The sequence below is a fragment of the Dromaius novaehollandiae genome, chromosome 7, assembly GCF_036370855.1.
Source record: "Dromaius novaehollandiae isolate bDroNov1 chromosome 7, bDroNov1.hap1, whole genome shotgun sequence".
NCBI lineage: Eukaryota > Metazoa > Chordata > Aves > Casuariiformes > Dromaiidae > Dromaius > Dromaius novaehollandiae.
In genome coordinates, this window is record NC_088104.1 from 8275001 (window position 1) to 8343307 (window position 68307).

The 68307-nt window shown below is 36.9% G+C and overlaps 2 protein-coding genes and 1 long non-coding RNA gene across 7 annotated transcripts in view; all 3 read right to left on the reverse strand.

Moving 5' to 3' along the window:
• Positions 1-21390, reverse strand: part of CCNT2 (cyclin T2) — a 28870-nt gene extending 7480 nt beyond the window's left edge. For all 3 annotated transcript variants that reach the window (XM_064514622.1, XM_026108745.2, XM_064514620.1), the window contains exons 1-8: positions 21089-21390; positions 20242-20323; positions 12205-12333; positions 10976-11036; positions 9651-9713; positions 3333-3378; positions 1847-2010; positions 1-2 (exon numbers count right to left, since the gene is read on the reverse strand). The exon at positions 1-2 is cut by the window's left edge and continues 69 nt beyond it. In XM_064514622.1, coding sequence (XP_064370692.1) covers positions 1-2; positions 1847-2010; positions 3333-3378; positions 9651-9713; positions 10976-11036; positions 12205-12333; positions 20242-20323; positions 21089-21375 — 834 coding nt within the window. In that variant the 5' untranslated portion in view covers positions 21376-21390. The remainder of the gene's footprint in view (positions 3-1846; positions 2011-3332; positions 3379-9650; positions 9714-10975; positions 11037-12204; positions 12334-20241; positions 20324-21088) is intronic.
• On the reverse strand, positions 15850-20235 carry LOC112988318 (uncharacterized). Its single transcript, XR_010389921.1, has 2 exons — positions 16648-20235; positions 15850-16042 (listed from the first exon to the last, which is right to left on the reverse strand). It is a non-coding gene; the product is annotated as an uncharacterized LOC112988318 (long non-coding RNA).
• Positions 21391-24554: 3164 nt separating the features above from the next.
• Positions 24555-54256, reverse strand: ACMSD (aminocarboxymuconate semialdehyde decarboxylase). 3 transcript variants are annotated; one of them, XM_026108749.2, is made up of 10 exons: positions 54023-54250; positions 50282-50326; positions 44515-44611; positions 39911-39960; positions 38354-38590; positions 36145-36238; positions 34517-34612; positions 33891-34063; positions 26686-26784; positions 24555-26443 (listed from the first exon to the last, which is right to left on the reverse strand). In XM_026108749.2, the coding sequence occupies exons 1-10, from the start codon at positions 54077-54079 to the stop codon at positions 26381-26383; spliced, it is 1011 nt and encodes a 336-aa protein (XP_025964534.2). In that variant the 5' UTR covers positions 54080-54250; the 3' UTR covers positions 24555-26380. The 3 variants fall into 3 exon arrangements, with proteins under 3 accessions (XP_025964534.2, XP_064370693.1, XP_025964535.2); XM_064514623.1 differs by lacking the exon at positions 54023-54250 and adding an exon at positions 50412-50431; XM_026108750.2 differs by lacking the exons at positions 24555-26443; positions 26686-26784 and adding an exon at positions 27251-27376 and having other exon boundaries at positions 54023-54256.
• Positions 54257-68307: the final 14051 nt, after the last annotated feature.

Consider the following 68307-nt stretch of genomic DNA (forward strand, 5'->3'; position numbering starts at 1 on the left):
CTCTGGGTAGAAAAAAGAAAGCCATTTTTTACATCCAATTCTGTAATAAGCAGGTTAAACTTTAAGCATTTTTTTAGATTAACAGAACATAGCTTTTCACAGTATTAACCACAGGATGCACATAATCTGAATATATATTTAATCAGAAAATGTTTAATGAATGCTCAATGAAAAAAAGCTATCACTATTTCACTGTGACACACTTCTAACCACTACAAGCATTCTGAAAAGCACGTTGAAATTTAAGAAAGTCTGTATTTGTTAGACTAAAGTTTCTAGAGGGATCTGTACAAACAACGGCCCCTAAAATAACGTATGTCCCATTCAGCATGGGTATTTCTTGTATGAAGTCAAGCCCACTTTAAAGTCTAAATCTCTATTTCAGTCATTCTGCCTGAACTTTTGGAACAACTGAAAACAATTCTGAACAAAGTATAAGCCATCACACCCTTTTGTACTTAAGGCAATATAGCTGGCTTTATTAGAAACTGGAGAAGAGCCTTGCAATTAAGTATGTCCACAAGGCAACCTAAGTCTCTATGCTCTTGTCAGCTGTAAATCAAAATACTTTCAATCAAAAATACTTTCAATCAAAATTTAACTTTCCTTATAATCTAGAAGGAATGAGGTTTAGTCAGAATTAGAATGCAAGAGTAGACCTACGGCAGAAGATCCAGAAGAAATAGCTTTTCCAGAGCTCCCCAAGTAAGCTACAAACTAAGCTGTTCCCAAGTGCTTGGGCAATTAGTCTGCCCTGAAACCTTCATTACACACAGCAATTCCATAAATACTTGGTGAAGAATTAAGCAGTGTTTGCTGCGGGCTCCCAGCACACATTCATGAAAATTAAGTGATGCATACCTACCAAACATGCAAAGCCAATAACCAAATAAGAAGGCACAGTGTTATTTGAACCTAAGATATGACTTTAGGAATCATACAAAGACAGAGGCATTTGATCTTGCAGTTTCAAGCTCCTCTGATTCTGTGCTTCCCATAGTTTTCACTTAAAAAAAAATATGCTGGCCATTAAGAAATAAAAGCTCAGCAGGAGAAAAAAGCAGGCCATGGGGAACTATGTTGGGCCATATCAAGCCTGAAGGCTTTCACCGCTACTCTGAAACAATTTTTTGTTCCAGAACTACAAGCCAAGTCCAGGCTATAGATCTGGAAGAACCAGAAATTACCTCTCTTACAGTAATGTAGATAGGCCTTAATTGCAGACCCCACTGTAATAAGTACAATTTCTGCCTTGTGGACCTTATAGTCCAAGCATAGTAGTATAGCATAGCACATGAATAGTGCAGGAAAACAGCAAGCAAAGTAGGATCAGCAGAGAAGGTGAAGTGTTTTGTTTTTAAATGATCTTGTAGGTATATGCCTTCTTCTAGAAAAAAAACATTAACAAGAAAAACTTATTCTGCAGGAGTTCGAGGTATCATAAGATATGCCAAATCATTAAGATAGAATTAGCTTTAGTATTATGGCAATTTTACATTTTATCTTAACAACAGTGGTCTCAAATAATGACAGTGAAGCCATAAACTGGGAACAACAAAGTACGTAAAGCAGTCAGGAGTGATGACTTTGCACAGCTCTATCTCTAGCTGTTTCCCCATTCTGGAAAGCACTGGGAAGACACTAACCTGCACCTACAAAAGGTACATGGATGTCCCAGCCCACAAGATGAGATAAAAAGGGTCTCAAAACTTGTCTTCCTACATTCTCCCCTCATCTTCAAATCTGTCAGTGAGCCTTCTCATGCTTAAAGCTACGCTCAGAAAAAGATGATTACGGCCACTTAATAAACACTTGAATTACGATGTGAAAAGGCAATACTACTCACCATCTAGTAATTCTAGAGTGACTGAAGGATCCACATATTCCCACCAGTGTTTTCCATCAGTTGATACTGGAATCTCCCAGTTGGACCACTTGCAGGCCAAGTGAATGCACACACATGCTATGACTGTAGGCTTGTACTGAAGACAGAATGTAGTAAGGTGAAGACTGATGCACAAATTTCGTAACGAGGAACCAAAGGAAATCAAACATGTAAAACAAAAAACCCAAACAAATTGGCCATTAACCTACAGAATAAGATAATTTCTCAAGCAACAGCAGTTAAACATTAGCTCATGGAACATTTTTCTGACTAAATTCGTAAGATAGCTTACTGCCTTCAGCAAACAAAGGGCAGGGCATTTATCTGGTAGAAAGTTTAATTTGCTTTTGCTATGGCAAGTGTGATGAACAGTAAAGATATTTACCAGTTATTCTACTATACTTCAGTACTAAAACGGAAGAGGTATAATATGGTAAATAAAACTCTAGCTACAATAAAAACATACAGCTCATTATGCAGTCTCTGGATTAGACTATTTGATGTAGGTATCCAAAAGTTCCATAAAGGCCAAGTGAATTACTCATGGGCTTAGCTTTCACTAGGCCCAAATTGCTAATATTTGTGAACTCAGCTTCAGTTTCCAGGTGGCAGCAGCACAAAGATGCTGGTTCATTGCTCTATCACAGCTTTTATTAAGAAGTGTTTCAAGTATAAAGCCCATCCAGGGACCAACAAAAATGTTTGGAGGAATTCTAATCAAATATTAGATATTGCTTAAAATCTGGTTACACATACTGTAATCCTAACAAATAAAGCTCAAGATTATTTTGCAAGAAACAAATTCAAGTCATCAAGAAATCAAGACTAAAATCTATTCTCAAATGCCATCTTTCTACAAGAGATTATCTGCACACAATAATCCTTATTTGAAATGCTGTAACTTTAAATTTACATTAGTACTTAAGTTTTAAAACTGCACATTAAGATTAAGGAGCTGTTTCTGAAAAGAACACAGAACTACTTCTAGTCTATCCGAAAAGAAAAATCAGCTAGTTCAAAAGATCCTAGGCCCACTACAATTTTATAAATTAAGACTGGATCAATATATTTAAAATTAAGAGAAAACTGCCATTAACTACAAGTGTAAACTAAAAATAGTTTTGTACTTACCAAGATGCTCGAATTTCTAGGTTAAGTTTAGCTCTTTGTAATCTTTAGCTGCTATTCAGGCTACCAATTTTAGACTTATGCACTCACAATCGAGCAAATGTCATCAGAAAGCACCACTACACTTCTCATTGTGCATTTAACCCCTTTGTGCCATGAGGCCCTTGTACAATACACCGCACTGCAAACAGAAAGGTACCACCACTGTAGATGGCCCAGTCTCCTGTTGCAACAAGGGTAAGACACATGTAGGGGGCCCTGCAGTAAAGGAAGCTATAGTGTGCTACAACAGTGCAACAAAGAGGTTCAGGATAACAACCTGTTGGTAGCCATGAAATAGGATGTCTGTGCCAAATCCTTGCTTGCTGTAAGAAAAGAAAAACAGAGAGATTAACTATCTATACTAACTTGTCAGGTTCGTTCCAAAATTAAAGCAATTTTACCTTCCAAAAAACGCCATTTGGTATTTTCACAGACCTGATTGTAATTTAACTAACTAGCCTTTAAAATAATCTTTTCCAAGATACAGAAGAGCCCTCTACCTTCAGTAACTGGAGGCAGACCAGTCATTCAGTTCCTCGGCCCTCCCCCTGAACAAAGTCTCCCTTTTGTGCGTTTACCCCTCAAAAGCCTCATACAGGGGAGCCCTCTCTTCTACGAGTATCTGTTTCCCCACCCTCATTTACACACGATCCCCTGGCATAACCCTGCCCATGGACTTCAGGAAGGCAGTCGATAAAACTCAACTTATACTACAGTGCAAATTCTCCTCTTGGAGAGGAGCGTGACAGCACAGATGGAGGGAAAAAAAATAGCCACACACCCCCCAAAGACCCCCAAAACAGCAAACTTCCAAGCTAGATGGCTTAAAAATTAGACTGGTATAGATTTGCTCCCTCTAATCAAAAGTGTAATACTCAAAACACTGTTCCACATTTCTGCCAAACTTATGTCAAAGCTTCTGATGTGAAGCAATAAACTTATTAATTACAGTCAGGAAAAAGAAATCAAGACTGCAGCATACCAGAATGAAAAGCTAATGACTTAGACTGTTACAGTCATCTAGCTCTGACCCTTACTAGTGAAACCCCCATGCTCCTCACTCAAATAAAAGAACTTACTGTAAAATGTATATAATGGAATAGCTGGGCACAATGGATTTAACTGAAGATTGAATGAAGCCTTCATTGAATTCTTACTTTGACACTATCACTTGAAATCAGTGCTACCTGCAGAAAGTGTATTGTTGAATTTTATGTCAAAGGAAATATTGTCACAAACCTCTATTTTAAAAATGATCTTCCCATAAGATTTGAGAAAGACTGCAATGGCTTTTAAAATTTAAGTTTAAAAAAAAGTTTTACTAAATGTGATTTAATTCCACTTCTTATGATTGCCAAAGAGTATAAACCAGGTTTTTCTTCCTGCTACACAGCTGGGCAGTGCCATAATCTGAAAAGAATATGGAAGTAGCAAGGTAATAGGATCCATTCCCACACAAATTCTGCTAGTCCATAATAATCTAAAGGTGAATTGTCAATGTCACAGTGTTATATTTGGCTTGCAAACCATAATGGTAGTTGGATGCCAGATAACCATGGAGTTTAACTTTTTTCCCCTCCCTTCCATCAAAAAATGTAAGGCAGTATTACCTAAAAAGTGAAATTAGACTATAACGAAACAAATGAAGAAAGAAAATAGTTGAACAAGGCTGAAATTGATGCCTTACTCTTCAGTTTTCATCAAAATAATATAATAAGGATCTTCAATGGTTTCTTCATTCTGTAAAGTTATGACACAGTTGAATTAAGGGACCAAGAAATCTCCCTACTCTCACTGAAGCATTACTTTTGAACAGGGAAGAAAAGCAGACGCCGAAAAACTTCTAGTTACTATCAGCTTGAAAGTAAAGTAAATCAAAACACATACCTGGAAGAAAAGAATCACATCATAGCCTCATCATATTTTAGCATCAGTAAAAAACTGTGATAAACACCTTACCTATACTACAAGCAGTATCATACTGTTTCAAAGTATTTACAGCTAAAAAATCAAATTTGCCAGAACCAGCAAGAAATTTCAGTTCACAACTAAAGCTTATGTTAACACAAGGGACAATTTAAAACAACTGTCCCAAACTTCCCTTACATTTAGGACAGCTTTGGTTTAGTAGAATCAATCCACTAAAAGTAATCAATTTTTGTTCCTTCAAGATTTATTTTGTGTTTTTTCCTCTAGAGCGAAGTAGTGGAAAGTGTATCTACAAAATAAAAAAGTCTCAAAGTACAGAGGTTAAAGCAAGCCAACAGAGCTCAATCATTACAACTCTCAAGTCATAGGGCAGATGACTGTGACTTTAGCCATAAATAATCAGCTTTTTATTTTATCATTCAGGAGAGATTTAAAACACCCACCCTGACTCACTGCTGCAGAAGCAACCATAAGGCAGGGCCTAGATTACTAAAGTAGTAATCAAGATTTTGGAACAGATTTGCTACATCTGTTACACCTTCCAGAAGGCTCGTGTCTCCACGAAATTCCTGCTAAGAAACCAAAATCCTTATATTGGACATAGCCACACAGTTCAACTGATGCGATTCCAAGATATTGAGTCTTTTCTTCAACACTAGGTTATCTTAGATCTTGAGATAATCATCGAAATATGATTGCCAAGGCACCCTTAGGAGAGCAGCAGCTGGCTATGACTAGTACCTTGAGAACGTAAGTAACCAACCCCTGGAAGGAGCAGAATGCAGATAAGCCCGTCGACACCAGACGACAGAAATCCTGCTGAAATCCTTCTGGGCAAAAGGAAAAAAGCTGCAGGTTCTGAATGGAGAGCTCTGTTGGTGGACCCCGTTATATCTGGGAAGGACTGGATGAGGCCGTAGTGTAGGAATTCAGGTCTGAGCAGTGTTGGCAGCTTTACTTTCTTGAAAGCATTTACGCCTTGGAACCAGGCCTGTAAAAGCCTGAGGTGGACATTCAGAATGTGAAGGCCTCCTGTAGCAGTGCTAAAGTACAGCTGGTGTTCAAGATCCCACACTGCTTAGTGTGCTAAGATTTAAATTTTCCTGATCAGAATACCCTCTGAAAAAACAGATTCATTCAGATTCATCTTCTCTTCTGCACACTTTGTCTTTCTCAGCCTGATTTAACCCATGGTAGCAGTTCACACAGATACTATGGTGTGTTTGTAGAATTTGACAGTGCAATTTCCACAAAAGATTAATAAGGATCATGGACATTCAAGATACCCGATAACCTGCAGAGTAGCCAGAGCAATCCTATAAATCCTTGGCATCCAATGTGCAGTTCCAGGAGGCTGTGTACCAACACAGAAAAGAACGCCTGAAGACTTCCCAGGATGGAGATGAGGATACACAGTCCTCTTCAAGTTCCACCAGAAGCAGGCTGAGAACAGACTGAGTTTGCGTCAGAACTTAGGACTTTGTGATGGTCTCAGCACCAGGGCAGGTTCACTGCTGAGCATTCAAGCCAGTAAAATAGTCTGACACCAGGAACAGTTTTTCTCTTCAGCACTGGAGTATCCTTGGAATGGGCACTGAAGCTTGGTGACAGGCCTTTATAGATCCACTGCCTCCAGATTCCTTAGAGGACCTGTGGGATCGTAAGGAATGGTGGTCCTGTCTCCTCTTCTCAGTCTCTTGACACTGAGGAAGAATGGTGCAGAAAAAAGACTCAGCCCACACCATTTTCCTTCTCTACTAAGCTGACCAAACTGTAAAGATGGAACAATTTCATGAACCCATGAATCTGAAAACCAGAAGGAATAATTAAATACCTCATGTCTGAATTTCACAAGTCAGTATATATCTACCCAGTCACCCTCTATCTGCAATAATCTGCGTTGTCTAATACTTCTTTCAGAAAGGCTTTTGATCTTAGTTGGAACAGAGATGAAGAATTCAACTTTTCCTTCAGTTGTATGTTGAAGAAGATTATGTTTATTTGCATCAATTCCCACTTATTAATTCATCTTCAGCTTCCAGCAATCGATTCTGGTATGCCTCTACTAGATTAGACAGTCTTCTGACAAAAAGGACTTCGCTGAAACTTTGAACCTCATCAACATAATCTGATTTATTTTTTTTTTTTTTTCAAATGAGCAGCTTCAGGTTTCATACGGGCTACAGTGAGAGCATAAAGTGCACTACCCAAAATGCAAGACAACAAAAAGCAACACAGGGAATCAGCCATCCTCTTAGTCACTTAATTAAGTTCAGCCAGCACAAGTTGGAGGGACCAGTGCATAGTCTCACTACATGGCAATTCCCAGTACTCACATGCTAAGCCAGAAACTCTCTTAAGTACAGTTGCATACCTCAGCTAACTTTGCAACCTCTTTTTTGATACTTTAACACTCAGCCACATCATATTCCTCCCTCCCTTCCTTCTCCCACCAAACATACAGGTGAAGGTTTTAATCATAGTAGTTTTAGATATTAGTCATCCTTAATGAAAGGGCAATCTGATTGCTTTCTGGAATGTTGGTTTTTGTCCAAGAAGACATATCTGAGTAAAGTAACCTTGCGTTTCTTCAGCTTCTCAGTCACTCAGCCTCTTTAGCACTAAACACTTAACATAGACAACAGTTTCAGATTTATGTTAAAAGCTTTGAAATTGGATATCTAAATGTAGTACCTATTCACATCAAAACAACACTAAGTAGTAAACATTAGGAAATACAGAATTAAAAATCACATCACAGTATCTTTGAAGATACATCACTATGCTCAACTCCATCTCTTTATTCACTCAATACAGACTAATTTAGTTGCATGGCAGTTATTTCCCAGTTGCTCTACTTGCATGCATGACTACAGACTTCATGCCCAATGTTTTTAATTTATTAATTGATTTATTTTTAAATAAAAGGTACTCAAGTCTTGTTGAATTAAAAAAAGGTATCACATACCTTCAATATATAAACTTTGTTACTACACAAAAGTAACAGGAAAAAGAACACAGGAAAAAGCTGAACTATCTTAGAGCGGTACCTACCCTTGACTAAAGGAAATAAAAAATTTGTGTAGCCGTATGGCTTTCTTTTTTAGGCTCCTGTCAGATACACATGCTAATGTGGAAATCTTGAAGCACATAGCATACGGTTGGTGCTCCCCCCTACCTCAGTACTGAACAGAAGTGTAGGGGCTCATATGCAAATCAGAAAAACATGCGCTCACATTTATATTGGCCAACAACTATGAGAGAAAAATCCAAGAAAAAATCCTATAGCTGCTGATGCAGATTACTGAAATACTTGGGGCACTTTGACTTGTGTATCCAGTCACAATCAAAGCTGGACAGAAAGCAAAAAAAAAATTTATTATGGCAACAATAGCAAAAAAGCTACTTTTTATGAAAATAAGCTATATATGGCACCAGTTCTACTTTGAATCAAATTCTAAGGACACAAATCACATTATAAACTGAATGCAGGCTGAACTGTCAGCCCTGGTTTTTTTTCTGGAAAACCGCAGCCCATTTTCAAATTTCCTATTGTATTTAGAGAGACGAAATACAGATGAACACATGACATTTTACATCAGTATGCTACATTAAAGTGAGAAAGGAGAGATACTCTTCTTTCAAAGAACAGCTTTAACTGTGTACTTAGTATGAAGCAGATATAGTTAGCATGGTGAGGTGCACCTAACTCTCCAGATTTTATACAGGAAGAAAAACACTTTTGAAGTACTTTATATTTAGCTCCAAAAACTGACTAACCACTAACAACTACTGACTAGTCATTTCCAAACACTTTTTAGTTATGGGATGTTATTAAAGTGAAAAACTTATTTTAGGTGCTTTTACAACCAATTCCTAGTTTTTCCACACCCATCTTTTAAAGTAACAGAGGATTTAAAAAAAAAAAAAAAAAGCTTCAAAAGGAAACTGATTTAAGAATTAAAGAGGGTGGACCAAAAATCCAACAAAAGATACAAAGAACGAAACAGACTTCTAGGCAGAGTCGTGCTAATGAACTGCACACAAGTTAGAGGATATGACTATTTAACGAAATGTTTGGTTTTTTTGCTACCAATCCAAGTAAGAGCTCCCAGGTCTAGACAAAGTACTACACATCTTGAAGTACTTGCATATGACAGCAGACCTGCTATGTGCTCTCTATATCCTGCAGTTCATTACCTAAAAAGATTTGCTAAGGTGGAAAGCTAGCATTAGCCTTCAACCAACATGCAGACTACACTTCCTTACTTGGCGATACCACCACAGAGTGAAAATAATCAAGTTTGAATGGTATGGAGAAGCTGGCTGTTTAGTTTTCAACCACTAACTGCTTCTGTGATTTTCAAGAAAACATGGAACAGACATTAGTCAAGCAAAGCTAATAAACAAGCAAAAAAAACCCCCTAAAACAAAAAAGCTTACAAAGGACAAAGAATTGGACTCTTCAGACTCTAAAGCTTAAGGTCAAGTTTTTAGCAGTTAGACAGATTTAAACACACTCTTTGGATATACATAGTTAGTGAAGAAAGTGCATCTATGCTATTTACTTATAGAAGAAGATAATCGTATTAGACGAATAACATCACCTTTAAGTTTTACCAGAAGGGTAAAAAAGGGCTTAAAGAAGGGCTTAAAAGTCACTGACCTCTCACTAATTGCGTACATTTCACAACATCTGTGTGCGGATGTTCAATGGTAATCTCAAAACCTGAAGAGTTAAGAATATGTTTTAGAACTATAATAAAGTTGCATAAAAAACCAAAATAACTTTCCTTCCCAACAGACCTAACACTTGCAAAACTTTTGTACTGTGAATCAAGTAACAGTATCTAACTGCCTTTTATTCTGCACCTCTTCAGTTTTTTGGATGATAAAAGATATAGCCATTTCAAGACCCATTTAGTAAAACACCCCTGGCATATTCTAAAGGTCCATATATCTATGAAGGAAATATTACTGTATTTTTATAAATGAACAAATCTGAACAGCTGCTGATACTTTGAATGCACTGAAACATGCACATGTTTTTTTTATCCAGTCATTTCTGGGACACAAATGCATTGCAACTATGCAATTACAAGTTAAGTCAATTTGTAGGTCAGTCACCTCAGATCCCTTTCTTTGTTTACAAAGCTATTAAAAATTAGGCCACTACTTTTTTTTTTTTTTAAACGATTTATTCCAAATGGTATTTAAGACTATCTGAACAAGTCAGTGTTCTCAGGTCTGCTAGCTATAATTGTCTCTCTTCATGTTACTTTGAAGCCAGAACAGTTTCTTATCAGAAGGCTGTATTTCAAATTTTGGAATTACCTGAACAAATTAAATGGTTACGCTACAATTTGTGACATTCAGAGGCAGTAATCCTGCTCAGTTACATACTATTCTTCCATTGAAAAGCAGAACAGAGGAAGAGCATTTGGTATAAAACTTTTACCAACTGCTTCAGAACACACATACAGCTCTGCTAGTGTAACATGCTACCTTATATAAAAAAATATTAATGTCGCTACATGCCTGTAGCAATTAGCCAAAAGTTTAGAATAGAGTATGAAAGCAATGAAACCCAAAGCTCTGAATATAATTGAACAACAACAAAAAAGGGAAAGATTAACTAGGCTTTAAAAAAATGTTTCACATAACATTGGCATTTTTTCTTCCTTAAGTCAAACACATAGCAACTCCATATAAACACAGATATTTATCTGAATGTCTTTGGTATTTTGGAGTAAGATCTATTTGGAAGGGCACATATTTCTACCTCAAACTGTGCCAGAAACCTCTGTTCCACAAATATTTTTTCCTCTTTTCTCCAAAGTGAACACAACAGCAACTGTAACAGGTCAGAACTTGTATACAAAGAATAGTAAAATTTGAGTATACCAACAGTGTATCAAAATACCCAGTTCCTGGACTGCCATTACTGATCTATGGGAAGTTGGCTGCACAAAAGATTTTTAAAAAACATACCTAAAGTTTGAAGCATTATTGTTTCAAGTATAACCAGCTCTTGGGCTTGCTGAAGGTATGCCTGAAACAAATTAACAAGCAAGTCAGGACTTCAGTATCTGTTGTCTCAAAATTTCAGTCATGCAATCCCTATCTGAGTATTAGTAATATCAGCACAAATTAAGACCACTCTACATGCCAATTAGCGCTGACAATTCAAGAATGCTTCACTGTAGTAATATATGTATATATTTTTAACCAGAATAAGTATTACTGCATATTCAGTTATACCAGCCCAACCATCTTTGACAAGCAGATTTATTTAATCTGGATCTGATAGAATCAATTCCAGCAAAGCACTTCCATGAGAAGATGGGGGATGCTATAAGCATTAGGAAGTTTTGCCAGTGCAAATCAACTCATTTGTCTCTGTGCAGACTGTTTTAGAAATAATTTAGGACACAGCTGCAGATATCCAGTTAGCCTTTGTAAAGCTAGCTTAAGCCTGTGGGCTCAAACTCATATATATACATGAATGTGTGCTGGTATTAACGTATGCTGGATATCTGTACATGGCGCTGCTAGAACTGGAAGCATAGCAGAGGCACTCAAATAATTCTACACATCAGCTCAGGTCCAGCAGGGTATAACCAGCTCAACCTGACCTTCGAGCAGAACAGCTCTGGTGCATCTCCACCATACTTCCTAATACATTCAGTTTCAGGACATCTTGGGAAGGGAAATGGGAAGAGGTACTGTGAACCATAAAGCAAGCGGAAGCAGTACAAACTTTGGCAAACAAAAGCAAGGACATGTACAGCAGAGACACAGAGCAGCTGACAATTATATGGCATCCTTAAAAACAGGATGCATGCATGGTGCACAGCATGCTTCTGGTTAAGAAATACCAAGGATCCTGAATTCCCACCTACACTGAGCCTGGCACTTATGGAACCAGGCATGAGACTTCTCCTTATTTAATGTCTAGTCTTTAAACTATACATGTAGAAGTCTTAAAAATAATGCAAGTTTAAGATGTAGCAATTTCCCTTCAAGTGTCATAACACAAATATTTAAGTCCTTTATTAGCTCTATTAAGTACTACAAAGGATTTGAATGGTTTAAGAACAAAAACTTTTTCTAGTTTGCAGATAGGAATAACCCAGTCAAGACAGTATAACTGCTCATTAGATGAAGCATCATCTTTAGCTTCAATTCCAACTATTTTTAAAAACATGACTTCCACCTACATCACTCTTTGTATCCAGTTGTGGCTCTTGATGATGAAGACAGGCATGTGCTACTTTAATAACATGTTCGAGTTTCCGTGGCTGTTCTTCCACTTTTGCAGCTAAGAACAACGCCGTAGGAGATATTATCTGAAGAAGAGAAACATGTATACACATACATATATATACACACATACATACATACTTAAAACTTCTTACAAATCGGAATTTTTATGGAGAATGTGAACAGGTAATTAGAAAAGGATTAAGCATTTGGGATTTTTTTTTAACAGTTCTGAAATCATGCAAGACAATGCAAAATGACTAGTCAAGTTTCACTTTAAAACTCATGTGCTCTATTCAGCAGCATGGGGAAGGAAAAGCATAAACGCTAAATTACAGTCATGAGGGAAGTGTCTGAGGTAAAACTAATTTTATTGCAATATAAAAAGAATAGATTTGGTCCAGGGGTTTTACTCACACTAAAACAGGATTTTTCAAGTTAAATATACTTCATGTGAAAGTTCATCCAAGTTCTAGCACAGCAGTGAGCCATTACACCACCTTTTCACTCAAAGTCAAAACACCTGATGCCAACAAGTTCTGCTAGTGTTTGATTCTCCTAAGAATAAGCAACTTTTGCAGAGAACTTGAAGAAAAGCAGCTTGTTGTTAGAAAATATAAGAAAATATAACATCACAGCAGAGCCACTGACTGAACAGAAAAACTTACTCCTAGAAACTTTACTACACACCCAGAAGCAGCTGGGGATCAAAGCACAAAGATTCACAAAACACCAGCTATATCAAATGTCAGTAAAGACTACAAATTAAGTTGCAAGAAAAAATTTATAGCGCTGTAGGTGCCATAAACTGGCAGCAAAGCACACACAGTTCAGTATAAGGTAAGGGTTAACTATGAAGTAAAGCTTTGATGCTTAGTTGTCAGTTAGAATGACTGATGTGTCTATAAATGCAACATGGTTAACCATAATTGACTTACAAGAATGAGGGTCCTCCTCTTATGCAAAAACTGCCCATGTCAAACATTAATTAAAATGACAGTAGAAATCTCCATGCAGACATTAAACATTAAATTTGTTAAAAGTAAGCCAGTACAAAGAGTTTATTCAGAGAAAGGAATGGCTGCTTGTTGAGTGTTTAATTAAAGCATGTCACAAATAGTGCAGATATCAGATTTCTCATTCAATGCCCAAGTAGAACTAGACTGAGTGAACTGGAGCAGCCATGCTTCCCCAAAAAGGCTTTTTTTTTTTGATCAGTAAATAATACCCTTGTTATGCCGCCAAAGTGAGGCCTTTTGTAAAAAAATTCCCTATATGGAGAACTGCAATAGACTAACAAGTAACAGACACTTAAATGATTACCCATCACATTTAAGAATGCAAAAAGCATTCCCTCAGTACTTTTGAAAGCTCCTTAAATCACCTTGAAACATGCACTTAGATCTAGAGTAAAACTTAAGTTGGCAGACTTACAAGGAAAACTGACACCCTGGAAAGGCGATAACCTTTGATGCATGGAATGTGCCATTAAGAAACCTAGCATTCTCAATAAAATCAAATCACAGGGAAGAAATTCTCCTGCAACTGAGACAAAAGAATTACCTTCCTTTTAAATGCTTAACAGAACCATGTAACTTAAGTCTTGCAAGTGAATAAAGTAAAAAAAAAAAAAAAGAAAGAAAAAAAAAATGTAGGTCAGATGTTGTGAACAAGGCCAGATTAATGTTGTCATTTAAGATACTAATGATTTTCAAGAAGTTCCCAACCATATTGTTTGAATTAAAAATTTGAAATTAAAGAGGAAATTCACTCTGCCAGGGACATATTACTGCTACTCTTAAAAATCTGCCTCACTTAAGCGTGGAGACAAGCTTTTAAGCACTAAATGTGATGGAGAGATTCTCTGGAGTTCAGAGAGCTAGAGTATCAACAGCTTTGAGATGGTAAAAGATGTATAGTAGCACACACCTGTATTAGCCAACAAATGCACACCCTATAAAGATACTTTATAAAGCAAACCAGCTGTGCTCCAGCCCAGAATGCAAAAACCAAGGCACACCTCTCCCAGCTACAGTTGCTTCATCCAGATGAGCCCCAGGGAAATCTCTCCACTATGCTTCAGTAATTTAGGGCAGACATAACTGAGGAAGATATCTGAGGCTAGCACCTTCTACACCTGAACCAGCCTAAGAGAAAACGGATTACATTCTCCAACATAATTCTGAGCTTCTGGGAAAGCCTGGATTAGCATGACAAGACCAAAAAGCCAGAGAAACATGAACTATTTAGAGAAGAAAGGAAATTGGGATACTTAAGAACTAAGAGAGTTGGGGAGAAATGAGTTTGATGAGCGTTGACTGAAATGAGATACGAGGATACCACAGAGACTGGAACCGGCTCCATTTTTGACTCAGTAGAAAGGATCCAATGAGTGATGGAGTGAAAACAGAGACGAGCACAGCAAGGGCTCCACGTGGTGGAGTCACTGAGGAAGGAAAGCTGAGGATGAAGAGTATGGAACCAGAAATGGACTGGATGAAGGGAAGAAACTTCAAAAGAAAATAAATAGAAGATTCTTTCCACCTCCCCCAAAATCACACAATTTCTTCAGTTTAAGAGGTATTTATGGACAGCAATCATAGCAATGGCTTAGTGCTGGGCTGAAGAACGATCGCAGTTGTCCTCTACCCAGCTAGCAAAAGCGACTGCAGCGACTGCACTGTGGGCAATGAACGGCTGCTGCCTGCTGCCCCCCTCCTCACCCACCAGCCCAGCTTTACCATCCCTACCAAGTCTCTCACACTTACCCTTAAGTGCCTGCCTTTGGGCCTTACGATTTTTCTGGCTTTGTATACAAGTTTAATTCACATGTATCCTAACACGAGCTCTGTTTTCACAAAGTTTGTCAGTATAGATGCACACACACAGAGAATGTTTGTGATGTATCTTCTTTACGAAAAAGCAACTTCCAACAATTACCATTACTGAAAATATTTGCGTTTCACAGAGATGCTTCTTGAACCAAATCACCGATAACTGTGCAACTAAACCATCCTCAGATTCTCACTCACTATTATTCTGTGTCTGACTGCACTGAAGTTTCACTTCATTCCAGAAAAGCACCTTCTTCACCGGGCAGACTTTAAGATCTTTTCAAATCTACTGAAGGGATCAGTTGTGGCCAAGCAGTCTCCATGCCATTCTTGACCTCCAAATCCTTACGTAAACCAGTTCTGGAGGCTGATAAAAGCCAAGCTGATTAACTGGTATTTAACTGTGGTTCATAAGAAATCTACACAAACCACAATTACCTATTATCTTCAGAAACAACTGCTGGCTTCTGCTCACAATTTCAGGTCCTTGTCTTGTCTAGAACTAGAATTCCCTTATCCAATATGAAGTCAGTCAGTATTTTGTCCTCCCTTGATATTTATTCAGGAAAAGAGATATCCTAATACAATTTCAGACTTGGCATGCATACAGTCTTCAGTGAAAAACACATACCCTGTTAAGTGTAGAACTGCAAAGTTACTCATTAAAGCTTTCATTCATTGCTACTTCTCAAAAATAGCATCAATATGATTCTGGCAGAACACAAAGCGAAGTAGAACGAAAAAGCAAAATTAAAGACACAGACTAGACAAAGTTGTAAGCTTCTTTTATATGATCATCTTCATTTGACATAAAACAAGCCAAACAATTTAAAGAAGTTATCTACAGGGCACCCAAAATATTCTTCAAGAAGACTGAGAAATATCTTCAGAAGAACACACGTGATTTATGAACTTAAATCCCATTTTCCTATTAGCTGAGAATCTCAGAAAATAAGTCCCACTGAAATAAAGAAAAAACCAAAACATGAGTGTTATTATTATTATGACAGTCCAAGGGCATCATACAGCAAGTGTTATAGGCAGAAGCAGCACAAGTCCTGTTTCTCATGAAAAACACAAAACATCTTATAAAAACAGTTTTGATACATTGAAGATACTTGGAATAATCTTGGAATCCATCTCCAGTACGTATCATCTTTTTCTGAGAACACCCTTCTCCCTCTTAATACTAGTATTAGTTTGTTATTACACTTGATACCAAGTAGCTTACTGATGTTAAGTGATGATAATCTATGATAGGATTTTTTTTTAAGTGTGAACACAAAGAGCTGCATGTATTTTTTTATTATAACCAGCATCTTACATCACACAAAAACAGCAAATATGTTAAATTGTAAGATTAAAAACAGAACTCATATGGCCAAAACATCCTCTCTGAAGTTTGTTGCATATTACAACAGCTTTCAGAACTTGCACAACAAGGAAGCTCAGCTCTTCAAAGTGTAATTTGGATGGGGTGCAAGAGACAGGAAGGAAATGCAGATGAAGGGGGAAATGCAGATGAAGGGGGAAACGAGCACACCCCCCACCCCCCCACTCACCTACCTTGCACTTCAGGAAAAAATTCCTCCTGCAGCCTCTCTTTAGGCACTTTAAGTTCCACTGCATGTCACACAAATAATACTTAACATCATCAGGTATATTTTCAACTGTTTTTTTGGTATTCCACACAGCAATTCTAAGGATTAAATTTAAAAGTACAGCTACCATTTGGATGCCTTTCCTCTCATTTTCAGTATATCAAGGACTTTCCCCCCTCCTCTGCTTCTTCAAACCACATTTTACTGATGAATAAGCTTCTAAAAAATGGTTTTTTTTTTTTTTTTTTTTTTTTTACATAGTAATATCAGACAAACTAAATGCTATGGAAGCATTATTTCCATAAGAATTTTAATTCTTGAGATATTTTAAAGTATCCCTGTGACACTCAGGCTAGCACTCCCTATAAAAAGCCCACAACTCTCCTCCCCCTCAAATATTAGCATTGACTAACTTTATACTTGGCAAACCAGAGTTACTATGTCCTGGTCAACAATAATATAGAAAAAATAATTTGTACTACTGCTGAGGAGATTGATACTAGTTCCTAACATATGATTTACATGGCTAGAAAAGATTAATAGTCTCGGCATCAATTATGTTATCTGGTTTAAGCAAGCTGCCACCCTTTTACTGGAGCAAAGCAACTGTGCAAGGTCTTAACCTGTTTCAATCACAAAAATAAAATAGCTAACACATTCTTCTTTGCAACTAAAGGCACATATCCTGTAGGTAATCCACAGTAATTCAAAAGTGACTTGCTAGCCCACAGTAACATAGTAAGCATGTGGGTATTTAGTCATTAAGAGTCAGAAATTAATACATTTAAAATGCAACTACACTACACTAGCTAATATGTGCCACCCACGTGGTCCTCCAGATTGGAAGTATTATTGTGAATTCCATTCCATATTCACAGTCAATTCTTAAAGTCTTGAAAACCTATAAAATTGTTTACTAGTAACTTATCATATGGAGGAAAAAACCCCACAGAATTAAGACAACAGCTATTCCCTGAATCAGCTTCAATGAGAAGACCTGTTTATTAATAACAACAATAAAGTGGATGTGATTTATATGTATGACATAGGCATATTCGCATAACCCAACAATTATACATGAAGATAAATATGCAAGTGTTTATTACTTCACTAAAAATATTAACCTACCAATAAAAAGCAGGAAAACGGAGGCCAGATTTTTTCAGCTGGAGATCACAACTCAAGGTATTCTGACCAACAGCCATGCAATTTTCTATCCCAAGTCTTCAGATTCCTTCTTTTCAGGGATAAACATCAATATACACGCACACACAGAGATACATTAGAAACATACCCCATATACTGTAGAAAACCTTAGCTAGGTCTTAGTTTCAGGACTGCCAATACCTTATTGCTTAACTTCTAAGGATTAATTTCTTCCTGTAGCAGATGAATATTATTACGTTTTTCCACTTGCCAAGTACTCTGGAGATTTGATATCAAGTGTTTATTATAGTCCTTGGCTTTTGCTTTCTCTACAGAAAATCTGCCAGATGGTTTGGGAATAAGAATTTAAGAAGTGACTCACATTCACTTTGAGACCGCCCCCTTCACCCTAAAAGAATATGGAAAAAAGCAAGGCAATGCCTTTGCCCATTCATCAGCGCACACATAATGACTACAGGGCTGAACAGTAGCTTTAAGAACTACAGCAAGTTATTCATCAGGAATTGATATTACTGAGCACTACCTTGCGGTGTACTTGTTTTTAACCTTTATTTGTATAATACAAATTTGAAAATTATTCTAGCAATACATTTTTTTCAGTAATAGCTGCAGTTTTCATGGTATTCAGCCACTGAATGAATAACTTGTGAAATTTAAGATTCACAGCCATAACTTAAGGCTTGGTCTTCATAGCAAGGGCACTAGGTAACTAAATACCACTGCGTTACCAGTTTCAAATGAGCAGCATTTTCTAGCATCCAGTGAAAACCAGAACACAGCAGCTAAAGCTTCTTGCTACCTAAATCTATCCTTGATTACTAGATAGAATATAAACACTCATCTAGTGGATGATGTATCGCAACACAAGCCCCAGCTGCGGCAGCACTACACAGAGTAACCTCTCCATTCCAGACAACTCTGCCTAGGATACAAAATCCAGAAACGATCCATAAACAGCCACAGAAAACTTTGGATGCCTCACCAACAACTCTTCCACTGGCCACAGGTTACTGCTAGATTGACAGAACTAGAAAATTGTTTTAGGAAAGTAGATCTTGATTTAGGTGTATTTCAGGTCAATACATAACCCTCTGTCACTGGATAAACAAAACCTATGTTACACACTTCTTCCAAGTGTTTCATGCTGTTTCATTTGTACTTTAACACTTAGCTTTTACTATACAGTAACCTATAACACTGAAGTTTTGGTAACAAGTTCACTGCAAGTTTGAATTTACCTTGCATTTTTGCACAAAAATAATTAAACACACTTCTGAAGCGTGTCTGCAAACTAATGCTTATTTGGTGTTTATCACGCAAGAAATAAGATGCCTATTTGCTCAGCCAACAATGATGAAAATAAACTCGACACCAGAGAAGAGTTGGTTAACCCTGTAATTCACTGTGATCACTACATGCCCAAGATTCAGACAGTACAAGGTTCTACCCTTCGGTAGACCACTATCTATCTCTGGTCTAGACCACAATCATCTTCCACAGTAGTCTTAATTTGTTTATTTTATCATAAAAAGCCACCATCTGAGGAAATTCATCCCCACCACTTAGCAATATGCCACCACTACCATTAACTGTTCTTTGCCAAGTCAGTAAGAAAATAAAAACTCAATTAAAAAGTACATATTTTTACACAAGAATACTTAAAATGTTACACTAGTGTTTTTCTGACCATTGCATCCAATACCTTGGACATAATAAACAGATTTAAAATTTTCAAGCTGGTACCTCCAATTCTACACTTATTAAAAGACATCCAATTACAAATAGTACTTTTACTGCAAAATTCAGTTCTTCGTAAAACACTCAGTATTCAACTAATGAATGTGCTGAATCTGAAACAGGAGAGCCAGCATTTTCTCATCACACCAAATTTAAAGTTTTTTATTGGCTAACTCAACTTACCTTCAAGTTGCCTAAAACAAGAGTAGACAAATGAATTTATATTGTCTTTTAAGAGCAAATATGTATGTATACTACACACATATAACCATATTACGTCAGACATGCCATGCTAGCACAACCACTGATTTCATTAAGAATGGAATTTCATTAAGAAGAATGGTTCCTATGTGCCAAACTTTCAAACTATAGCATGCAAACATTAGCCAGCTATGCACTCTCCACACATCTAAAACATGCTTACTGAGGGTGCTTATGATTTTATTTCTTTGAGAGAAGATAAAATTTGATTACTACCAGTTAAAATAATCCCAAGTTGAAGTGAAAGTATCACTATTGCTTCTAAGTGGCTGATAAGAAGCTAAAATTCCCATAAACCCATCAAACCTTACAATCCAGCAACAGGCTATAACACTTGTCACTTATACTGCCAAAACCACAGGTGTGTTATTACTGCATATCAAATGATACTTACATTTCGATTAAATTTTGTGAAGGAATGATGCATATAAAACCTGTGCATGTAAACAATTGCAGTATTTATCGTAAGCTGAGATCTGAAAGATTAAATTAAGGAAATGCTACATATTAATAAAATAGTTTATAAGAACAGAAAGCGGTGTACTTCCCATATCAATCACTTGCAATTCCTTCCCATTTCAGTTACTTTCAATATATTGCTGTCTTCAGCTGAAAAAGAATTAACAGTACGACCCTTTAGGAGAACCTGACTGGTGTTAACACGTTTTTTCTCATTTCCTTTGCGGACAATACGGAGATTCTTGCACCAGACTAGCCGCATCCCATTCATTAGGAAAAAAACCTCTCCAATGATACCGTATGCTGAAGCACTGTCTACATACTTTTGTTTTGCTGTAGTTTTACTCTTTCTCAAGTGGTTTTGAGACTTGAGTTTTACTACTCTTCTGGCTTTTTAAATGTGCGAGCGGTTAATGAGAAGGTGCCCATTCGGGGAAAACGAGGGCTGCAAACAGCTACGAGTGACTTTGTAAGCGTCTAAGAAATCGGCTATGGGCACAAACACCGCTAAGAAGCCGGAGCAGGGACCCGGGCGCTCTTTAAATTCAAATTTAACCGGGGAGAGCAGGACCGCGCCGACGGGGAACGTGAGCGAGGGGCTGCGGGAAGACCCCTCCCCCCCAGGCCCTCTCGGCCCCCCGGGGCCCCGCTTGCGGGCTCCGGCCCTCTCCTGAAGGGGCGGGAAGGCTCCCGGGGAGGGCGACCCGCGGGGGGGAAGGGGAAGGGGCCCCGGCCCCGCGCCCCGCCGCCCGGCCCGGCCCGCCCAGGCCCCGCTCGGATACACGTTGAGGCGCTGGCCCATGTCTTGAATGAGGTTGGCCGCCTGCTGCCGGTACGAGAGCTCCTTGTCGGCCTCCACGCCGCAGCGGCGGGACGGCGTGTTCTCCAGCTGCTCGCGGCTGAAGAACCAGCGCGACGCCGTCGAGGAGCCGCCGCCGCCGCCGCCCCGCGCCGAGGAGCCCGCGCCGCAGCCCGCCGCCGCCGCCATGACACTTCCTCCCCCTCCTCCTGCGGCCCCGCCCGCCGGAGGCGCCGCCGCCGCGCCCGGCCCCTCGCCGCCGCGCTCCATCGCTGCTCTCGCGAGAAGTGGCGGCGGCGCGCCCCGGCGGGCCTCCCGCCTATCCGCCTGAAACCATAGAGTCTCCGGGCAGCAAAACAAGAGCGCCGCATGGGGAGGAGGGTCACGTGGCCTACAAGGCAGCCGCGGGCTGCCATGGCTCTCTGGGCGCCGTGCAGAGGCACGTGACGCGGGGGGGGGGGGGGCCGCCACGCAAAGAGCGGCGGCCATAACAACCACGCAACGCACGTCCCGCGCGCGCTAAGGCGCCGCTGCCAGCTGCGCCAGAAGGCCTCGTCTTCAGAATACGGAAATGACGTCTCACGGCCGCCTCTTCATTGCCTGGCCGCCGGCGCTGATTGGTTGCGGCGCGGCGGGCCGGTGACGCGGCGTGGATAAGCGGCGGCCTCGCGGGCGGTGTCGGTTGGTAGGCCGCTGTGGGGGCGGTTGGCCGTTAGCTGTTGGGCGGCTGCGCTGCTCCGCGCGCCGCTGCCCCTTTCCCGAGTCCCCGCAGCAAGGCGGCTTCCCGGGCGCGCCCGACGTGGGAGGGGGATGAGCGGCGGGAAATGCCGTACTTCGATAAATTCCATAGCCTGTGGGGGGGGGGGGGGCTTCCATTCATTGTTCCACGTTTCCTCCTGCAATCAACCTGATAATGTAGTAGTTGTAGTAAATGAGGAATTTGGCTTACAGCTGTTGAATGCTCGTGTGCTTATTCAAAAGATGAAGAACAGTGTCTCTGTAGCAGTGGCAGGGCCTGGCAAGTCAAGGGTTTGTCTTTACCTCAACTTTCCATAGTTGTTTCTCTCAGATCTGGAGGAGTGTGGGAGCAGCAGCTCTCCTCTCGGTTCTCCTGATGTCTTCAGCTTTCTCATGGCCTGGCATTTAGGAAGCACCACACAGAGGAGAACAGATCTCTTGGAAGTGGCTATCAAATGCTGAAACTGAGACTGGGAGAAGAGCAGATGTGCTTAGTGCCATTTCTTGGGCTCTTAAGTGCTGGCCCATGAGTGGGAGAAGTATGGTTAAGCTTAATGGAGCAATTCTACTCCAGGGTATTGTTTCAGGTTGTAGTCACATCTTCATGGGCTGTTGATACTCAGCTGAGAACATCAACAGGTTGAGACAATTAGCTTACTACTCAAAACTTCTTTGTTTAAATAGAGACTCTTCATAGATTCTTTTTTTTTTTTAACCTCAGTTATGTTGGTGATTGTATTTATTGCCTCATAAACAGTTCACAGTGGCATGAACAAGGGGACAGAAGCTGTCATATGGATAAGGGAGTAAGCAGCTGAGGTGGGAGAAGGTAACTTTTAAAATGAGCTTTGGCAGGTAAAATGGTTACCCTTCTTGGAGATGCAGACTATGATGTGTGATCTAATTCTGAAATTAACTGAGCTAATGGTTCTTAAGATTTAGCACCCAGTCCAAGGAAAAACAGCACTGCATAATGTTTTCTGAGACATCTAGACAATTGGACCATGGTCAACAGAAGTCTGCAAATTCTAGGACAATTAATATTGTTAAAACTATTTTATCTATGTCCTCTTCTTCTCTTATATAACGACCTGATATTCACAGGGCCTTATTTAAAGTAACTATAATCATTTTGCAACAAAACTGTCAAGATTGTGAAAGGCATGTTGTATCTAATTTCTTCTTCATACTGGTAGTAGCAAACATCTAGGTAAAGCATTCCACTCTTAAGTGGCAGGAACACTTAAAAGTCACAAAGCATCTTCTGCATCTCAGCTGTGTGGTGTATACGATAATATGATCCTACCTGCATCACTAACTTCTACAGAGAATATTTCTCCAGAAATTCAATGCCAAAAAATGCAGAATTAAAGCTGTCTAGTGGTAATTTGTTTCCTTCCAGATTAATAGGTCCAGCAACTCATTTTTTTCCTCTAATATCCTGGCAAGATACACACTCTTACTTTGTCTCATGTGATATTGAACATGAACTGTCTAAACCTCTCCATGTTATGCTTCATCTACCTTACAGAATTAAGATCACTTGCTAAATTTTGCACCCACTTCTTACGTCACCCTTAATAAAAATATGCCACCAAACACTACTTTTATTTGGCTATCATTAAGCCTATAAACACATTCCCATTTGAATTAGGATGCCCAAGTAGTGACACAGCTGACGTGATAAAACATGAAAAACCTACATGAAGGGGACATCCTAGCTTCTTTCTTTTTATCACCTTGGGGTGAAGAATGTTTCTAACTTGCCTTCAGAAAAGACATGCTCCTCCTTGATTGCCTTATGTCTCAAACTCTCAAGCAACTCAATTTAATCCTTCTATTTTAATACTTGCTATAATGTTAGCTTGCAGATAACACTTACTGTGATTAACTTGCAGGTAGTTCTCACTGGACACTCTCATACACATGATTGATAGAACAAACTTAGCTAAGTACTTTACGTGTTCAGTCCCTCGTTTGCATTAGTAACTTGAGACTGCTGGGCTCGGTTTTCTGAAGGCACTGGATAGATACCCCAAACCATTCTGAATTCTGCATCTGTGAAGCAATTGTCTATGTGTATGTGTCTATGCTGACCGCCATGGATCAGAATGAGAGCTCCAAGCATTCTTTTTACGTGCAGCATATGCATATGTGCAGCATATGTGCAGCATTAATTTTCTACAGCGGTTTTGGTCACCTAGAGCTATGTCACAATTAGTTCTTTTACAATTTCAGCACAAATGTTATGCAAGCAGTTATAATTGTATACTAGACATGCTAGAACCCTAATGAAATACACAGCAGAGGTATAACGCAGCAAGGGTAGACGTGAATTACTTGTCTAATCTTTCCAGTTGTAGATCATCTTTAAGATTTTTGCATGTGTAGAGTAAGTTTAACTACAAAGATTTCTGTTGTGATTAGAAGTTGATCTTTGCTTTTATGTTTTTGGGCAAAGCTTCTGAATTGGAGTCTTTGAAAATCTTTCTTTAATGAGCTTAAGAAGTGCAATGTTTGACCTTATTTTTTAAGTCTTTGCATAAAAGTCACGGAGACCAGCTATTGCACTTATATATATTCCTCTAAAAATTGGTGGAAGAATAATAAAAATGTCTTGTCTGACTGTGTCATTGCATTTTTACATTATCTTTGTCCTTAAAAAAATACAGAGAGGATTATATCCCACTTTGAAATCGTAAATGAAGACATCAAGAATAAAGAGAATATTATTAAATAATGATAGAGCATAATGAATACGATTTAAGCACTGCATGCACATTAATTAATTACCACACAGAGCTGCAATCATCCATTCAGTCACAGGTTAAGGTAATCAAATACTGTTTTTGCTATTGGAGAGGTTCCAGGACTTGGTCCCCAAAGATACAAACACTGGGTTCTCACTGACTTAACAGGTTTCATTCAGAAAAAAAAAAGAAAAAAATGAATGAATTAATCTGATTAAAATGTATTGGAGCAGTCACAATATATTTGTCTCTTAAATCCATTTAAACATCTGTGAAAAATATGCTGAAGGAAGAAAATATTATATGAGAACAAAGTTGCTTTTCTTCTACTTTGCAATTTAATTAAAACAATCTGGTTGAAAAATCACCATACCTGGAAGTCACTGAGTATTTTACCCATTTGTAGATATTTAAATAAAAAAGGTCAACGGAAGTCTGCCAATTCTAGGACAATTAATATTGTTAAAACTATTTTATCTAGGTCCTCTTTTCCTCTTATATAACCATCTGATATTCACAGGGCCTTAACCTGTGAGCTGCCGACTACTTCAGCAAATACTGATGTTCAATAGTCTTTTATGGAATCTATTTGGAGAAGCAATATAGTAATGATCAAAGTGCAACAGATATCCAAAGATATAATTTACACACCTGGACCCCCTCCCCTCTTTTTTTTGACACTGTAAGGAAGGACGAGGCCTTTTTGGTTTGTAGTTCAACAGAGGCTTGCATCAGTGGAAACTGCTGATGTTCAATATCCTTACGGTTCAATCTCTGATATAAGGACAAATATGATCACAGCTACAGTACATAAATTCTGTCTGTTATTTTCCCTGGAGTGTTCTAAGACTAAATAGGACAATGATGGTGTGACATCTAGCAAGCAAATGAACACATGAGAAAGGAAAGTGTAAGTGCTCATCAGCATTTTTCTGACTAGTCTAAAGTCCTCTCAGGAGGAGGATACCCACTGTCTCACCTGATAATCATGAAAACCTGTTTCAATCTACCCTTCGGTAGCTTAAAAAAGTGTCTTCCGTTTGTATAGCGGGATTCAAACTAGAAGGAGCATTAACATATTTCATTTCATTTAAAGTATCTAGCCGTATTTTTAGGAAATAATTTTAAAGAATAGAACATTAAACCATGCTATTATTAAATAATACTATTATTTATTTTGACAGTGACATGTGCAAAGTATTATCCACACAAACACATTACTTCTGCACCTACAACCATATTGTTCAAATTGTTTCTGATGAAACGGTTGCCAGTGATGTAGGCAGCAGCTAAAAAGTAGAACTCCATAGACCTTTTTTATCCTTTCACATAAAGTGTCAGTATATACACGTGAAGTGCTGGATTAAAGTGCAGTTTTCTGCGATTTCAATCAGTGGATAAAGACAAATACTGTCTTTTAAATTTTATTTGGCATCAGAAATAACAAAGGCTGAAATGTAATGGAGACAAGTCATAATTTTCTCAGTTCTTTGTTCCAAAGAATCAAGTTCTAACGTCATGGCATTGATTCTCATTCAGAGATGCTGAGTGAGAATCTGCAAAAAATAAAATCTCCCCTTTTGTATGAAAGCAGGAATTTCAAAATTGTGTAAAGAGAACCTAAATCCTCAAATACACAGAAATGCCTGTGCACACACATTTCCAGTACCCTTGTTTTTGGAAATAACAGTAGATTGTAATGTACTTGTCAATTTTGTTCATCAGTATAATACCACATAAGGATTCAATATTATTTCCAAAGTTTGGTCTATTTAATATCTTCATAATTATTCAAATTGCTTTCTGCTAAGGCCCAAAAATTCCAGCGCATTGCCAGCCTTGAGTTTATCCTGTAAAAACAAAACATACGTGTGTGTGTGTATATACATATGTTTATGTGAGCTGAAATCATGTTTTAGTCAAGTGATTTTACTCATGCTTTAAAATGTTCTGGTGAAGGCCTGTAATGAGACTAAAGGGCCTCTTCCAAGTCTTTGCAGAAGTGAGTGTACTCCATTGATTTTTCCATGTTTTATCAAGGGGCTAAAACCAGAAGCTTAAAATGGAAAAAGAACAATTGTAAAGACTATACCTTCAGTTTATTGTCAAACTCCTCCATCGAATCAATCAATTTTCCAGGTTCCAGTTCCCCCAGTGGAAAAGGATAATCTGTCCCCAAAATAACTTTGTCCTGGTAGTAAAGAAACATGTTGTACATCTTATGTTAGTACGTTCTGGAATTTTTAATAAAACACAGGAAATTACATGTATATATTGGACTGATTAATTACAAAGGAGGATGTGAAAATAATCTTTGGATTACAGTTTTCATTAGGAAAAAACATGAACCTTGAAAACAAGGACTCAGAGTTTCCTTTATTTTATACAAGTAATATTGGGTGAAGTTTGAAAAAAGTACTGGGTGTTTGTAAATGTTTTTGTAATGTCTAACTAAGCTTCAGTATATTTTTATTTTGATGCACAGAAAGTTCAAAATGCAAATCCCAGACACATGGAAAGAGTGTGTACTGCTTGGATGAATATAATATGAATGGTATTTTCTTCCACAGATTGATTTTCTGTAATGTGCTGTGGCTTTGAAATGCATCAGGGAGGAGTCTATTGTTAATCTCCTATACTACCTGTAGTTTCACGGTTATGTGGTCACACAATTAAGTGGCCAATAAAGGGAACATAGGCTTCTTCCTTCTGTTTACTGACTTACTTTTTGGTTCTTGTTCATGTTCAAGGTTACTTGCATGCTCTGCACTGTTCTGTGCAGTCTGAAAAACACAAAAATCATGAGTCTGATCTTCTCTATAGATTGTCAAGTGACCTGCAAAAGCAGGCCGGAAAAAAACCTTGTATTTTATATTGCATTCATGTGACTGACAGTAGGATGTCATTACTGCCAGCCTACTACATAAATAACTAATTCTAGTGTGTAAACAAAATCTGAGCTAAAACAGGGGTTTTTTTGGAAGATACAACCTTGCTATAGTTCAGACAGATGAGAGCTAATGGCACATTTCTTTAAGAATCTCAGGAAGTTCTCCACTAAACTCAGAGAAGACACTTGGATTTGGAGTCTTAAACTTGAAATTCTTAGTTACACATATACATGAAATTATGTTACAAAAAATACAAAACAATCAAAATTATTTTTTGTGTGTTTATTTGAAGGTTGCAGTAATTGCAACCTGAAGCTACTTCAAGCATGGGACAATGTAGAATTACTACAGACATTTAAATAATCTATTTAATTTAACTAGTATTCAGCTTCAGATAAAAAGACCAAAAACCTCATTTACAAAATTTCATATTTTTGGGAAATCTGTAATTTTTTTAAATTTTGTTATGTTTGACTGGGATTGGGTATTAGTTATGAATTTGAAAAATGTATCTGAGAATATGAGGGATGTGATTTGATTTTTTTCTGAAGGTGACAGTGAGTTAACAGAAAATTCAGTACTAATTTGTATGCGGTACTCCTTTCAGAGCGTGGAACTCATCAGAGCTGGAAACAGGCAGATCCTCAGTAGTCCCACACTGTTACAGGTTCCTTTTATCACTAAAATGTATTTTCCCTATATAATCTACCTTAGAGAGTGAATATTTTATACATGAATATTGAATAGTGAATATTGCCAATTCTCTTGATCTTATCCTAAGTCTATTTTCCTTTAACCTTCATCTCCTGGAGAGATATGACTATTTGAAAACTATGGTTTTCATTAAAAGTGTATGTTTTTAAATATCTCATGAATTTGAAGCCAAGCTCATGAATTTTTGGGCAATGATTACAGCATTTGAACTCAGTTAGCTAAGCTGAAATAGGGCAAAGAAAATGTATTTTAGATATTTTATGAAATGATTTATTTTTTTATTTGTCAAATGATGTTATTTTATTTTATTTTATTTTATTTTATTTTATTTTATTTTATTTTATTTTATTTTATTTCCAGTAGATGTCACCCAAGAGTCTCTGAAAGAACCTGTATAAGACTGTATGGGAAAACTCAGCAGAAGATACAAATTCAATTGTTCTGTCCTACATTGCTGCAATATAATTTATTACAGAAGTCTTGCCATAAGATTAGAGTAGGAGAATTTATATCCCTTTGTCTACTAAATCAAGTTCTGAGTGTAGAGTAGGCAGAAAATATATTTGGATGTGCATATGTTTAGGCAACTAAAGACATTCTTTTATTTATAATATTCTCTCTGATACCAAGACATTTTCTGCACGTATGTAAAACAAATGTATGCCGTATACAAAAGAATCAAAAAACATACTAGCCCTATAATAGAAAAGAGATTTCTTGGTAAAGGAGATGGAAATCCAGTGCCTTCCTAGATGTTTATTAGTCAAGGTTAACAAAGCCAGGAAGGTTCTTACATTCTTTTTACATTTCCCATATACCGCAGCAGAAAGAAATGGCACCCCCTCATTGGAATAATCTGTATGCATTATCTCAGGTATCTTTTTATTTTCCTTTAAAGTGTTTCACAGCTAATCATGTTCTAGTCATTAGCAGTAAAATTAAGAGCTGTAAATTAATGAGAAAATCTAGAAATAACATTGTTGCTCTGCTACAAGTGATATTAGGCTATTCACTGAAACTCTTTGAGCTTCAGTTTTGTACCCATCTATAAAGTGGGGACTGCAATACCTGCCTTTAGCAACAGCCTCAGTAAGTACTGTGAGATCTCTGTAGATTAACACTCCTAACATACTATTTATTATCATATTATTCCAAAGGATACCACAAAGTCTGTTTTCCATAGAGGATTTGTAGTTTGATATCTCAGTAATTCATCTCTCCTTTTAGAAAGGTATGTATTTACAGTGATTAACCTCAGTGGACCCTTCTACTCAACAGAACTATAACAGATTTTTTTTTCACAGTAATAGGGACCTGAATCTTAAAGAGAATCTCAAAGAGCCTCAATCACGAGTTCTTCCATTTACATTAGCGATTTATCTTCAATCTCATCTTCTTTCTCACTATTAGGATACACTTCAAGAAAGGCCAGATTGTTGTAGCCCGTTCAGCTCTGATTTCTGGCCAGAGCATGTTTTACGTTCTGATGATGGCTCTTGAGAAATCACCATGGGGAACTTTTTGTAGAGATACACTGAATCATTTAATCCCCTGTCAGCCCAGTTCTTCACTCTTTATAGCCATATTAGCTGTAGTTGTATTCACTGCATGCTGCCTTATGGAGGAGGGAAGGACTGCAGCAATTTTGCAATCTTACAAAATTCTTTCTCAGAAATGTATACTTTTGCTTCCTTTAACTGGGATAGACTCTGGACTACAAATTAACCTGCACTCAAAACTAAGAAAAGATGAAGTTAAAGGTACATGACTCATAAGAGCTGTCACTGGATTTTAATATTCATAAGCTCAAAGCCAACACATCACACTCTGATGTCAGGTAATTGCTGATCCCTAAGAATCTTAAGCCATGTCTATGCACATCTTTACACATACCTGATGCCCTTTCTGCCCAGCTCTCAGCTATTCTCTACAGAGCTGTCCTATTTCAAACCTCAGCTGGTAAAGTTACAGTGTCATTCATCCTCAAGACCCAATAACACTGTTTTTAGCCCAGCATTTATTCATCTTACATTTATTATTCTTCCAACACTCATGATTTCATTGAAAACATTGAGATACTTGGTGGTTTTTTAAGCCCTTGACCCTTGGAAAGGTATTATGTGTGAATGTCAACTTTCACCGGAAAACAAAGGAAGTTTTTACTCGTCATAAAGGAGTTATAAAGGAAAGATTGAAAACATGACGTGAATGTTTTTTCAAGGATAAGATGCCTTAGGCTATGAAAAAGAACCCATAATGTACTGTTTTTCACATTCTTTTCAGTGTTAAAAGCATTTACATTTTTGCGATCTGACTCATGACTTTTCAGCACCATGGTCGGGGAAAATCACAGCAAGAAGCCTAATTTACTGCTTATTTAGATACATACATCTCTCTTATCCCCTTTCACCATAAGAAGGAAAGAAGAAAGTCTCATTCCAGTGAGACTACTCAGTAATTTGGAATATCTTCTTTATAAATAGTCTCACTGGAATGAGACTTCCTTCTTTCTTGACAAATTTGTAGTTAGTGAAACACTATCTCCAAGTGCTTCTTCTTGACAATCTAATTTTTTGTCATCAAAATAATTAAATAGCTTTTCATTATACACACTCTGCACTTTCCCTACCTGAAATAATTTCTGTAGCTTATGTATTTAACTAATTCTACAGACTTCCAAGTTCTCTGAGGTGCTGTGGAATAAAGCCTGGATTTCAACCTGTTATTTTTTTCCAAATTTTCTGAAAAAGCCCAGAATTCTGTTCTCACTTCATCTTATGAATGCCACTCTGGATAAGGAATCCTTTGAGTAGGAGAATATTAAAATAATGTAAAACTGGCGTGGCTAATTGTATTACCAGCACATGACTCACTCAAATATAAAGTCATGTCACTGTTAAGACTATGTCTGCTCATGTAGATAGAAGAGGCTGTAGGTTGTTTTCTGGTCCTGGAGTCAACCATCCAATACTATTCAATTCTTTTCCCTTTCCAAGACAGGATGGCTGTGTTTGCTCTGCTTAGATGTTTGCATTAATGTACATTCTGCAGTACAGTTCCGCTGCAGTACCTTCTCCAGGATGTTCGAAGGGTAACAAAATTTAGCCCCACAGATGCTGCTCAGGTCAAATCACAACTTGCTGCCACATAAGGAAAAGTACGTTCTAAGGACCAGTGTTAACCAGGAAGGTTCTCTGGCAGAGGACTAGGGAGATGCTTGGGCCATCATGATTAGAATATGGTTATGGGGAGTCCTTCTTCCCAAAGTTACAGGCTAAACAAAGGGGCAAATGGTTGTAAAAGAATTGTACATTAAAATATGTTTAAATTATTATTTGATATTATGTAAAATACAAATACCATATGATACTGGGAAGAAAAACAGGCATGACAGCTAAAATGCTTCAGTGCTTGAAGAGGTTACTTTGTTGTTCTAAGAAAAGTGCCATCTTATCTCAAAGATACATGTGATTAAGGGACAAGGGATCAATGAGATCACTGAAAACAACAGTGCAAAGATAATGTGTATACCTGCAAAAATACACTTGATTTTAAATAACTGTACGAAACAGGTTTTTTTTTTTTCATTTTTAACCCTTTCATTTTCCTTCAGTAATTCCTTGTCCCTGGCACTGTTTTTATACTGAGAAAGATTCTACTGCTGTTCTTGTCAGAGACATTTATTATTGTATGGACAGGCACAACTGTGTTCATTGAAAGCCAAATACACATATAGAAAGATACTTAAACAATACTGGTATTTCATAAGCAGAGCAGTGAAGTGGGAAGTGGATGACTTACGTCCCAACAGACAGAAAACAAAGGGCAGTAAATCTAGTTTCTGTTTGAATTTATAGAATAGAATCAGCTGCAGAAGCACCACTTCAGTCTCTTAAGACTGTAACTTTTCCCAGACCTTTCCACCTGATGACATATGGCTGAGCTCAAAATACTCAAAGAAGACACTAACATCCCATATAGTAAACTTGTCATATATTACAACAAGAAACTTAATTTCAGAATTTTGCTGGCAAAGAGGCTATTAGAGGCTATTGCACATCACTTCTGACAATGCTGAGTAACTTTTAAATTATCCAATTAGAATTCATAACGCCTCTGTCCTGAAACAACTAAATTTCAGTTGCAAAGATTGGCCATTAATGATTAAAGGCCAGAGTCTATATGTTGCTTCTTAGGAAGAGAGGTATAGAAATTACAGTTCAAAGGTAGTGCAAAGAGCAGCTTTCCCACAACAGCCACAGGTTAGAGCACCCTTGAGGTGCAAAGCCAAACTTGTTGCCCTAAAGCAGAACCACTCTGAGACTTGTATTATATACAGGTTAAAAGAAACATAAGTTAAATTTTTCAGTCACATATTAGTGTGCTGTTGTACTTCCTGTCCAGCTCTGCTCTTAATTTCTGTAGTTCAGTTTACAAATGGAATGAGTCCAGGAAAAAAATGATGTGTGGGTGCAGTGTTGCACAACTTTAATTTACTCACTCAAAGCTGTAGGTTTCCTGTGCAGCACAGACTGCAAACCCATTGATTTCAAAGGGCTGAGGCTCAAAATGCCAAGATAAAGAAAAGCAATAGTTTATTCTACATTATTATTTTCGTCTGGCTAGGCAAATCATCTCTGTGTCAGTCCTAGCACAGATTTATTGCAGCAACCTGTTCAGGCCATTAGAGATGAAAATGGGAAATCAACAGTAGCTTTTTTTGTAGTGAGAAAGAAAACGTTCTCTTTTGCTGTCCTTCTGAACTTTGGTCATACAACAGGCCCTGATACTAGCAACTGCCCCATAGCTCAGAAAGTGCTAAGTGAGCCTAGAAACTAATGTACAGGAAAGAGGAATAGAGTTTTTGGGACAAGAAAGTCAATGACAGAGCTTGCATTTCTATTTTTCTTGCCTTATAGGTATCTGCCTGCCAGCTGCAGAAACTCCATGAATTTCAGAGATCAGGACACAAATACAGGACTTTTGTTAACTTCTCATGAGCTATTGAGAATTGGCCTGAGTGCCTCCATCTTCAACCCCTTCCTGAGCATTTACTAATAAGGAGAAATTATTTGAAACATTACAATGATCATTTTGGATGTTCCTGTCCCACACTGTATCTGATTTAAACAGGTTGCTAAACTACTAAGATTTACTCACTTTCTACTATAATAATTAAAATATTTTGCAATCCATGATATTTAACGTGTTACCCAGGATCCCCCCCCCCAAAATCTCTTTATTGCTGATTTTTTCCTGCCTACATCTTCTCAAGTAGAAATACTATTTGATTTCCTCAAGTATACACTTGAATTTGAAAATTAAGCCATTTGAAAACAAGGCTCCAAATAAGGCAGTCTTTGCTTGCGGTCCCATCCTGACCAACCTTACATGAGGAACTAGCCTCACTGAAGTGAAGTTCACAGTGCATGATTTCATGGATTAAAACAACCATTTCAAGAACTCCATGTAGCAGGAACATTATCAACATGACAGAAATACATCAGTTTATAATAGCTCAGGTTCTGATTTTACTGGGTGAATACGCTGTCTTCTTTCTGCTCTTTTCTCTTGTTTTGCTTTTTCTTAGAGAAAGAATTAAATACAGAATGACTCACCTTGTTTTGCTTTTTCTTAGAGAACAAATTAAATATAGAATGACTCACCTGCCTCTGGAAGCATTAAAACTCACCTCTCCTATTACACTTGTTAGTAGCCTCAGTGCACCACGATCATGGACAAGAGAGTCTGTATAAAATGAACCAAGGTACTTTCTTGGATCCACCTTATTATCCACTGCACACAAATCAGGGCGCACACTGAATCCATGGGAGATTCGCCCCACTGTGTATGGAAAAGTTCCACCTGCAAGGAGAAATTTTTAGTAACGGAAGCTAAAAATACTCAAGGGAAAAAAGCCACATTACCAGCACAAAGATCCACATGTTTTATTGTCAGTTACTTAGAAAACATGTGTTCTGTATCAGCAGTATTTCTATTCCTTCCCTCTCGCTACCCTCCTTTTCTCTTTTCTGTGACTCTCCATTACAGTGACCCCCAAATTCCTCCTGCTACCTCCTTGTCCCTTTCCCTAATTGTTTCAACTACCTCCTGCCTGCCTTAACTTCTATCCCTTCCTCCTTGCTTCCTCTTAAAGGCTACCTTAATAGTTCAAACACTGGCTGAAACCGGCTGGAGAGTGTTCATATGAGCAACCTAGCTAGCAGATATCCTCACTGGTGTCACCCCATTAGCTGGCATATCAGAAAATACAATTGTACCATGCTCAACTACAGTTTCACAAGGTATATTGCTTACCTCCATGTGCAAAGCAAACTTTCAGCTTAGGAAATTTTTCAAAAATTCCTCCCATAATCATGGAGCAAATGGCTATGGTTGTTTCTGCTGGCATGCCTATCAACACAAAAAGCCTTATCATATATGGGCAAAGATTGAGTTTTAAATGTTATCCTCAATAGGCCTTGAACCTAGTGCAAAAATGAAAGTTACAGTGCAGCATTGTTTCCATTAGAAGAACACTGAACTGAGCATTAATTGTAATGAGAACACAGGACTAGAAGCTAAGATTTTCTGAATTCAAAGCCCAGTTTTTATCCTACACTACTAGGATAGTTGGCTGGTAGGTTGGATATAAGCTGACCTGCATGGTATAGGCTTGGTTCCCTGGTTATCCTAGCTCAAAAACCAGTCTGGAATATGCCAAGTTCTCTTCTCCTCTGTGCTTCTGCGTTTCCTTTGTATGGAAAGTGGGGCAGATATGTTGGAGGACATTCCAACATGGAATTGGGGTTTGGTTGTAACATGGTGCCAGTGCCTGCAGTTAAGACATAATCTTTCTCTCTCTGTCTTTCGGTGCCTGGAGTTAGGAACCTAACAGCAGTTAAGTTTCCTAAATCAGGCTTCAATTTCTGGGTACACCTAATGTATTTAGAATATCATGTCACTTAGGTGTCTAACTTTAGACATCCAGCTTGGAAATTAGGAGATCTCTGAGTTCCCTTCTTATATGGAAGTAACAATATCTATCCAGCTCAACCGGGCGACTTTGATTAATGTTTGTACAGCCCTCTGAGATGCAAAGCCTTATAGACTTACTAGGAAAATCTTCATTTAGATTATTACAGCTAGTTAAGTAAATGTAACAACTTTAATCTCTTCTGAAGTCTGTGTTGTTGCACCTGCTCTGATTAAAACCAACTGATACTGTTTTAAAATAATACAGTGGTGACTGGAACACTAGGATTTTCCAGTGTATATTGCATAAAAATCCCAGTTCTGTTCAGAATATCCAGGTAAAACAAAATAAATGAGGGCAGAATCTGGCCTAAATATTTCTAAGTAGCATTTCTCTGTTAGAATAGTCAGTGTTATTCTGATTTATCTAGCAAGTAGGGAAAAAACCAGAAACTATGTAATTCACTTTCGACTACATCTTTGGGGAGCTTCCAAAGTACATGTTGTTTGAGCTACAATAACTCAAGTGAACTTAAATTCAGTATACTTCCCGATCAACCTTTTTTCCAAGAAACAGTCCTAAGAAATTCCAGGAAATAATTTTTGGTTTTGCCTACTCTCCCTGTCCTTCTTTTGCTCAAATTCTTTTTTGGGAGCATTCTCATTTCAGAGACAGATGACTTTTCCCTGGTCATCCACTCTCTGTGTATTTAGGAGACAAGAGAAAACCACATTCTGTTGCTAGTCTTATTCATTTTAGGTCTGGATATAAAAAGATTAGGCAAACTATACAGCCTTAGAAAAAGAGACTGCTGTATTTCCACAATAGACTTAATAGAAGCACTGGCTTTAAAAAAAAAAAAACAGATTAATGGAAAAATCATGCAGTTTTTCTCTGTACTAGCACCTCTGCAAAAATCTGGGCATAATTCAGTGACAGTTTGTGAATATAGATCAAGCAATACACTCACCTACCAGCCAGGGAAGCCAGTACTTAGACATCCTTCCATCTACCTGCATGTCCCAGGGATGCACAAAGAGACAGCAATTTAGTTGTTCAGCAGCCTTCAGCAAAGAGAAAAAATGATAATCTTGACTTAATCATACCAAAATGTACCTACGTTCTTAGACATGCCTTAAAGATTACCTGCAAAATTGTACTGAACATCTATTATTAGTGATGAAAATAGGCCTAGAAGTGAAAACCATAACCAATAGTAGGTTATATTTAGTCCTCTGATCCATAATCTGAAGTCCTCACTCGGATTTAAAGTTGTCTTTGAGACTACTGGTTCATAAACACTGATGATAACATTTTATTATTAAGCCAAAGTGCTCCTCAAATTAATGTGGTACAAAAATGGTTTTTAGCTGTGGGTATGCCAGTCATCCTGCAGTATAAAACTCCGTTCAAACTAGCTTTCTTTTGGTTTCATTTCACACGAGAGGATGAATTCTCAGTATTTTCTAGATCAGAATGGTTTTACAGAAGTGTTCCAGCTGCATTCAGGAGTTTTCATTGCTATCACACTACATTTGTAGTCTACTGCGTGGCTTAAAAATATATTAAAACTTTTTCTAACCCACCCTAAGATTTAGAAATCTGGTTGCATTCTCATCAATAATCCATCTCCACTCAAGTACATTACATTTCCCAAACTGCTGACACTTTCAGAAAGGAAAACAGAGGAACAATATGAGATACTGATCCTGATTGAGTTATTTAACTATGTGCTTAAATTTAAAGTATGCAGTCATCAGTGCCATTCATATGCTTAACCAGGATTTAACAGTTTCATTTTGTCAGATGTATTTCTGGACCTCCTCTTGTTGCTAAGGAGACTATCGCAGGGTTGAAAAATTTGGATTTATTTACCATTAAATGCATAAATAAAGCTGTAACTTGTGGACTCTAGGGAGTAATTGTCATCTAGATTTGTAAACTAAAAATAGCAAATCAATAACTGTCTTGACGGATTGATAAAGTTCATTATCAAATATGGTTTTATTTCACAATCTTTATTATCCAAAGATGTTTCGACAAGTGATAGAGGTTACTTCCTACATGTGTTAAACATAAGCTGAAGAATGTGTGCATCTCTGAAAGCAGAAGCTGATAACAGACTGTGTGCGACCATAAAACGAAATAAATTGTCCAGATGCTGCGCTAACAGAATTCTTGAATAAATTGAGAGTTGTGAAAAATATCCTCTATGAATCAATTTCAAGGTGACAGCTATAATAACCTGTGAAACAGATAGAGAACGTACATTGATTAAATCCCAAAATTTAGACAAATGAGAGTCCCCGCCTGGACCTCAGGCTGTTTAAGAAATGCAATCTATGAACTCATTTTACAATCAATACATTCAGTTTGGAATTTTTGGTCCTGTTTGCACAAGTCTATGTGGTACTTTGGCTCTATAGGTATCTTGCCCTGACATCTCTGAAAATCTCAGAGTGTTTTTTTTCAATTATCTTAATAGGACTGGATATAATAACTTGAACACACAAGCAAACACAGCAGAAATGCCTTATCTGATACTTCGCTTATCCTCAGAAACCAAGATGGCAACTCTTTGCAATGAAATCTCATATCATAAAAAGATTTTATTATTAATTTTATCAAGTATGTTTCAGAATGTTTTATTTCCTATTATTGTTATTATAACCTGTAATGTATTATCATATATAATTAAAACTGAAATTCTCTGATCACTGAGCATTAGTCAGGTGTAACTGCATGGGGTGCAAATGGGATCATGCCTGAAAAATGCCAATTTTACATTATCTGAACCTCAAAACTCACTGATTTCACTTGACTGAATAAGAAATTTGGGATCAAACATGAAGAGTCCTGTGAGCCTGATGCTATTTCATTGATTTAAATGGGTCTGGATTAATGAATCCACAAAAAACCCACATTTGAGATGTGCTCTCTTTAAAAAATGTTGCACAATTTTAAATGAATATTCTTACTAGTTTGATTTCCCAGTTATTAATGAAAATCAGTGAGACTGTTTTGTAAATGTTCTTTCATTTACAGTAAACAGATTGGAAGTATCAATTGTTTTAATGGATCTATAAATTTAGCTGATGACTGAATATCACCCAAGGTATTTTTAGATAGAATTCCATGTCACAGAATTCCCCCAAATAAGCAAAGAAACATTTACTCACAGCATAGATATCATACATTTCTGGTGCATTCAGGTCCCATTCATTGACATGAGATCCTATTTGTACTCCAGGAAATCCAAGTTCATTCACACAACGATGCATTTCCTTCACAGCCAGGTCTGGAGCTTGCAAAGGTAATGTACCCAGGCCAATAAACCTCTTGGGGTACTTTTTTACTGTAGCAGCTAAGTCATTATTTAATATCTGGGATAGATCTAAAGTGTCCTGAGGTTTGGCCTGGTATGATATTAAGCAGAATAATACATTAAAATATAGTTTTCAAATGTTATCACCTTTGGAAGATACTGGGTAAATGTCACTGCAAACAATACAGAGAGAAGGCTTGAACCTAAACTTTTACATTACAGTTCTGAATGGCTGGAAACCAGTAGGCCTAAATTCTGCCTTGCTTCAGATCCTCTGGGTACAGTTCTTCTTGTCTTGAATATAATATCAACTGCTTTTCCCTTTATTGCTCAGGATGAGTATAATCTGGCCTAGCTTGTTTATGTGCTTAAGTATCTGGTCCTTTTGTGTCAACCAGTCCTCTGGTTTTGATTATACAAATGCAAAAGCCCGAGCATATCTTTTTAAAATATAGCAATGAATATTTACTCCCCTATTACTGGAGCTGGAAAGATAAAAATAAGAGATGTAGGATGCTGGAGCATGAGAATTTTATAGAAAAAATTTGAGCAAAGCTCTCTAACATTTAGAAGGAGATAGTCATATTTCTAATGAGGGAACTGCAATATCCATCAATTAATTAGTTTCCTGTTTTTTTCCCTAGAATATATTAAAGGAGAAAAATTCCCATAAACATCAGAATAAAATTTTAAGATATGTCATGCAAAAAGGAATTCTGAAGATCAGTGGTGCTACTTATACAGGGGTTTAACACAATTTTTTTAATGTAGGATACTTGTTTACACAGTATGATTTGATTTCTACGAGCAGCTAAACAGTCACATTGAGAATATATTTAATACACCATTTGCTATGATTTTTCTTCTCAGACTGTTTTTATTTCTTTGGTGCATTCAAGATCACCATGCATAGAATATATTTAAATTTGCTGCTGAATTTTAAGATTCAAAGTATTGAGTCAGTGAGTTCTCCTCCCATGGCATGTTTAAAAAAAAGGGGAATTAGGCCACAAGTATATCTTTTACTTCTTTTCATGAGAAAATAGTGATTGATATCTCAGTTCCATGGAATCAATCCATATATATTTTCCTGCTACATAATGGATTTGTGCTCTGTAAATTCTCTCTCTGTGCTTGCAGCTACTCCTGATAAAGTCCCCAGCAGAAATTCTGCTGCTGTCTCATTCTTTCTTACTGAGTGTACTCCAGAGCAGAGCTTTGCCAGGACATCCTGCTGGCTCCTCCAATACTTGGACTATTTTGTCTTTTGTTTTTCACAGCAGAACAATTCCCCCTTTACTTCAGGTGATCTATTAACTTCTTCAGTCACCTAATTCACAGGAGGTTGCACTTTATTTTTAAGATAGTTTGTAATATTTATGAATTACAGAATATGCTAGTAGGAACCTACCCAGTAGCTGAACATTACAGGCACTGTGGAAAGGACTTGCACTGTGACACCTGTGAAAGAAAACTGCAGTTATTAATGTTACATATATACTTTTTTTTGGTAAAGTGATAAAAGTAAGAAAGGACTTTGGTATGAAAGGCAAAGGCCTAGTAGTTTAAAGGTGTAATGGTAAGAAAGAATGATTTACCGTTGACATGGATAGAGTCTGTTTTTTGTTAATTGGGGATCATGGTAATAAATCTTGTGGTGCATCAGTTTATTAGGACTGGAATATTTTTTGCTAAGTAGAAAGAAAAAGAACACGTTCATACTTTAATAAAACTGAGTATTTTGATTTTAAAATTGTTGATATGCATGTGTAAAATTCAGCAAAATAGCAATTTAATGTTACTATGACATGAATGAACGTGAAGTTACGTAAAACCAATAGAATACAGTATCTCAAGTTTACTGGGGGGTCATGTTTATCATATATATTTCATAAATAAATATGTAATTAGCTCAAAGATAAAAGGTTGTTAAAGAATATTTTTCTAAGTGTTTCCCAAAGTGATATTGGGATGGGTTTTATGGTTTTATGTTTCTGGACTACCGAGGTTGTAAGTATGAAAAAGTTTGTCTGTTGTTGTGAAATAACTTTGACTGTAGCAATAAAGAGAATTAACTTCTATCTTGTTAAGTTTCTGTTCAAATAAAACTCCCTACCATAACTTTGTGTGTGACTTTATACAGGAACAAACCTACTAAACCTAGCAAATTCACAATAGAAAGAAAAAACAATAATTAGGAATTCACTAAACAGTTGCATGAAAAAATGTAATTACCAGTCTGATTGTAGCTTCATCTCATAGCATAATGTTTCATGCACATATTTTGTAATGCTTTTAAAAATTTAATGTAGTTGTTAACAATGAAACCATTGCTGTAAAAGAAGGCAGAAAAATCCTGTGCAAATTTCTTCTAAGACAGTGGTCTTGCCAAAGCACTCTAATGTTTAACAAAATGACTTTATCTTCTTTCTCACTAACTTAAGTAGGAAATAACAAAGAAATCTTATTAGGGCAGGTCTCTTACAAGATTTGATTAACATTACGTGCAGCAGGATGGGAGGGACCTAAGGAGTAGATCTACAAAATGACATAGACCTTTAAGTACAGCCTAACTTATGATTCAGATGCCCAGAATTTAGACCCTTGCACAATGCATCTCCCATTTTTCCCCAAATGCAAAGCATATAGGAGAGCACTGAAATCTCGATCCCTAGTTCACTGTATTCTCTGCCAGTATGACACTTGATTAATATTTTAATTAATTTTAATTAATTATTAAATTAATATTTTATTATTTTTAAATTAATGTTTGCCACTGGACACTTGATTAGTATTTTTGAGAACATTCCCCACGTTTTCCACAGATAAGCACTGTATCTGGTTCCAATCCCATTTTACATTTTTCAGCAAAGCCCTTTTATTCTACCTAGCTGCTTTTCTTAATAATCCTTTACTACTTATGTTTTCTAAAAAAACTGCATTAAAGTTTCGCATTGTCTTCCTAAGGACAAGTTGTGACATGTATTACTCAGGATAGTGATCAGTTCTTTCTCTATATTGGTATTACTGACTCCTGTGTTGATGTGTATTTCCATTGCATTTGATCCCACTGACTGCTTTGGAATACCATACTGCTTTCATAGCAACAACAGTCTCTCTCTATATATATGATCCTGTTTATCAAACTGTGTGTTTCCTTGCTCTCTCTCTTCCGTTTCTCTTTCTCATTCCCCTAGGAGTCATTAATTGTCAGAATCTGCTTGACTTCTTTTAGACTGATTTATTCAAATCCCTTTTTCATGCAAATTCATTTCTTTTACTCCTGGTTTTTGATCAGCTTGTCCTGAAGACACGACATAGATGTCCAAGTATTTTTCAGTATTAATTGATGTAAAATTAACTTTGACTAGTTAGTACTCCATATCCCTTCTGTTATTTACTACTTCTTGTGATTGATAGGCAACAGAATCAGCACTTAGGAGTCTCAGTGTTCTGATTTTTGAAGGAAAACAGAATGATCCTTAACTTAAGAGGGCTAGTTTCAGATTTCTTGAGTCATAGGATAATCGTTAGAATCCAGATTTCTGCCTTCCATATTTGGTAGAGAGATCTTTTTAACATACTGACATTCCATTTTTTTGAAAGGTGAACTACAAGACAAATTTAACATGAATCCTAAAGGTAGATTTCTGTGCTGAACATTCTCAGACAGTAGACTTGGGAAGAAGACGAATTAGCACAGAAAAAAATGTATTTAAGAAATGATTTCCCTTAGCTTTCAGAATCCTCTCTGTGCAGTCTGATTAGCAGATGATATACCATAATGGCAGACATGTAATTACTAACCGTACCACTGTGATGACACAGAGAACTGCATTTTACTATGTATTTTACTGCATTTTATATTTTATTATGCTGAAGCAGAAGCCACCTCTTCAGAGGGTTTTACAAAGGAGAAAATAATAAGAAAAGGTAGTTAGGATTAACTGGAAGATATTTCCTCCAACAAAATTGTTATGATTTGTGTCACAGAACTGCGATGTTAATTGCAGTTACAGCTTGTTTTAGTGGGAGGTTCAAAACACAGGTTTGTATACTGATTAGACCTATGACATACGATTATGACAACTAATTTCTTGTCTTTGGTACATTGGCTACCATTTCTTATCACTGGCAAGATTTCTAGGGCATTGCACAAACAAAATCTTTTAGCAACCAAGCTCCAAGTTATCTCTCTGAGTTAATAACACCTTACAATGACTGATGCTAGTATTTTTCAGCTAGGAGACTCCCCACATCTTTGTTCCAAAATTGTGACATGTTTGGGGGTTAATATTTTGGGCATAATCTACCTTGTCTTTTGTTACACAAAGTTGTCTTTGTAGTAAGTAGCTACAGCTTTGTGAGCAGAAAAAGAACAAAATATGGCTCATAGTCTTTATCATTAGAAGAATGATAAGAATGAAAAACTGTAAGATCTTTATTTTTACACTTAATTGGCTGATGACAGTTTTTCTAGAGTGCTGTAATAAAAGGGGAGATTTTTATGGCAAAAGCCACCAGATGGTGCTGTAACACACAGTTTTAGAAATTTTTCTGAACAAGTGAGCACTGTTTATTTAGTCTGTGGAAGAATATTGTGATGCTGGTTTTATGATACATTTTCTTTTTTCTGGAGAGCTGTTGCAAAAAGTTGAGAAAATTGCCCCTGTGTTTTCCTTTTATTTAGAGGAATTAGATGGGGCAGAATTGTTTTATAGAAACTTGCCATTAGTGCTGGAGGAAATATCTGAAAGGAAAAGATGCCAAGGGGCTATTTATGATCCACATTGTGGTTGAGTGACAAGAATATCTATATGGTAGTCCTAAAATGTGATTGCATTTTATGTAAATATACCCTAACTGGTCGTAACATAGCGAACTCCAAGGAATGATTACAATCTTGTCAAGGCAGCACAAGTCTTAGAGATGTTGCACAGGCATTCTGGGATTCCAATTAAATGTCTAATGGTTAAAATTTGAAATACTACTTCTCCAGTGTGCAAATGAGGTAATTTTTAAATTTTCTAAGTTGTGTTTACATAAACTACCCACCAGCCCCTGAGTTGCCAAGTTGCCCTATCTTGTGTATTGCAGACTAAACCTCAATGGGAGAATGACCTGAAGTGTCTCCTAACATTGTATCACATGAGAGGAAGAAACAATAATCACAAATATACTATTTTTAAAATATGTGCTCTTCAAAAGAATTCAGATGTATTTGTTCTTTCTGAAAAGTTAGATAAGATACTCAGGTTGTGTCTACTGAGGAACTGATGTAGGGAATTATTCCAGGTTCAATTAAAGAAAATATAATCTTTAATAACTCGATATTACTCTCACAAAAGTAATTTGGAATTACAGTGTTAATAAATAAAAAACCCATGAATTAGACTAAAAATTTCTTCTCTCGTTCTCAGTCTCCTATCTTACAAACTACATTTAACAGCATATCAGTAACCCTGTGGAAAATAAATTTGCTAAGCTTGGCTTCTTTCTAAATCAGGAAAACTCTCTTTCCTGAGAAAGTAATTGTACCAGTCCTCTAGGCTCAGAATCCTCTATCAAAAATATCGAATAAAGTTGCACCATCTGAATAGAAAAAATATTAGAAAAGGAAGCAAATATACAGAAAATCCTATGAGTAAACAGATTCTTTTTAACATCTGGAACAAAAATGAAGGAGCTTCTATAGGTTCCTCCTTTACGTAAGTCACTTTTATACTTGTAATGCATGTTGCCTATGTTCTGCCATCTTTACTTACAGTAACTAGTAAGTTCATGTGGGGAATAAATTGTTACTGAAAATGAGGAAAGTTTTGGGAACATGTCCCTTTTTGAGTCTGAATGTAAACCATGTTAGTGTTTGCTGATTTTTAACAGACTTAAGCTAATCAATCAGTTTGCCAGACCTTTTAATTCTGAAATGTTATTAAGCACTTTGAAATGCGCTAACAGAGAAGTTGTTATGATCCTGTATGAGACACAATCATTTAATCTCCTTTATGGAATTACCTGATAGGTCCATCTCTTTAATCCGTACTTCTGGATCCCAGCAGTTCTCCTGAATAACTCTAAAAACCTTTCCATCCTTCATCATCTTTGCCTGTCCCTGTGAAATGACATTTTCAATATATTATACATGTGACAAAATAGTACATGCTAATTCATATAGTTGCTTGAGTATATTATGCTGCCTATGGATATTCAGTGACAGAATTCAGTTCTTTAATTTTTATTCAGTAGATATTTTTTAATCAAGGACTATTTTAAAATACCATTTATAGTTCAGATGACACGAATAAATTATTTTTTCATAATAAAAAGATCTCCTTTCTATTGCAATGTATATCTCCCCACATTTGTTTGAGAAAGGTATCAGGTACCTTAATCAAGGTTTATCCTCAAAACAAAATTTGACCTCAAAACTGTGCTCAAATTAAATATGAGCTAAATGTTGCCCTTGGGGATGCGTGTGTTCTTTAAAGTCAATAGCATCAAAATGAATCCAGTAACTACAGAAATAATTGCGCAATTCTGTTAAATTCATTTCAGTTGTTTCAGATCACCTGTGAAAATGAGACAAAATCAAATCCATTATGTTTGTCCTTGGATTGCATTTTCTCCTTGGGACTGAAAGAAAAGGAATATGGAAGATTTTGTATTTGGGGAAAAAAGACCAAAGAAAAATCTAAAACCAGTATGAAATGATTACATAAATTAGTGTAATACCTTCCCCAGAAGCAACCAATTCCCAAACTTATAAAGTTCAAAACATTATTAACGTCATCAAATTTGATACTGATCCTTTAATTACTAACATGGAAACTTTCTTTAATTTTTGGTGGATCTTGCAATTGTCCAAAGATGATGAGTAGGCACAGTGTTGTTACATTAAGCCAAGAAAAATGTCTGTTAAAGTTGTATGCAGCCACATGCATCTATGGACTTGTAATTAGAATTAGCAATTCAATACCAAAAGACAGACAACAGACAGTATTTCAGTTGGCTTACACTTACACAAACTGATAAGATGCAACTCACCAGTATTTGCAAGCTCTATATATTTTTTTGGTTGCTCTAAGCTACTTCAGGGATAACTGGAAAAAGATGAAAGTTAGAACATTCACATGACCCTGATACACCTAGCCTGTGTATATGGGATGGGTTAGTGTGGTCATGCAGCAAACATATTAGACAGAAAAGACACTGAATCTGCAGTTAAAAATTGAAAACCACATGATAAGATGTGAGAAAGCAGAACAGCTACTCTTCCATCTTCACAGTAAACAGAAGCTAAGTGCAGTGCAGTCTTCTGACCTAGGGAAGGGAATTCTGTCTCTCCAAATGCTACTTTATTTCTCCCCCCAAAATCAGTTTATTTAGGATCCTCATGACATCTGGCTATCTTGATATATAAAAAACAGTTAAATCAGAGTATTTTCTGCTAGTATTCTATAACAGAAATAATTAATAAAATTTCACTACCTAGTGCAAAGCTGGGTTTATGTCTCCTCTTTCTGAGAAGTCTGACTGTTCTTAACCTTGAATTTGTTATTAGCTTCATACATCATTCGCAAATATACTGCCCTAATGAATATTTTAAAGGTCTCTTCCACATATCTAACTGTGCTGCCTTAGCAAACTGTCAAGTTGGTAGCTATATCACAATTTCAGAAAATTACTTGAAATATTACTGTCAGTAATCACAACTACATTGTCCTAATCCTCTGGCAAAATACTTCAGGTTCTCATACAATTGATTTTCCAACTTGACCGAAAGGTTTACGCTAGTCATACACTCCAATACATTAAAAAAAGAATCAGCCCACTGCTGCGTATTGCCTAATAAATAGAAAAGCATTTGGAGTGTAAGCAGAGAAAAAGACACAGTAGAACAGAGTATTGTGTCACATACAAATAGATCGTGTGGCCTTTATTAGATTACCACTGGGAGTATTTCTGTGAACACAGGCGACTTTTGATTCTTTCCTCAGATACAGCTAAGGCATAGCAGCTAAACTGCTTACACATATTTTCTTCTGCTAATACTAAAAACAATGTTAGACAGATTGTAATTTTACCAGCAACTTTGACAGTGCTCATAAATAAATGCTGAGATGAACAGTAGGTCACTGAATGCTGTACAGCCTTCACAATATAGGAAGGGTTTCTAACAAGATATGTACTGTTCTCATTAAAGAATTAGTTAAACAGTTTGCTGTTTTCATTCGCATTAACTGGATTCTTTGTGATCACGAATATGCTACAGGTCAAGCCTAAACTCACAGCTTCGTGTGTAGGCAACAACAAAGTTGGTTATGCACGAAAGCATAATGTGCTCATCTGAATAAATCCATGTGGATCAGTGGGATTTCTCATTTATTTAAGGATAGAAAGATCTGGCACAACAACACTGTTCCTGGAAAATCTGTCCTGTTACTATAGTCTGTAGACACTGCCACTAATCTGCACCTGACATTTTTTAAATGAGAAATTATTCAGACACCTTAATTGGGAAACAATGCTCAGAGTTTTTGCAGTAGTAAGAATAAAACACATTCTGATCAAGAAGAAATTTTTTAGGTTCCGAAGCAATGGATGCAAGGTTGAAGCCTGCATAAAAGACATAAGATCTTTACTTGCAATGGTAACACAGTTTTCTAAGGGCACAGCTGAAGAATTCTATTATATCTTTTTTTAATGTCACCTGATATTTAAATTTTTAAAAAATTTACGCAGAAATTGAGAGATTTAAGAAGTATAGCAGGCTGATTTAGTTCAGCAAGCTACATTTGAATTTATTCCATTACTAACCTACTCAGTTACAGCCCAAATTACATATATACAATTTCGGTTTGACCTTGATGCTTCTTCACTGAATAATAGGTGAAGGTTTTCCTTTCTTTTTTATCTCAAGAGTTAACCTCCCTAGCTCCACATATCTAAACAGGATTTTATTCTCTATCATGCACTTCTTTCATGTAGACAGAAGTAGGCTGGATAGAACTCTTTGTAGAGCATGTAAGGTTATTATTGACTTGCCACAAAGTTCCTTTGCAAACTATTTTTAGCAAAGAATTTCAGCATCAGACCTCTACCAAACAGCTAAGCTGCTAAAAATGTCTTCAGCAAGTCTCTCTCCTTCCTGCACCTGCCATCTATCTCAGAAGCTGTGCCATCCACACTTCTGCTTAGCAGGTGGCTTCTGTTCTCCTCCCATCTCTGCTTAGACTGCAATTTGAACAAAATTGATGAAATTTGGTATTTCATCATAATCTCTGTTTGCTCCTCAATCTTGGTCCCAACCTTCATACCTGCTTCATAAATAGCTGATAGGCATGTGACAGCACAGACCTGCATATCATAGACTGACAACAGTGTGTATGCCATTAGGTTGGAATAAATAGACACTGCATTGTATCCATTTTATCAACTTCTTTTTAGTTACCATATGCCTACATATGATCACAAAGAAATATGATTTTCCAAAGTGACAAGGGAATGGAATGTCTAGTTCAATTGAAATTAACAGAAACTATACATTTAAATACCTTGGTTACCTGGAATATATATGTTTTGCTTCTTCAAAAAAAACAATAAAAATTCCATCTCTATGGAGAATGAAGGAATTAGCCAAGTCACAAAAAGAAACGAGGAAAGAAATGAGGAAAAGATTGGATACTATTGTCTTTATAGGGCTATCTCAAATAGGGAGTGGAGGGAGTAGAGATGTCACTCTAAAAAATCTAATTACTAAATCTTTGTATCTCTTATCCCTCTATTTGTCATTATAGAATTCCTATATGCAGATCATGGCTGAATTTCAGAAGATAGATTGAGATCAACCCTTCTTATACACACTATGCATACAGCTGGCCATTACAGAACATAGCTGGGTTTAGCCAGCTATTTAAATTGCACTCTTCACATACCTTAAGTGGGTTATGTGCTAACACTCTTTGTTAAGCTGTTCATGCTCTTATCTTTGCATCTTTCGTCTTGCAGCTTACTATATCCAAGTTGTTCTTTTTCCTCTTATCCACCCCTTCCCTGTTCCCTTTTTTCCTTAATTATCTGGCTAATGCCTTGCATTGCCTTTACTCTTCAGTATCTGGACAGCTCACAATGCTCCTGTGGTAGGCAATTACAGATAGAATTTCTCAGGTTAGGACGGGTACATGTGAAATGGGATGGGAAGTGAACTCGGGTCTTCTGAGACCTTTTTCTTATACCATCTTTCATAAAACACGTTTCTCTTCCTATCCTTAAGGAAATCCTGAGTCCAGGTCCAGCACTGACTGAAGTCATGAGCTTGCCTTTTCTCTTGAGTCTACTTACCTTGTATTATTCACCTGTAACTGTTATAATGGAAAGGAATTTATCTTCCATGTGTAGAAAATGTCATGTATATTTATGCACTATGAAATAACTTACTATTTTAATAAACATTATTACCAGGAACCACTCTTTCACATTATGGCTGTCACTGCCCAGTGCGTGCCGTCTGTGGAGGACAGGAAGAGGGAAGGAGAGGCAATCTGGAACCTCCACAGCCCTGCCCTGCTGCTGGTATGCCAATGGAGGGACAACTTTCCTGCTTTTGGGCCTGAAGCCATTTGCAGCGACAGGCTTGCCAGAGGATGGGGAGCTGACAGTTCATAGCTGACTTCTCATGACAGTGTTTGAGCTATATAGTGATATCTGGCAAAGTTATTACATGGTAACAGAGGTAACATCTTTAAAACTAGCTTATAAAATTAACCAATATAGTCATGTACAAAGGATATTATTTTGCCAGACTAGCCCTCCTGTGAAAAAGAACACTATACTGGTTATTTTTTTAATGTCAATCAAATTAAAAGACAAGATGCATCACTCTGATCTTGCTTATACCAGTTTTACATTGTTACGTCGCTGTGAATGTCACTGTAATTACTGCTGATTTGCTCCACTGGGAGTGAGATCAGAATCAAGCCTTTAAGAAACCAGTTTTGTTCCCATCAGAGTGAATAAATGTATTCTACTAACTTCACTAGCAGCAGGACTGGATTCTGAATGCAGATGGATTGTTAGCATAGCCTCATGGCATTTGGAGATCTGTTGTTCCAGTTTTTCTTATGTAGTTCAGAAGTGCCTTTGTAAAGTTAATAGAGTGAATGGTGCTAAATGGGTACAGTAAAATCAGATCCAGTCTGCCTTTTACTTGCCAAAAAACCTCAGGCTCCTACTGTTCTATATTATGGACCCAAAATCTGTATATTGTCCCTGTTATTCCTGGATATTGAAACCGCTATTTGCTCTCCTTGTCATAAAGATATATGGAAGTTATTTTTTTCTCTTTGATGACACTTTCATGTCCTAGTTCTTTACATTTTATTAAAATATCAGTCTCAATTGTGTTTTCTTCTCATACAGACAACTACATTTAAATAAAAAAAGTTCTATATGTAATGTGTTTTAGATTAGTGTATGTTATTGAAAAGGATTCCTTGGAGTTATCCGTTCTGAACGTTAACATGAAGTTATGAGGAAAACTGGATACTAGTTCGTATGAGAGAACATGAACTGACTGTATACTGAGTATCACCTCTTAAGCAAAAAGATCTACTGACGTATATCCTACCTGGAGTAATAATTGCTTCATAGAAGACAGCTTTATACAAATTTGTATCAGAGATATAGTCAATCTTATTGCTATTTAGCTTTTTAATGCACTCCCCGTGAGTGGGTATTCCTGATCACAGTACAAAACTATCTCAGAGGACCAAACAGCACAAACCTTGCAGTGATGATCCAACTGAACCCATCCACCATATCCATATCTCTGTGAAAGAAAGAAGAAAAAGTCAGTGACTAGTTAGCATTCTGCAATAATAATCAGAACCTCAGCTCTTACAATCAAGCTTTACCTTACTCAGGAGAAACACTTAAGCATATGCTCAGCTTTGAGCCTCTGAGCAGCCCCTTTGACTTCAGAAGAAGTGCTGAGGTTTTGCTGGACTGGCCTAACAATATTTTAGAACTAAGCTTTTAGCTCCCAGTTCAATAACATTTTAAAATAAGCCTTAAAACGGATTTCAAAATGCTTAAAATATTATTAGATTGTTTAATGTACTGAGGTTCATTACTAGAATTTGGTTCAAATCAGACATTTGGCAATATGAACATTGAGTTGACACATTTTCTGATCCTAACAAACTGCAATCAGTTAATCATTAGCACAAAGAAGTATTGATTTCACTTTCCAGCTTCCATGATTCAGCAGCAGGACTGAAGGTCATTCTCTTGTTATTAATATTTAAACAACCCAGAGAAGCTTAAAGGAGAAGCTTAGATGCTCACTGATTCTTCCAGAGAGATTAAAAATTGTTTATATAAAAAAAACCCAAACCCACGGAAGACGCTGATTTCCTTTTATTTTCATAACTTAGAAACAAATGAAATCTTGAAACAGCATAGTAGAATGAATGAAAAAACTGCTCAAAATTCCCATTTTTCTGTAAAGAAACATTTCAAAGGAAACTGTAAAGCAGGGATTTCTTACACTTAAGTGCAAATAATTTGAATACAGTGCTGAATTTCCTATGACAGCAAATCATTACCTGATGCCATTATGGGCTATTCCAAAGTAGGAGTGCAGAACCAAGCCTTTTAACTTCAGCCAATCAGAGATGCTAATGACTGTGGTAGCTGCATATACCTTATTAAAATTTACAAATGTGTGTATATAGATAAAAATAAGAAATTAAATTTAGGGAAAATTCAGGAGTGTTATCTAATGAAGACTTTAAGTTTTAAATTTTAATTAGCTCCATAATAATCATAGAAAATGAACACTTTAAAGGTCTTCCATTTAGACAATAAAGAACCTCACTGGTCTGTTTCTGAATTCATTTTATTTTCTTCCCCTCAGTTATTAGTTGGATGCATTGATAGTCTTTACTGAAGCATGTCATTAATTTCTATTTATTTTTATACATATTATGGATTCCTAAGCTCTTAAATAAATGTCTTGAGAACAGAAATTTCTAGTCATAGATTCAAGATTTGGTATTTACAAGGCTAAAAAACTTATAACAAAAAGAAAAAAAAGAAAGAAAAGTTTAGCACTATGTGTGCATATTAGGAGTAAAAGATTATCATTAAAAAATACTGCCTAAGAATAGTTTTTATTACTTTACAATTTGTCCTGCATATTACCATTTTTGGAAGAGATCAAAACACAGTATTCAGTTCACTTAGTTTATTCATTTGTTATTTTTTGGGGCATACTCAATTGCAATCCTCTCTACTTTTCCATTTTTTCCTGTCTGGTTTTCCCTGCATAAGATGTAGAGAACCTTGTTAACAGCTTGAGTTCTCAGAGGAGTCTAAGGAATTCAGAGAGGTGTTCTCTATTCTGAATCCGCTAATAAACCTCTGAAACACTGAAACTTTAGAACAGAAGACTCTGATTGTACATGCATAAAAACTGGCAGGGGGAAATCAAATAAAAATGTCTTATTAGCCTCTTTAATTAGTGTTTAAAGAAATGCAACATTGGCCTACTGCTGAACTCAGGGACTAACAATCGTGAATTCATCCTTCATGTACGTCCAAAAAGATCACAGGATTCTTGGGGTGATTTTGTCCTAATGAATTCATTGCCCTTTTAAAGTATACACAGACAAAATATAGCTTCTTTAATCATACAAAATCAGCATGAAGGGATTTTAAAGTTTATATGGATTTTGCACAAACAAGGATGACAAAATCTGGACCAAGCAAGAGTATCCTGTCTCCAGGGACTGGATATCTAAACTCCTATCTACTCAAAACAGACATAATAGTTCTAAAAGATATCCATCATTTGACCTACATTATCCAGTGCACAGGTGCTTTTTCATAGAGGAGTTCTTATACTATAAATAGACAGATGTTTAAAAGCACTTCCTAGGTAAAGGAGAAGCCAAACATTCCTGTCCAGGAAGTCTTGTGCATAATAATGTTATTTTTGACTACTAACAAAGAAATAATCCTGTGTATATTCTTAACTCCAGGCTTTCTCACTACTTTTTTCTAATACGCTCTTTTCATTTTCCAGCTGCTCTCTGGCTAACACTGAATTGATACCGGACTGTTTTGTTTAACAGTCACAGAAACAAAGGATTAACACATTTGAAACACTTACCTAAGATTTTGTCATCATCAGGAAAAAAAGAAACCTCAAAATACCAAAGTGAAACGATATACAGTGTAAAATAGATGTACAATGTAAAACAGAGTTCCAGTTAGCATGTCAGGTGCCAAAGAGCAAGGCTGAAATAATGGTATTCTTCTGATGTCAAAGATAAGCACAATGAAATCAAATAGTTCCATACTACTGATAAACCCAGGGAATGTTCATTCAAACTACTGCCAATACAGAATTACAATAAGGGAATATATAAAGGCAACAGCACAGGTCTCATCTTTTCTAGCCTAATTCTTTAACATGAATGGAAACACTAAGGAGTCTGAAAAAACAGCTATACTGGAATTGGGAAACCAATTTTTAAATGCAATAATTACATATATACATGTGAGAGACAGTTTTATTATGTGATCTTTCTAAAGTGACTTTTTGAGTACCCTCTGTAGCATTGAATATGTGATCCCTTAGGAGTCAAAAGGTGATCAGATATCTTTATATATATATATATTTATAATTATTCAGGCTATAACTCTAAAAACTAATTCAGAACCAGATGATTGTATGGCTTTTGATGATCTGAAATAAGAAAAGGATTAGATTTATTACATGAAAACCTAAATGGCACTTTCCATTCTCAAATACTTTTTCATAGGAGAATTATTTTTGACCAGACTACATTTATATCATTGAATTATAATAATAATACCATGCAGAGATTCAAAGTTAAGACAAGTTGACTTATAGCTTCTGTGTTCTGGCCAGTACTGAGACTAGGTAAATGAGATTTTGTATTCGTAATGCAATATGCTACATCCTTCCAGCAGCTGAAAAAATAATATTAAAGAGATATTAGTAAAATAGTCAACCATCATCATCAGTTAACCATACTTAAGGTGACCCCATACTCACTGAAGTTAACAACCGTCATGCCTGTGGCTGTAAGATATGAATTACTTTTGTCTTAGGCAATATTAATCTTGTCTAACATTTGTTTATTTCTCCTTTTATATGTGTTTAAAACAAAAGTGAATACCATCTGGACACCTGACAGCCCTTGATAGTTATGAAGATAACCCCTATCAATGGTTTCATCAAGAAAATGGAATTTATACCTCATCATTTGACAATGAACAGAGCCCAGTTTTCCATCCCTTTCTTACTGGAAGTTTTGCTTTGCAAAGTAATGTAATACAGATATCTTATATGTGAAAAAAAATCAAATTAAACAAAAACCTATTGAAAATAGATATTTATTACAGAAACCTTCATTCACTAATTTTTCAAGAACTACATCAATAATAATGGTTGCTGATAAAATAAGTCACTGAATATCCAAAGTCATATTACCTTTTTTAGATCAGGCCATTCCTTAGGTAGAATGTGGCTATGAATATCAATTTTCATTTTTGAAGTAACAAAGGAGAAGCACACTTTCAAAGGAAATGTTTTCTACATAAGCGCTACTACCCTTCCAGTCCCTGGTTCAGCAGGTCAATAACTTAGGCTGCTGTTCAGATTCACCTGCTATCTTATCAGGACAACCAAGTACAGTAACCTATCAGGGAGCCAAAATCCCAGAGGAGTGGCTCTATGAAAGAACAAAAGCTTCTAGCAGAAAGTCCCTGTTAATGCATAAACTACATCTGACTGAGAGTAAGGAGAAAATGTATGTTTATATTAGTAAAATGAAGGGATTTTTTGTTACCTAGATTCTAAAATGCAAGCTGGTTTACAGCTGAACATTGTTCAATAATACTGAGTTAAAAGTTTTAATGATTTAATGATAATTTAATGATTCACTGATTTGAATTTCCTTCTTTCTCTTTCTTAGATCCTGAAATTGTAGAAAGCATACGATATACCCTCTGTAGAAAGTTATGCCTCCCCATATATTCTCTTTTCCTTCTCTTATGGTTTCTTCAAAGTTACTTCGAAAGATTTAATATTGAACTGTGGCCAAATCTGTTCTCTGCAGTTTAATCTCCCTTTCTGATCATTGGTTTCTTTAGGAGGTTTACAAGTGCTAGTGTATACCGCTGCTCAGAGACTCTCAAACTGGCTCAAGATCTGGCAGGCAATTGGCTCAGATTACCTTAAGAATCACAGTAAATTAATGCTAGTGTGGCACATATGCCTAATACAGCACACAGTTTCTGTGTGCTAAATTAAGCTTAACTGGAGCAAGCTTAGATTTTCTGTGACACCACACTTTTTGCCCTTTACTCAATTTAGTATTACACATCATTCCTCAAGATAGCCTTGCCTTTTATTTTTGCTTTTTTTTGTCTGCAACTTATTTTCTCTAAAGTTTTCTTTCAACTCATGCTGCCCACATGATGTCCTCTTGCCAAAGCTGGTTAACCATTTCTTAATTAACCTGTTTTTAATGAAAAATGCTGATTTTTCAAAGCTAAATGCTGTTGTAGTTTTTTTTAAATTTCAGCAAATCTTTCAGTGAAACATTTTTCAAACAGCCTGAAAAACAAGTGGCCTATTTTGTTTTATCCTTTTTCTGACTTCATTATTTTATTTGAGCTTGATTAAAAAAAACTGCAGTCTCATATTTCCCTGCGTGTTCATTCATTAAGCAAGTCTGCTTTTGATGTGGTCACTTTAACTACCTGGAGTTATTCTTCAAGTTAACTTGTGACAGGGTTGAGTGGTTGCTTGATATTGTGCACATCTACAACCTGAGATCACTGAAGACTTAATGTTTAAAAGAATTAGGAAGCAGAAGTTTTTGGACAGTACTCCCAAAGAAAGCAGGACAGCCAGGAATTTACTTTTACAGATGAAATACATGGGACTGAAAACAGCAGTCATTACCATTTCAAATCAAAACCTGTCTCTTTCTGACCAAGCCGCCTGGTTAAGCAGCAAATTTGCCCTCTTGCTCCCAATCTGAGAGCTACATTACAAGATCTAGCACTGTAGTGTTAGCTTGCTGGCTGTCAAGCGGGAGGTTGTGAGCAGATGGAAACTTTTACATGCAGAATGGCTAGGGCAACAGAATGATACAATTTATCATTTGTGGACCCATACAAAATGAGTTAGATATCAGCTTCTGAACTGTACCCATCCTTGAGCTACCCACAGAATTTACATCCTACAGCATATGGATGATACCACAAAGTTGGTCAGAAAAGCTAATATAGAGATCAGCCAATGAATATACTTGCCATGCCTGCTAGAGAGGAGAACTAAGATGCATATAGACTTCTTTCCAGGAAAAAGGTGACATTCTTGAAGAAACACATGTGCACACTGTGCCATCTGTTCATACAGTCTAAGGACTGCATGTGGAAAGAGAAGTGAGAAATCCGGACCACCCATTCAGGAGGGTTTATTTCAACATTTGAAATATTTTAAGGTATCCTAATTAATTTTGGAGGGATTTTTTCATTTATCAAAACTGTAATTAATTTTGGGTTTGACTAAGCTTGACATGAATTTTTTCTGATCATTACAATAGATAAAATCACCCAATCCTCACTGCTTCTTTGGCAATACTGACACTTTCTTCTGGGGAAGAAAATTACAGTGAGTTTGAACTGTAACTGACTTTTGAACTTCTCATTTTGGGATCCTACAAATGGATTTTGAAATCATTTCTGCAAATCATTTCTGCAAATGCAGGACAAAGGAGTGCTGAAGCCACAACAAACACTCTGAGGCAGTCCTTGACTCCCAGGGCTCTTCCCGCATTTCTAGCTCAGGTGTATTTCTCCATCTTTCATACAGCACAAGAATCGGAATTCCATGCTGGCATGGCCTGTGCACTGCTGCCATACACCTTCGTATTAATAAGGAATAACAGACTTAAATTTACATCTTGGTGGAATTTCCAGCAAGCAACTTCAAGAGTCAAATTTGAGTATAAGGGAAAAGACTCCTGGAACAAATTCCTCAGGGCAGGATGCCTAAAAAGAACTGATCCTTATAGGGAGTATAAGAAAGGGCAGGTTGGTTCTTCAGCATCTGGCCAAATTTCCAGGACAAATCCATTCCAGTATTATATTTGGGATGAAAAGGAAGTGAAGTTTGTCCATTAAACAGCAAGGATGCTTGGCAACTTCAGCAATTGCTTACGCATCTTGGGAAATCTTTCCAGCTGAGGCCCTGAAAATGGGAACATATGTTAAGTTGGCATCCCCACCTGCCTCAGTACTCCTATGTACAGCACATGAATCTTTAAGATGTAATAAAATATGCATTTATTATGGCAATTACAAATCAAACTGTATTCTTGATTATGACTACATTTCCGTATTTCCTTTGTGCATTATCTGATTATTTGCTTTTTTTTAGAAAGGAAAACATGATAAAGAGCTCCTTCAGGATAATTTTGCTACAGACCGTTCAGACCGGGGCTGAATACATGGACAGAAGTCTAGCAGAACTTCGCGGTTTTGTTTCACTATAGGGACAAGCACTAACTGAAAGCAGGATTAGATCTACTGCATTAAATGCTCTTTCTCAAAAGCTATTTAGCTGTTCTTCCGAAATAATTACAGCAACTGAGATTTGGAATCTTCAGATCGGAAACTGGAGGTCCAATTTCTGCTTTTGTTTATCAGTAAGAAAGTATTTCCTCATTCCAGTGGTAAAAAGATGACTCTTCAAAAGAGGGTGCATGAATAAATGTTGTTAAACTCTGTAGGCAGCTCTACCACGCATTTACACTATCAGGACACACCATTTTCAGGTAGGATTAACACAGAAACAAAGAGGCAAATTCAGGATACTGATGTTAGAAAGTGCTAAAATACTTGTGCCTGTTTTTCAAACCTTCCAGACTTGCATGTTCTCTTCTGGCACATACATTTTAAATTGCACATTTGTATGTTAAAATTGGCTATTTACACATATACACAGCATGAGGAAAATAGCTGGAAAACTCTGTGCATTCAGTAGCTAAGACAAAGAATTTAAAGAATATGTCCTTTTACAAATGAAATAAATGTTGAGTAGCACACTTGTATTGGTTGCTTAGCAACTGGTTGTCCTTTGGCTATGCTGGTGACTATGCTGGTCCTTTGAGACTGCCATTACAGACCACAGCACACAGCTCCTGAGGCTCTGCGATGAGCCCATCTTGGAAATGTCACATTTAGAAAGCATGCAAAAGTCTGTATTTCTATTTTTTGCATGGCATCAAATAATTACACCTTTCCTATTAAATTAACCTATTGTTCACAGAACTAAATCTTCCTCCAGAACTCCAGAGTAGCCAGAATTTAGTGGAAGTGTTATGCTTTCCCTTCTACTGGGGAATAATAGTAATTTGCAGTTCCGATGTAGCACTTTCCATCTGTAGATCCCAAAGTGCTTTACAAAGAAGTCACTGTTGTCATACTTGATGGGAAAATATTAGTATTAGCATAGCTACACCACAAGGACATGTCCAGCTACAGTCACACCGGTAAAGTCCCTAATGCAGATGTATCCTAGAGAGAGGGTGGCATTGCTATTCCCCATTCCAAAATGCCAGGCTGTATAAACATCACACAGATTGCATAGCTAGCTGGATTGGGGTGCCTGTGTTTCATTCAGATATAGCTACAGAACTCAACAGAAGATGTACACAGATCTCCAGTCCAGAGTCAGCTACATTTGCTCAAGACCATAGTGGTGCAGGTATAATGAGCATTAAATAATTTTTTTTCCAAAATTTGAGGACAAGTAAAATAGATTTTTCATTTTGTTATTCAAAACTCTTTGCAGAAACAAATAACTGAAAGAGCCTCTGTTTAAACGTATCAGAGCTGGTGCTGGTCTATACCTGAGTCAGTTTAGCCTTGCAGAGAGGTTGGGCTTTTTAGCCGAGATGTGATGCTGTACTGATGCAGCTCTGACGTTTCCAAGATCTGAGCTATTAAATTTGTGTGGTGAGGCTGCAAGGATGTACAAGCTGAGGCTTAGGCTCAGCAGGTGGCCTCTCCGCTATACTCTATCAGACCTGCCACTGCCACCCCAGTTATGCCACTAAAATTTACAGTGTAAAGGTGGCCAAGATCATTGACTCCTTTGGCAGCATACTGCACTGCTTTGTCACTACTGGCCTAGCAGGGTTCTGCTGAATCACAAAGTGGTGAAAGCAAACAATGCGTTGTATGCCAAATTCCTGACCATTCACATGCTCTGTGCCATGTATGTTAGGCCTTTATAAATCCTTATTTATTTTGGAGCTTCTAAAAAAATGTTAAATATTTGAAACTTCAGCAGTATTCTAAATCAAAACAAAGATATATGACTATCTTTCAAATAATGTCATAATTATATTCTTACATTTCTGTGCTACAGGTTTTGGTATGATGGTGCTATGCACACAATTTCAGTGAAAGGATTTTTGGCATTTCAAATCTAAATCTTTAATATTGGGGACACATAGCATGAGCATAAAATACCCCTAAAATTGGAGCAGTAAGTTGGGTTCTTAAAAAATGACTAGCAGTCAAGTCCTTGTCAAGTTAGACTGCGGCCAAAATAATAGATAAAAAAGATTTCAGCATTATGTGAGATTGCTTTTGTTTCATTTTCTATCTAGAATAAACTCAAAAAAGTAAAAATAAATGGAAAATGCCAGAATGACAGAATGATGCTATAAAACTTGTCTTTTATGTCACATATGTTCTTTGAAGAATACTTATCAGCTAACCTTCATAATATCATGAAGGTCTGCATATTCTTTCTTTGCAATCTTCCTTTCAAACATTATTTGTAAGGAATTTCTGAATGTTAGTATTGCGTGGGTAATGTCTTAGGCATTATAATTCTGCAATTTATGATTACCATGCATTAATCTTGCAAAGAAATGCTCTATCAAAAATGATAATTAGGTATTTTCCAAAATCTGAGTACAAGTAAAACAGAATTTTCATTTTCTTATGCAAAACTGTTTGTAGATCCAAACAAATAAAAGAGACTCTATTTAAACACATACCAGGCCAAGAATCACTCTTGTGCAGTGGGAGCAAGCAGACTGATACCAATAGCATAAACATGGGCCAAAAAGGACAGAAAGAAGCCTACATCTATAGATATTAAAAAGTCATAATTTGCAAGTTAATAACTCCATGTTAACATCTGAGATTGTTACAATTATTTAGAAGGTAGGTGTCTAAAATAAACAAACAGTAACTGTTGCCAAATGTTGTCTTATAACTTCTTTCTCCCTGTGCTAGATACTCATATCCCCACCTTTCCTTCCAAAGGCCTCTCTGCGTTACTATTTCAGGGTCTCTAAATTTTGGAGATTGGAATGGTCTTCTCAGAGCTTTTTCTGCTTCAGAAAACAAGCCAAGGGACCAACAGAAACCCTAGTGCCTGAATTTGTTTGACTGCTTAAAGCAACTAATTCTTACAACTGCCTCCAGAACACTGCAGAAGTGTGCTTATGTCTCCTTTGTCTTACTAGGACTGGGCTGATAAAATAGGTTTCCTCATGGGTCCTCAAGGCCTGCTTGAACATGAAATTATATGTTCTATCACTTCTGAATAGTTGTGAATCTCTCTCACCAAAGAGATCTTCTGCAAGGGACTAAGTTGAAACCCTGGCTCCCAGTAAGTGGTGTGAGAATTGTCAGCCAAGGATACAGACTAATGATGCTTTTACTGAGTTTGTGAGAGGCAGGAATATTGATATCTACAGAATCACAGCAATAAGCGCCAGAGCAGAGACCTTTCCAACTGTGCAGATATTTATGATGTATTTATACATTATAATGTTTAGGGTTTAGAACTGCAGCTGCATTCATCATGACGAGGGAGCTTGGCAGAGAAATGCCTCCACAGAGGATTTTTGGAGCCTGCTTTTACTTGCTGAGTTCAGATATGAATATTTTCCTGTGTTTAAGTTTCAGAATTTATTTTTCCATATACATTAATTCCAAAATAGGATTTATGCCTCAGAACTGTTTCTCATGAAATCAACAATAAGATTTTAAAATTATTGACCAGAGTAAGAATACAGTTCAGATTGTCAGGAGAATTAAGAAAGCTCCAAATATTGAAGCTTTCACTCAGTTTTACTCATTCCAGTTCTTCCACAGAAGCTGTAACAGCAGTCAAAGCAAACTTCTGGCCTAATGATTACCACCTTAATGCATACATTTCACAGAAAATGCTTTGAGCTGTACAAAAACAAGCAGTTGTTGATGAGGGACTATAAGGAGACAGCAGTGATGCTCTCATTCTCCCACTGGTGTTGGCCCTGAGTTAAGACTAGCATTATGGAGAACTATATGATGGTCAGCTTAACTTGAAGCAAATCTAGGACAAACCCTGATAAGGATACTGCTGAAGTACTGATGTGTTGTGTGGTTATAAGTGCTTTTACAGTTGAATTAGAAGGTTATGCAGTGGATCAGAGTATTTTTCTACACCACAGAAGATGCCATACTGCTGCTCCACAGGCTCAAATTTGTGATTCAGTAAAGGTTTTCAGAATATCCTATTAGCAGTTCATTGTATTAGGATAACTTAATAAGTAGCTGTTTAGCACAACAAAGAAAGGATAAACTCTATTACCTGGTACAACAGGTTCCCCAGCAATTTCATTAATAAGTGTTAACCAAACAGCAAAATTGGTATCTATTTTTCTTTACAACTTATCTGATCATTTCTTTACTGTTTGGCTAAAATGACAAATGCTTGGACTTCTGAATGTGAATATATACAATACGACTTAGCATTTCAATCTGCTCTTGACTAACCAAGTCATTCAGAAATACACAGCTAGACATGTACACAATGGGTAACTAAGTGTAGTTCTGGCAATGTACATGGTAGATGTTCCCACTTACTTCAGTCCTAGCATGATAGTTGCTAGGACTTAAATTACTTTATCGAACCAATCATGCCAGGCAACATAAAACTGTATATTAATCACATACAGAGCACCTCTAGAAATAATGCCTCAACTAAAAGAAAGCAGTTTTGCAAATCCTGGTTACTCTTACAAATAGCTATATAATAAATTAATTTAATATCCCATGGCTAAATCCATCACTGAGTTGAAATTTTGCTGAATTTGGTGGGCTTACCCCATGGTTGAATTTAGTCTACTGTTCAGCTCTGCATTACATTCTTTTTCAGCCTACTGGCTTCTGTGAGTTCCACAAGTAGAATATTCTCTCAAATATCACCTGTTGTACTGGCTTTTTTTCCTTTAGAAGGCTACTTATTAACATTTTTAGCAAATACAACAATATCACTTAAATGGATTTTAAGAAGATCTCCTCATTTCCCCAATAAGATACTTTCAGTTTGCCTTTCCTGGGAAGGGTTCCATTCCAAATGGAAACAAGTGCTTTGAATCATATTCAGTAATAAATATATAACTTCACTTTAAAACAACGTAGGATCACTGGAATTAGTAGCATTACTAAGTTAAGCAAACGTTGATTGCTTTGCTTCCTTCACATCAGAATGTCCTGCTAATATTTACATGCAACAAACTAAAATGCACACAAACAGAGCACAGAAAGAGTAGTTGTGGAAGGAGTCCAGAATACTAACACAGGGACTCCAGTGAGGAGTCATTTTGGTTTCATCTGTGCTTTACCAAACATAAAAGCTCTACCAAATTACAGTTTTAAAGTGTGTATTTTCAAAAATAGTCCAGCAAATTTATATTATGTTCACAGCTACACAACCATGTTACCTGAGAGTATTAAAAAAAATGAACTTCTTTACACTGAGCCTGTAATATGCACTTTGATTTACAATTTCTGCCATATTATAACCAGACAGAAGACTTAACTGAACACTACTACTCTTGTATGTAGAACTAACATTACAACTTGAATTCTTTTCTCGGCTTTCATACTTCTCTCTCATCCTGTCCTTTTTCCTTTTTAATTCCAACATCTGCAATAGCTCTAAAGATTTTTTTACCTTCTTCACAATTACCAAAAAAGATCCATGATTTCCTGGCTGTGCTTAAATGAGCTTTACTAATTTACTTGAAAAAATTTTCTTTCCTTGCTGAAAAAATGTCAAGAATTTTGCACTTTCTGTATAACAGCTACAGCCAGTGGACTCTACTGCAGACACATCAAACCATCTGCAGTCACTTCCGAGTGTGAAGTTCATAAACAAGGCCATTTCCTAGATAAGATGTATTTTGCCCTTCAAGACATTGCCAGAATCTCAACCTACTATTTCATATTACCCTTTTTAGAACCTAAAAGTATTGTAGATTTTTTAGAAGTACTCTCTGCATTACAATTAGAAATTTTGGGTTCAGAGGAAAGCCCATGGAAGTCGCTGGGAAATCCAGTCTCTTCAGAAGAGATCTATGAAGAGATGGTTTCAGATTGAAAAGTTGTTTTGAGCCACTGAAGAGACACACTAGTTTAGATGAAGAATTAGAGAGGAACTTTGCCCAAAGTCAGCAGTGAAGTGCAAGGGCAGTTCAGAGTTCTGATTTTGGATTATGCTTAGTACAAGTGTCAGTACAGTGCCTCAAAAAAGAAAAATGCCTAATAAATGATAATTTTGTTGATAAAGTTCATGCAGCTTAGTGTGAATACTACAAGTTGCAATTTGTAAGGCATTAACTGGAGCACCAAATAGTGATTGCAATATACACATACACCACTTATTTCGTATTGATTGAAATAGATTTTGCCTGTGGTAAGTGACGCAAGCTAGTGCTGCTGTCAGATTCTGTAACTGAGGCTGCAATGTCAAAGTACAACCGGGCTGAACTGTGAATTTGCAATGAATGTTTTACACATTTATATATTCAATTGATTGGTGAATCATTGTTTTAATTTCCCTTGTCACTAGGAAAACAGCGTTTTAGGAACAGAAAAGAAGATTGTACTTCTAAATATCCATCCTTCTCTTTGCTCATCTTTGCTGTATGTTCTTAAAGAACTGGATATATTAAAATCTCCTGGGAGCTTGGAATACTCCCATTTCGATCACTTCAAACACTAGGTTTTATACATGAATTTCCAATATATGCTTACCACTCACTAAATAACAAAGGAAGTTCTTGTCACTAACCTTTTTCATAGGAAAATCTGCTCATAAGATTTGATGCTATTTGTGAAGCTCTCAAATTTCCAGATCTGGACCCTAACATAAAAATGTGTGCACTTATAAAAATAAACCAATAATAAAAATACAAATAATTAATTTCTAATATTACTAACAAACTACAACGTCCATTTAATTACCTCATTCTCAAGCGGCAAGAGGAAATCATTTCCACAGATCTAGTGGAACTAAGTCCTAGTCCATAGTTGGAGTTTTTGTAGGCGCTTCAATAATATAACTGAAATACAGTCAAATCACTTCTTAAATTAGTCTGCTTTTATGTGGTTCCATAAAGTTGACTCAAAATCTTAGCCTTTGTTTCATTCTCAGCTGTATTGCTATATTTTTGTGTGTACTGTCTCTTTCAAAGACACCTGTTTGCTAGAGTGCTGCTTAGAATAGTCAAGAAGGAGGGCTACCACAGCAAAGTGGACCCTCTGCTGTGTTCCCATGGAGACTTCATATTTAATTCTTTTATGTTTTTTTTTAATCTAAAGCAAAAGCCACGTACACTGCAGCTATCGCTTGCCCTTTGGGAATCAGAAATCGTACTGTTCAAATGCCAGTCTTTGGATGCCTACAGTTAGGTCCAGTGGAATCATGAGTTTGTCAAGACATGTGCTGCCAGGAATGAAACTGGATGCCCTACTGAGCTAGTTGTCAAGTATATGCTCCTGCCTTCTCCTACCTTCATAGTCTGGCAGTTAGTCACTGATTAAAAGTACATACACTATTGCAGGATGTTACTGCAATTCCAAATGTATGCAAAAGCAAATGAAACTAGAATTATTAGGCAGCATTAGTACTGTGACATTTGTGAGATCTACCTTGCTATTCTTGTTCCCTTCTGCACTGATGGCACCCTTGTATCTTTGCCTTTAGAGCACAGCAATCCTGCAACCTCTCTGCTACAACAGTAGGGAGTTAGGTTGCACTCCTCCTCCTTGTTTGGTAGTGCTTCTCTCTCTCCATAGCAAACAACTGTAAAAGAGCAAAGGCCCCATGTCCATGTATCTCACAAGAGCAGAGAGTGAGACTGAGTAAGCTGGATCAGTAAATGGTCCCATACCTCAGCATGGCGTAGGGAAATGACAGGCATTACCATCAGCATTACCTTGTGCTATGGCCTCCATTATGCAGCGACGTACCTGTGAGCAGACTCTGTCCTCTGCAACACGGGCTGCAGGGTGAAAGAAGGGCAGGTTAGTGTGAGGAAAAGACAGATGCCTATTCAAAACCACCTGATGCTCACCGTACTGACCTAGGCTTCCAAAAGGCTTAATGGCATTGTTGTGTAAGGTAGATATCATGACACATTTTTGATATTAATGTCACAAAAGTGCTGAATCATGTTGACCATCCATTGGCAGATACAACTCATAAACATTGCTATGTCAAAGAATCATATATTGGATTATTTACAGCCAAGCACTGGATAGGACAGTTTAAATCAGACTTGAAAGATCAGAGGTACCACAAACAAAATAAATTTTTTTAAATACAAAACACAAATATTTTAACAGCCTGAATTTCCTGCAAAGTTTTTGGTAAGTTTTTACAACTGGCATTGGTGTGTTCTCTTCACAAAGTTTAACTACTTATCTATTATGTGCTTGACTACTATGAGAATTACAAGACCTGTTTAATGCTAAGTTAACGTTTATGTGTTTTCTTGGCCATGGAAGTACTTGCACACGCTAGCACACATAAAAATGAAAAATTTGGGCCTTCCTGTCATCACGTTCTTGTCCCCCATTCCAGGTGTGGTTCCTCTTTTCCTTCCTTTTTGCTACTTGTCCCTGCTTCATTTCCTCTCTCTTCTGTCCTTGTTTCTCACACCCCAAATCCTTGGCATTGCCTTCTTGCTGCTGCGAATACTGACTTCTCCTTGCCAAATCATCACAAGTCTTAAGAGTAAAGAAAAATGCTCCACACCAATTTGTGCTCTGCTGGTTAAGATTTTGAGTCCTAGAAGCCTCATTCTTGAGCACCACATAACTGTGTGGGGTAATGGATAGCTAACAGGTCATTTCATCTGGGTGGAGGAAACAATAACATATCCATATTTACATTTGCAGTGATAAACTATTCTTATAAACTAGCCTGAAGTAGCTACTAAATTAAAAAAAAAAGTTCTCATATGAAGCTCTTTATTTAAAAGCAATCTTCAGCAATACGGCTTTACTGAGGACCCTTCCTATTACTTTGTTTGAAGCCACACAGCCAAAAAGGAAGTATTTTGCAGTGCAGTCATTCCTTAAACCTTAAATGCAGTAAAGGATGGAAGAGTTTTATTCTGAAAAGTGCATTGCACACAGAATCAGATATTGTCGTTATGGCTGACTTCCTTTATTGCTTTGAGTAAATCCATATTTGATGCATTAAGGATGGATTGGGTTACTGTTAAGCAGAAGTAGGTCAAGTGATTTTTAAACCACAGTTCTTTCACTCTTGCATACAGCAAGAGCAAGCACAATAGATCATTTCTTACTTTTTTAATCTTTAGCGTGTTAAATTATGGTGAAACCCATAAATTATCTTGTAGTTAATGCATAATGCCATCTAGTGGCAAAATCGACAAGTAAAGATGCAACAAGTCTGTCCAGACATCGCATGCAATATGAATCTAACCAGTGTTGCAACCAGTTTTACTACTGAATTAAATTTAAAGCAAAAGAACTATATTAACTTATAAAAACTTCCATTATAAAAGATCTTCACAAAATTTAAATACATTCCAAACACACTGTATCCTCAAAGTTAAGATATGCAAATCTGCATCTCAGTGATCTTGTATTCATTATGATTGCAGGATGTGAAACAGACCTCAAAAGTCTCTTGATTTTTTTTTCTAATGTAATTTTACTTAGAGATTGAATTTCTTCGATCATAGAATGACACACATTTCAAGCTGATAAAGGAGACAATTCAGAGAAGTTTACTGATGTATCAGCTAGAACTACCTGCAGTTCTGGAGAGTTTCAGAATGAGTGACCTTTGTCTTTAGAATTATGAGGTCATTTTTCTATGCCCATAAACAGAAATAGTCAGAAAGAAGACTTTCAAAAAAGAGCTTAAAAATCAAAGTTACACAACATAAAGGCTTGTTATAAAAACATCACAGTAAAACAAGGGGCCCAGAGACATATGCTCCATTAATAGCCCTTCTAAAATCAACATGAAAGGTATAATCCAAAGGACGAAACCAACAGAATGTCATCCTTTATATAAACATAATACCTGACCTTTGCTGCTGAGTTAACCTGCTCTTAGGACTGAATTAGCATGGGCTCTAAACTTCTACACATTTTGTGTCAACCTACTTTGATGTTAGTTAATTTCTGATTTACTATATAAAACCTTACAGTTACCCCCTGATGTATATATATGCTGAATCACAGAAATGTGGACCTGAAGGAACCTACGGAAATCATTTATTTCAACTCTCTGCTGTGAGTGGGACTATTGCCACCACTATACCAGGTCAGCTGTGACTTTTTTCTATTTGAATCTAGAAATTCTCCACAGAAGAAGATTTCACCACCTCTCTGTATAACCTGTTCACTGCTGCATTACTTCACTTCTTCAAAGTGAAGAATATTTTCCAAATGTCCTACCTGAACCTCTCAAGACACAGCTAGTGACCACTGTCCCAGACTATCCATTCTTACTATGCTGCTTAGTTTTCTCCTTCAGTTTTGAAAAGGATACCAAGATAAAGTTTCTTCGGAAAAGGAAAAAGAACAAGCAATCTATGAAGAAGTAAAACGGATTTTAGACAGAAGAATGATAGAAAAAATACAGCTCATGGGCATGAACTGCCTGTGTGTGTCCAAATTCTCAGTTTCCATGCAAAGCTCAAATAAGTGAGCCAAGATGGTACTGATGCAGAGCAAAGTTAGAAAAGATTACATGAAAAGCCCTAAAGCAAAAAGCTAGATCTATAACTAAATAACAGCTATACTCAAACACTAAGAACCTCAGACACATACAACCTGATTTAAGAAGTTCTTTAGATTGCCCCAGGAGGAGAAATTGAGCCCCTCTTCTACATGAAACACTCTGTGGGACTTTTAGAATATTTTAGATCTGAAATGGGTATGTCCAGGCCTTTATCTTCTTCCCATGCCTGGGCTGGAGTATTAGCCTACGTCCTAAAAGGCCAGCTAATTAAAAAGCTTGTCACCTCTCCCCATTGCTTCTTTCTCTCACATTCATCTGAACAGCTGTGGGCATGGATGGCAAGAAGGCCAGATTACATGACTGACACCTCCCTCTTCATTTCTGGATAGAGGACAATTTTATTGCCACATGGATAGAGGACAATTTTATTGCCACAAAGGTTAAAAAAATTCACTGATATTTCAAACTCCAAACCCCAGCTGGTTTTACAGTTGAATTCTTCAGGTTGTTTAAAATGGCATTCATAGGTGAGATGTGTTTAATACTATTCATCCCACAAAGAAAAGTGCTTCCTCTGCCTATTTAAGATGCTCCTCTTCTAATCTGTAAAATTAGAAAATATTAATATCCATGTGCAACTCCATATCATTGCTAAATGTAATATAAATGTTTTAGTAGAC

Bases quoted from the DNA above. Each gene is read 5' to 3' on its own strand.
- ACMSD (XM_026108749.2), bottom strand. From the start codon at position 54,079: ATGAAAATTGATATTCATAGCCACATTCTACCTAAGGAATGGCCTGAT. The intron at 44,612-50,281 runs GTTTGTGCTGTT...GTCATTTCACAG, and splicing joins AGTTGGATCATCACTGCAAG to GGACAGGCAAAGATGATGAA. The intron at 39,961-44,514 runs GTAATTCCATAA...TTTCTTTCACAG, and splicing joins TAAAGAGATGGACCTATCAG to GTGTCACAGTGCAAGTCCTT.